This window comes from Mesoplodon bidens (assembly GCF_964165515.1).
Source record: "Mesoplodon bidens genome assembly, chromosome: 3".
In the NCBI taxonomy this organism is placed as follows: Eukaryota; Metazoa; Chordata; class Mammalia; order Artiodactyla; family Ziphiidae; genus Mesoplodon; species Mesoplodon bidens.
In genome coordinates, this window is record NC_138178.1 from 39,198,976 (window position 1) to 39,270,037 (window position 71,062).

At 47.7% G+C, this 71,062-nt stretch overlaps 3 protein-coding genes across 3 annotated transcripts; 1 reads left to right on the forward strand and 2 right to left on the reverse strand.

Moving 5' to 3' along the window:
- Window positions 1–6,588: 6,588 nt before the first annotated feature.
- On the forward strand, window positions 6,589–13,895 carry LOC308614010 (BTB/POZ domain-containing protein KCTD3-like; the record flags this gene model as incomplete). The annotated part of the gene is made up of 3 exons (XM_081228233.1): window positions 6,589–6,691; window positions 9,170–9,917; window positions 10,772–13,895. The coding sequence occupies 3 exons, from the start codon at window positions 6,589–6,591 to the stop codon at window positions 12,405–12,407; spliced, it is 2,487 nt and encodes an 828-aa protein (XP_081084359.1). The 3' UTR covers window positions 12,408–13,895.
- A 15,681-nt stretch (window positions 13,896–29,576) lies between these two features.
- On the reverse strand, window positions 29,577–42,962 carry ISG20 (interferon stimulated exonuclease gene 20). Its single transcript, XM_081227365.1, has 4 exons — window positions 42,716–42,962; window positions 42,169–42,420; window positions 31,328–31,528; window positions 29,577–29,792 (listed from the first exon to the last, which is right to left on the reverse strand). The coding sequence occupies exons 2-4, from the start codon at window positions 42,394–42,396 to the stop codon at window positions 29,706–29,708; spliced, it is 516 nt and encodes a 171-aa protein (XP_081083491.1). The 5' UTR covers window positions 42,397–42,420; window positions 42,716–42,962; the 3' UTR covers window positions 29,577–29,705.
- A 2,702-nt stretch (window positions 42,963–45,664) lies between these two features.
- AEN (apoptosis enhancing nuclease) lies at window positions 45,665–58,763 on the reverse strand. The gene is made up of 4 exons (XM_081227768.1): window positions 58,580–58,763; window positions 53,014–53,590; window positions 50,416–50,616; window positions 45,665–49,454 (listed from the first exon to the last, which is right to left on the reverse strand). Exons 2-4 carry the CDS (start codon window positions 53,524–53,526, stop codon window positions 49,218–49,220), a joined length of 951 nt encoding a protein of 316 aa, XP_081083894.1. The 5' UTR covers window positions 53,527–53,590; window positions 58,580–58,763; the 3' UTR covers window positions 45,665–49,217.
- Window positions 58,764–71,062: the final 12,299 nt, after the last annotated feature.

A 71,062-nucleotide genomic window follows, 5' to 3' on the forward strand; every position in this document is an offset into this window, starting at 1 on the left:
AACGTATCTCAACATAATAAAAGCTATTTATGACAAACCCACAGCCAATATAATACTCAATGTTCATAAGCTGAAAGCCTTCCTGCTAAAATCTGGAACAAGACAAGGATGCCCACTCTCACCTCTTCTCTTCAACATAGTATTGGAAGTCCTAGCCACAACAGTCAGACAAGAAAAAGAAATAAATTCTAACCAAATTGAAAGGCAAGAGATAAAATTGACACTATATGCAGATGACATGATAATACATATAAAGGTAACCCTAAGAACTCCACACAAAAACAACTAGAACTGATAAACAAATTCAGCAAAGTAGCAGGATACAAGATTAACATACATAAATTGGTTGCATTTCTTTCTTTTTTTAAAAATTTATTTTGGCTGCATTGGGTCTTCATTGCTGCACACGGGCTTTCTCTAGTTGTGGCCAGTGGGGGTTACTCTTCCTTGCGGTGTGCAGGCTTCTCATTGCAGTGGCTTCTCTTGTTGCAGAGCACAGGCTCTAGGCAGGTGGGCTTCAGTAGTTGTGGCACACGGGTTCAGTATTTGTGGCTCACGGGCTCTAGAGTGCAGGTTAAGTAGTTGTGGAGCACAGGTTTAGTTGCTCCACAGCATGTGGGATCTTCCTGGACCAGGGCTCGAACCCATGTCCCCTGTACTGGCAGACAGATTCTCAACCATGGAGCCACAGGGGAAGTCCCTGGTTGCATTTATTTATGCTAACAATGAAATATCAGGAAGCGAATGTAAACAAGCAATCCCTTTTAAAATGGCATCAAAAAAATAAAATACTTAGGAGTAAACCTCACCAAGGAGGTGAAAGACTTATATGCTGAGAATTACAAAACATTAGTAAAGGAAATTGAAGATGATTCAAAGAAATCCCACGTTCTTGGATGGCAAGATATAATAGTGTTAAAATGGCCATACTACCCAGGGCAATCTGCAGGTTTAATGTGATCCCTATCAAATTACCCATGACATTTTCCCCAGAATTAGAACAAATAATCCTAAAATGTATATGGAACCATAAAAAGCCAGAATTGTCAACACAATCCTGAGGAAAAAGAACAAAGCAGGGGCTTCCTTGGTGGCGCAGTGGTTGAGAGTCTGCCTGCCGATGCAGGGGACACGGGTTCGTGCCCCGGTCTGGGAAGATCCCACATGCCGCAGAGTGGCTGGGCCCGTGAGTCATGGCCACTGAGCCTGCGCGTCCGGAGCCCGTGCTCCGCAATGGGAGAGGCCACAACAGTGAGAGGCCCACGTACTGAAAAAAAAAAAAAGAACAAAGCAGGAGGCATAAGCCTCCCTGACTTCAGACAATACTACAAAGTTACAGTAAGCAAAACTGCAAGGTATTGGCACAGAAGGAGATATATGGATCAATGGACTAGAATAGAGAGCCCAGAAATAAAACCACACACCTATGGTCAATTAACCTTCGACAAAGGAGGCAAGAATATACAATGGGGAAAAGACAGTCTCTTCAGCAAGTGGTGTTTTGAAAGTTGGACAGCCATATGCAAATCAGTGAAGTCAGAACATACCCTCACACCATACACAACAATAAACTCAAAATGGTTTATATGCTTAAATATAAGATAGGAAACCTTAAAACTCCTAGAAGAGAACATAAGCTAAACATTCTTTGACATAAATCATACCAAAGTTTTCCTAGGTAGATCTCCTAGGGCAGTACAAATACAATAAGTCACCTATATATGAACCTTCAAGTTGCAAACTTTCAAAGATGCAAACGTCCATTCACATGTCCAATCATGTAAGTTAGCTCACGGGTCTGGCTGGCATACATTGTCATGTGTGTGCATCCTCTATAAGTGGTTGTGCTTTTGTGTAGTTTACAGGACTGTGTAGAGTACAGTAGTACAGTACCTTTATTTCAAGCCCAAGATGTCTGGAAGCAAGCGTAAAAGCAGCGGTGATGTAGCTGGTACTGCTAAGAAGCACCACGCGATAATGATGGAAACAAAAGTGAAAATAATTGAAAGAGTGGAGCGAGACAAAAAGAAGTTAGACATCGCTCATTCTTAAAACATGAATCATTCAACCATTGGTATGATTCTAAAGAACAAGGACAAGATCATGGAACATGTGAAGTCTGCCGTGCCAATGATGTTGACAAAATATCGAAGAAGCATGGAAAAGTGATGGAGATGCAGAAACTTCTCAGAGTATGGATGTAGGATCAACATCCTGCTCAGCTTAATGCTGATTCAAGAGAAAGCTAAAAAGCCTTCATGAAGACTTGAAGAATAAACACGGCCAAGAATCAGAGGGCACATCTTTTAATGCCAGCCATGGTTGGTTTCATCGGTTCAAGGCTAGAGCCAACCTTCACAATGTAAAAGTAAGTGGAGAGGCAGCAAGTGCAGATAGGGTAGCTGTCCAGGAACTTCATGAAACACTTTGAGAAATTATTGATGATGGTGTGTATTTACCGAAGCAGGTTTTTTTTTTTTTGCGGTACGCAGGCCTCTCACTGCTGTGGCCTCTCCCGTTGTAGAGCACAGGCTCCAGACGCGCAGGCTCAGCGGCCATGGCTCATGGGCCCAGCCGGGATCTTCCCGGACTGGGGCACGAACCCGTGTCCCCTGCATCAGCAGGCGGACTCTCAGCCACTATGCCACCAGGGAAGCCCCCCGAAGCAGATTTTTAATGTCGATGAGACACAACTGTACTGGAAGAGGATGCCAGACCGAAGTTACATCAGTAAGGAGGAAAAGTTGATGCTGGGCTATAAAGCAGCAAAGGATAGGCTAACTGTTGTTTTGTGGCAATGCTTCTGGTGATATGAAGCTGAAGCCTCTCATTCAGAGAACCCAAGAACCCTTAAAAACATAGCCAAGGGCTCTCTTCCTGTTGTGTGGAAGCGTAACCCCAAAGCCTGGAATACACAGGCCATTTCCCAGGAATGGTTTCTCCACCACTTTACCCCAGAGGTAGAGAAATACTGCTTGGAGAAGGACGTCCCAGCGAAACATTCTTTTGCTGCTCGACAATGCTCTGGGCCACACCCCATTCAAGGATGACTTTCATCCCAATGACAAAGTAGTGCATCTGCCACCGAATACTCCGTTGCTCATGCAACCTATGGACCAGGGAGTTACAGCGACTTTCAAGAAATATTTATGTCACAGTTTTTGTCAGGCAGTAAAAGTAAGTGACAAATCAGGAACAACCTAGGGACAATTTTGGAAGAACTATAACATCTACAAGGCCATAAAAAAACATTGACTTTGCTTGGTGAGAGGGTATGGCGGTCACCATGAATGGGGTTTGGAAGAACTTTGCCCACAGTTTGTTCATGATTTTTATGGATTTGAGAAGGTAGATGAGAAGTACAAAGAGGTCTTCCCCAACACAGTGACCCTCAGCGAGAAGCTGGAGTTAAATCTGCAAGAGGACCATTTCATTGAACTCCTTGCTGTGCAACATGAAGAGCTTACTAATGAAGACATGATGGAATTGGAGGTTCAGAGAAAGGATGAAGAGGGACAGGAGGAAGAAGAAGTAACTGAAGAACTGAAGAGATTCACGACACTGAACAGAGGAGGCACTGTTAGTTCTTGAGGTAAAGGACCCGAACCTAGAATGGTACCCAAAGTTGCAGCAGCCATTCAGAATGCAATCCAGTGCTACATTGTCATCTATGATGAGAAAAAAAGAGCTACTACCCAGACATCAATGGATCATTTTTTCAAGAGGGTAGATAGAATTAAATCCAGCAAGGAACCAGAACCTGTGCCATCAGTGTCAGGTATGAGTGAAATGGCAGCTTGCCCTCTGTCTCCTACTGCTGATAATCCTTCACCTCTACCTTCTCCCACCTCCTCTCCCTCCTCCAGTCAGTAACTCTTTTTGCCTGTTCCCTCGATGCCAGCCCAAGTATCCCAGCTGTTGTACTGTATTACTGTACTTTTCAAGTTACTGTACTGTAAGATTAAAAATGTTTTCTTTATTTTTGTGTTTGTTTTTTATGTATTGTTTGTGTGAAGAGTATTATGAACCTATTACGGTACAGTAACATATAGCCGACTGTGTAAGTTGGGTACCTAAGCTAACTTTATTGGACTTACAAACAAATTGGACTTACAAACGCACTCTTGGAACAGAACTTGTTCATGTGTAGGGGACTTACTGTAAAAGCAAAAAAGAAACAGGAGCTAATAAAACTTATAAGATTTTCACAGCAAAGGAAACCATACACAAAATGCAAATAAAACCTATGGATTGGGAGAAAATATTAGCAAATGATGAGACTGACAAGGGCTTAATTTCCAAAATATACAAACAGCTCATACAACTCAATAACAAAATAACAAATAACTCAATGGAAAAATGGGTAGAAAACCTAAATAAACATTTCTCCAAAGAAGACATACAGATAGCCAACAGGCACATGAAAAGGTGCTCATTATCACTAATTATTACATAAATGCAAATCCAAATTACAATGAGGTACCACTTCACACTGATCAGAATGGCCATCATTTAAAAAATCTACAATTAACAAATGCTGGAGGGGGTGTGGAGAAAAGGGAACCCTCCTGCACTGTTGATGGGAATGTAAACCGACACAACCACTATGGAGAACAGTATGGGGGTTCCTTAAAAACTACAAATAGAACAACCATATGACACAGAAATCCCACTACTGGGCATATACCCTGAGAAAACCATAATTCAAAAAGATACATGTACCACAATGTTCACTGTAGCACTATTTACAATAACCAGGACATAGAAGCAACCTAAATGTCCACCAACAGATGAATATATAAAGAAGATATGGCACATATATACAATGGAGTATTACTGAGCCATAAAAAGGAACAAAATTGAGTTATTTGTAGTGAGGTGGTTGGACCTAGAGTCTGTCATACAGAGTGAAGTAAGTCAGAAAGAGAAAAACAAATACCATACGCTAACACATACATATGGAACCTAGAAAAATGGTACTGACGAACTTAGTGACAGGGCAGGACTAAAGACACAGATGTAGAAAACGGACTTAAGGACATGGGGGGCAAGGGGAGATGGGGACGTAGTGAGAGAGTAGCACTGACATATATACACTACCAAATGTAAAATAGCTAGTGGTAAGCTGCCGCATAGCACAGGGAGATCAGCTCGGTGCTTTGTGTCCCCCTAGGGGGGGTGGGATAGGGAAGGTGGAAGGAGGCTCAAGAGCAGGGGATATGGGGAATATATGTATACATAGAGCTGATTCACTTTGTTTTAAAGCAGAAAATAACACAATGTTATAAAGCAATTATACTCCAATGAACATGTATTTAAAAAACCCACAACATTGTAAATCAACTACACTTGAAAATATTTTTTAAATGCAAACATTTTTTTAAATTAATTTTATTGTGTGTGTGTACCACAGGTTCAATATATAAATTATGTCAAATTGATTACATTGTTTTTCAAAATAAAGAATTTTTGATATTTTACATCAGCTTCATAATATAAATGCAGAAAAACTGTATTTTTTTTCGTAAAGTTCAGAAGTAGCCATTTTGCTCATTCTGTATACTATAAACCACTAACTTTATTAAAAACGGATTCGTGACCTCTTCCTTCCAAAGAAATATTTCTCCACTCACACAGGTTTAATAGAAGTTTCCGCCATGAACTGGCTTGCCACCTTAGAGACACGAGATTTGCATCCTGAAATCTCTTTCTTGCAAAAATGTCCAATTAGCATCCTAGCATTACAGAAAAGAAATGCTTTTTTACAGATCTCAAATTCCAGGCAACTTTACTCAAGACATCATGTATTTTTAAATTATCAACACTCACCTGAGGTCTTTAAAAATCAACAAAAACATAATTTTGTGCTCCCTTTCATTTATTCTGGTTCTAAGTGGTCATTCTAAACGAAAGTATTTGAGTATGTTAATGTCACCATATAACATCATATTTCAAATGACTACCATCTCTCCAAAGATGAAATAGAGGAACTTATAATTATAACTCATAATCTCATAATTATAAACTCATAATCTCAACGTCTCCCAGGGCAGCCACCCCTCCCTACCCCACCCCCTACTCCCTCCACCCTTCCTCCCTCCATTGTTGGGTCGCCAGGGACAGCATTTCTTAAGCTGGAGAGCTCAGGCACCATCTCTGCAGTCTGGATTCTTCCTGGAGCCTGGAAAGTTCTGGGACAGGAAGCCAGGTCTGCAAGGCCGCTGGGGTGCAGTCAGACCTGGAGGCCTGGAGGGGAACTGGAGCCCTGAAGCCCACCCATGTCCTTGAAGCTGAGGGAGGAACACATCCTCCTAACAGTACTTCTCAAGGCTCAGCATGCTCCCCAACCGATGGTGATCCATACTCACTTGAGGCAGCAAGGACTGCCTCTAACTGGCCCCCTCGATTCCGCCTTAAGGGTCCTCGCACATGTGTGATAACGCAGGCCCTGTATCTCTTTAGTCAGCTGAGCCCAGTGCTGCTGGGGTCCCTCCAGTCCCATCCCCCAGACACTCCCTCTAGGACTGCATCTAATAGAAGAAAGAGCCCAGAGGAATTGGCTGAATCAAGGGAACTGGGAGCCTGGGTATGAGTTTGAAGACCGAGAACCTAAGGCGCAATTACATATTATTGGAAACTCTTGTGGGGTGTGTGGGGGGAGGTGAGGAGGCTAAGAGGCTGAGTCGACCTGGTGAGTCCAGTCCCAGGGCACCACACAGCCCCGCCCCCCTTCCCTGCCATCAGACAAGGGGTGCCTCAACTCCAGCGGGGACTCTGCAATTCCCCTCCCATTCTCCTCCAGAAGAGCAGGTGGCCCCCCACTGAGGGCAGTGGCAGGACAATGGACCAAGTCCCCTGTTCAGGGCAGTCTTGAACAGCAGTGCTGGCTTGGAGCGAACCCGTGCACCGCCAAAGTTGGTCTCGTCCTGCAGCTGAGGGACGCAGGGTTTAAGTCAGCTGCCCTAGCTTTAAATCAATCAGCCCCCCCTTTAAGTCAGGTGACCCGACTTTAAATCACTGTGTGCCCCGCAAGCCTGCAACTTCAAAAGTTGGGAACTTCACTTTGATCCCAGCACATTAATGTTTCTATAGTGGAATAATCTTTTCTACAAGAAAAATGTCCACTACACTATCTGAAATAAACTAAAACCCCTCTCTACAAAGTACTGTATCGGACTTCCCTGGTGGCGCAGTGGTTAAGAATCTGCCTGCCAACGCAGGGGACATGGGGCCGAGCCCTGGTCAGGGAAGATCCCACATGCCGCGGAGCAGCTATGCCCATGCGCCAAAACTACTGAGCCTGCAGGCCACAACTACTGAAGCCCGTGCACCTAGAGCCGGTGCTCCACAACAAGTGCAGCAAGAGAAACCACCGCAATGAGAAGCCCGCACACCGCAACAAAGTGTAGCCCCCGCTCGCCGCAACTAGAGAAAGCCCGCGCATAGCGACGAAGACCCAACGCAGCCAAAAATTAATTAATTAAATTTTTTTAAGTACTATATCCTTCTATACAACTTCTCTGGGACGAACGGAGAGATGGCATGGGGGAGTGAGAAAGACCCATATTTAGTGCACATCTCTCATGCAGGTGCTCTGCTGGCTCAGATACATTTATCCCCACTATATAAAGGAGGAAATAAGCTCAGAGAGGTTTAGTAATTTTCCCAAAGCCAAACAGCTATTGAGTGGCAGAACCAAGATCTGAACCAAGTCTGTTACCTTCAAAGCCTAAGTCTCCTCATCATAACAAAACTCAATTAATATTTACATTTATCAAATTACATTGCAACTGGGGAGTTCTTGGCACAATCCTCAATAAGAGTGAGAAAGAAAGAAATAGCATTGTTCCTACAGTCAACCAAAATTTTTGGAGCAGCTGCTAGATACCTGGCCCTTTTTGGGGTTCAGCAGTGATCACGACAGAAAAAGTCCTGCTTTCATGAACCATGTAGTGGGGAAGAGAGACAGGTGCAACTTGGGTGAGGGATTTCGCCTTGCTGGGCCTCTGTTTTCTCATCTGGAAAATGGGACACGTGTTCCTCATTTTCTTGGATTGTCCAGCCCTCACATTCTCTGATTCCATAAGAAGCGTTTGTTTTCCTGTTTCTTTAAAATTCATTCAGGCCGTGAGCCGTGATGAATGTTGTTACCTACTCCCCAAATCACTCTATTCCCACACTTTTCCTGTGATAAGGTCTTAACCGAAACATGACTCACAATCAGTCAAGTCACAGAACCTAAGGGGCACCCAGCAGAAAAATTCCAACCCTTGCTTCTCAGGAGCTCTGCGGTCTACTTGCCAGGTAAACTTAACTCACCTGGCACAAGGTGGCCATTCCTGGTTTCAAATCAACATGATCTCAGGCACAAACCTCCTTGTTTTTCCATTTTGTCTTTAAGTTACTTGTTGAAACAACTGTACAAATATGAAAAAGATATAAAATCAGGCATCTTCTGCCCCCAGTGCCTACTAATAAATGATTTTCTGCCACTTTAATGATAAAGATAGAACATTTCAACATTCTGCTGCCCTTATTATTTGTCATTTTTGTTGATATTTCTATTGAATACATCTTTCAATATTTTAACAATGCAACATTTATTTAGGTTGATCCAGACACAGCCTTTAGTGGTAAAGGTTTTGTTGTTATATTTCTATTATGTTTCCTTTAAAAATCATTATCCTATTTAAATGGATTAGGTCAATTCTATAGGCATTTATCTTATGATATTGATGAAATTAATACGTAGAGGGCAGTAGTACCAGTTGATTAGACATGAGAACCTCTATTAGCACAGTTAAGTGTAAATATTATCTATATGTAAACCAAAGTACATGCTGAGCGAGATTCTCTGAAACTTTTTCACTGTCTGCCCCTCAAGCCTGTGAGAAATGGAATATTCCTTGCCATCTCAGTAAACAAAGGATGTCACAGTCATCAGCACTTGCAGCCCTCCACTGTGAGCCACAGGCCCTGAGGAACTCAGGATATACAAATACAGAATGCAGGCCCCAGAGAGCTGAGGTGCATATCAAAGGAAGGAATTCAGTGAGCCCAGACTCTGGCATCTTCGCATATAAAGAAAAGCGCTACATTCCTCACGTTGGGAGAGCTGGTTTTCCTTAGTTAACAATCAACTGTTGATGGTCCCCATTACCTGCGCCAGTCCCCTGCCCTGTCCCCTCCCGCCGGTACTTTAGCTCAGGGAGGAAGGAGCGCAGAGGGATTCGTCTATATAAGGGGCCTGCGAGCCTCGGGAGGAGTTTTCAGCCGCTTTCCCCGCAGTCGGGAGGAGGGGCGCTGACGCTGCAGCCGGACCCTGCGCCTCCCTTGCCCCGTTTCCCCTCAGGACGCTCAGGCCGACCCCCTCCCCACGCCCCCCAGGCCCCGCGAGCCAGGCCGAGGGCAGGGGCGAGAGGAGGGACCGAAATTCCCCGGGACCACACGCTGGGGGCCGCTCTTTCTGCACAGCAGCGGCGGGTGGCAGCGAACCCCTGCCCCTCAGAAGCCGATCTTGCCCTGCCGCCAGGGCACCGGACCAGGCGGACGGTCTGCGCCCACTTACCCGGCCCACCGTCCCCACGACTGTCGCGGCTTCGGCCGCGGGGGCCCCTCCAGAGCCGGCAGCCTCAGCGAGGCCGCCCTCCCCTCGGGCTCCGGGGCACTTCCGTGACGGCGGAGGGAAGAGACCCCGAGCCGGGAGTTCCAGCTCTGCGGAAACACGGGCTCCGTTCTGGGCGCAGGGGATGGGACCACTCTGCCCCGAGGCCTTCCGGGAGGGAGGGGGGCTCCGGGGGAGGGAGCCGCCAGGAGCGCAGGGCCCCAACGGGGGTCCTGGAGGGGCGGCCCGGCCTGGGGGCCCCGCCCACTGTGACCGCAGCCCAGGCCTTTTTCTTGGAATCCTACACTAAAAAGTTAGAAAGAGGGCTTCCCTGGTGGCGCAGTGGTTGAGAGTCCGCCTGCCGATGCAGGGGACACGGGTTCGTGCCCCGGTCTGGGAGGATCCCACGTGCCGCGGAGCGGCTGGGCCCGTGAGCCATGGCTGCTGAGCCTGCGCGTCCGGAGCCTGTGCTCTGCAAGGGGAGAGGCCACAACAGTGAGAGGCCCGCCTACCGCAAAAAAAAAAAAAAAAAAAAAAAAAAAAAAAAAAAAAAAAAAAAGTTAGAAAGAGATGGCTCACGAGCTTAGCCGCTCCGCGGCATGTGGGATTTTCCCAGACCGGGGCACGAACCCATGTCGCCTGCATCGGCAGGCGGACTCCCAACCACTGCGCCACCAGCGAAGCCCCAGCCTCTCTCTTTTATTCCTCGGGAATTCTCACCCAGCCCAGGTGCAGCCTGGTCTCAGCCAAGGCATAGGAAAACCCCTATACAAATTCTGCGCCATCTCTACTCCCACACTGGTGCATTTCCCTTCTTTTCTTTCTTGTTCATAAATTCTAGCTGCCTCAACAGCTCTAGAGTCTGACCTCAGCTTTCTCAGTTGAGAGAAACCCTCACTTGATTTTCCCTTGGGTTTCACCTCGCTGTGGTCAGGAGCGCTTATACAGAAAGCCAGTGACCGTGGGGCTTGTCTTGTGTGTTTACTGTGCTTCAGGTCTTCTGTTCCCTGTTGTCCGGTGCCTAAAAACAGGTGCCCCGTGTATTTTGGCAGGTTTTTTTTATGGTGAGGAATAGTCTGATGCCATTTATTCCATCATGACTGGCAGTGAAAGTCCCCCCTAAAACTTTAGGAAAAAAAATACTTTAAAAATTTTGAAATTATAACATACTGGCGTGTTCAGCCTTGGTGTTCCTGTAGACGCTCTCTTCTTCATCGGTAACCAGTTGGTGGCCACGAGTCATACAGGGAAAGTGGGAGTGTGGAATGCTGTCACCCAGCACTGGCAGGTTCAAGACGTTGTTCCTATAACTAGTTATGACACTGCTGGGTCGTTCCTTCTACTGGGATGTAACAATGGATCAATATATTATATAGATATGCAGAAGTTCCCTTTGCGAATGAAGGATAATGATCTTCTTGTAACTGAACTTTATCATGATCCTTCAAATGATGCTATTACTGCTCTGAGTGTTTACCTCACACCCAAAACAAGTGTCAGTGGTAACTGGATTGAGATTGCCTATGGTACGAGCTCTGGAGCAGTACGAGTAATTGTGCAGCACCCAGAGACGGTTGGGTCAGGCCCTCAGCTTTTTCAGACCTTCACAGTTCACCGAAGTCCCGTCACAAAAATCATGCTCTCAGAGAAGCATCTTGTATCAGTCTGTGCAGATAATAATCATGTCCGGACATGGACGGTAACACGATTCAGAGGAATGATCTCTACTCAGCCAGGTTCTACTCCTCTAGCATCGTTCAAGATACTGTCCCTGGAGGAGACAGAAAGCCATGGAAGCTATTCCTCTGGAAACGACATAGGGCCTTTTGGAGAGAGAGATGATCAACAGGTGTTTATCCAGAAAGTTGTTCCCATCACTAACAAACTGTTTGTAAGACTCTCATCTACTGGAAAGAGAATCTGTGAGATCCAAGCTGTTGACTGTACTACAATATCCTCATTTACAGTGAGAGAATGTGAGGGCTCCAGTAGGATGGGCTCAAGGCCAAGGCGCTACTTGTTCACAGGCCACACAAACGGCAGCATTCAGATGTGGGATCTGACCACTGCCATGGATATGGTTAACAAAAGTGAGGATAAGGATGTAGGTGGTCCGACTGAAGAGGAGCTACTCAAATTACTGGATCAATGTGATCTGAGCACATCTCGCTGTGCTACTCCTAATATCAGTCCAGCAACTTCTGTGGTTCAGCATAGCCGTCTTCGTGAATCAAATTCTAGTCTTCATCTCCAGCACCATGAAACCATCCATGAAGCAGCTACTTATGGTTCCATGAGGCCTTACAGAGAAAGTCCCTTGTTAGCAAGAGCAAGGAGGACTGAGAGCTTTCACAGTTACAGGGACTTCCAGACTGTGAACTTGAACAGAAATGTAGAAAGAGCTGTCCCTGAAGATGGTAACTTGGGTCCAGTACAAGCTGAAGTGAAGCGGGCAACAGGGGAATGTAATGTGTATGAGAGAAAGTCTCCTGGAACCGAAGTTAAAAGTTTGAGAGAATCTGATAGTGGAGTGGAGGTGCATAAAATAGCTGAAGATTTTCTAGAATCCAAGAAAAGGTCATCAGAAGATGAAAATGAAAATAAAGTGGAGTTACGGAAGAAAGGAGGATTTGAAGGAGGAGGATTCCTTGGAAGAAAGAAAGTCCCCCACCTGGCATCATCACCAAGTACCTCTGATGGACGAACTGACTCACCTGGTACTGCATCCCCATCTCCTACGAAGACTACTCCATCTCCTCGGCACAAAAAAAGTGATTCTTCAGGTCAAGAGTACAGCTTGTGAAAACTCAGCAAAATGAGTAGTTTCATTAATTTAGATGAGAGTTAAACTTTACTGGATTTCAGCACATTAGCTTTTACACCAAAACTTTACAAATTAAGATTGGACTTCATTCAGTATCTTTTTGACAGAATTACCTGGGGTAAGGAGATAAAATAAGCATATCATCTCTTCAGATCTTTTGGAAATTTTTTTTTAGTTTTACAGGCACATTTAATAGATCATTTGTAAAGCAGGAGTCTATTTCAGTGTTTACTCTGTGGATTTTGGAAGCATAGTACCATGTCTTAATAAGATGGTGCCCATATAGATGAGCATCCCCTTAGAGTGTGGGAACCAACAGACTGCATTCCTAATGTTGATTATGCCTGAGATTTGTCTTGCAATGTTATATTAAGTGAATTACATAATTCTCTTTGGAGCTTAGTCTCCCAACCCTTATTGTGATTGCAAAGTGGTTTACCAGTTATTTAATGAGGTGCTATGTTTGTGAAAAAGTATGTAATTCAAAAACACTATTGAATACCAGATTACTCTGTGTAGTAGGAAGTCCTTTAGGATAATTTTATTTTAATTGTGGTCATTTTCTGAGTCTCATTGTTGGAGTTCTTAAATCTTAGCAAGCATCACCAATATTAAATTGGTCAAAAGTCAGTTTAAACTTTCTTAAAGTTGGAGCAATTGTCTGTGTTTGAACAGATGAAATAAAAATAATAAAGACAGCTTTGAGTGCCCACAAAGGAAAACTGTACCAGTTGCTAGTCTGCCTTGTTTTAGGAGCCACCGTATTTTTTTCCTGTGTTAATAATCAAGATAATTAAATTAGAATGTGGCCATTTTGTTAAGCTTGAGACTGCAGTTCTGAATTTTTTGGTTAAAGGTTTTGGCTGCTGTAGAAATATTTTAAATATATTTTGAATTATAAGAACAAAAAAATTTTTGTATTTTTTTCCATTTAATTGGAATGATTTCCAAGTTTCTGCAAATAAGGTAATTGTAAATTTAAAGCATTAAGCATTTATTGGTGAATAATGTATATATTCCCATTCTGAGAAGTGTAAGTGGATCAAGTCAAAATAAATTCTTTAAAGTTTACTATATTGCCAGTGGTTTCACAGCCATTCTCTTGTATTTGTCAATTAAGTCAAATAAAAGTGATTAAGACTGTGTTTTCAAGTTATTTAAGGAACAGTTATCCTGTTTAAAGTGCACCTACCATGAGTTTGTTCATGTCTTTGTTTTTTCCCATAATAAAAAAGCAGAAGGGGAGAGGGAGCAATTTATATGTATGAAAACTAACTTGTATTACCAATGAGGGGAAATATTGTTAGGCAAAGCATAATTTCATTATTACTAAGGATTGTAATTCTCTCTTACACCCTTCTTTCTCATTATCATACTCATGTAAAAGTTGGGTGGGCAAGTAAGAAAACTTTACAAATGTGTGTTTTTACCCAATCTTTTCCAAGAGTAAAAGGCCACTGGAAGTTTTTTTAAAGAATTATATAATAAAATCTTATAAAAAGGCAAAAAAAAAAGTTAGAAAGATACACGGTCTACAGTAAATATTCACAAATGATTGTTGCTGCTGTGCTTAATATCCTATTAAAGGTGTAAAATCCATAAAACACTTTAAGTTCAAAATTAAATATGAATTTTTACCTTTCTAATTATGTCTTTGCTATTCACAATTGTCATTAATGAATCAGAGACTGTGGCATCACTAGTTAAAAATGAGTTTGTTAAAAAAATAGAACTCAGGCCCACCGGACCTACTGATTCACAATCTGAACTTTCAAAAATCTCCCCAGTGTACTTGTGTACCCATGAATAGTTGAAAGGTACATTCCTACCTCGACGTGTCTTTTCTGTCTGAGAAATACACACATTTTATCCAATTTGATATAAATAAAACACTCAAAAATGCATGTGCTTGTGCTGAAACCATCATTTTATCATTTCTTTTCCAGATAAGTATAGTCTCTATACTGGTTTTGTGGATCACATGCCACACTCTTTTCTTGTAGTTAGAAATAAGGTAGAGAAAGTTACTTTGTTTAAAAAAAAAAAAATATATATATATATATATATATATATATATATATATATATATTAGTGGGTAATTGAAGACACTCTTCTAAATTAAAACCAGTTCTCTTAACTTGCTCTTTTCTTCTTGGGTCACATTATGAACACTTCCCGTGGCCACACGGTATGTATACTTTTAATTTCAGGGACTGCTGAAGTTCCAGGTTATGGCCATAGATTTCTCTCAAGAGGAGTGAGAATGCCTGGACCAAGATCAGATGTGATGTTAGAGAAGTATAGGAACCTGCTCTCCTTGGGTGAGGATACCTTCCTTCCAGAATTCCTTATCCACCCACAGGGTTTAGAGTCCTTCATTTGTAGAATGTCTCCTGGAATCTTCTGCTTCCTACAATAGGGTTTCAGATTGCAATGTTTCAGGAAATATTGGGAGTTTGTGGGTATAATTTATCTTATTCTTTTAAAATTGCAGTCTCCATCAGCCACATAGCACAGGGAGAGCAGCTCGGTGCTTTGTGACCACCTAGAGGAGTGGGATAGGGAGGGTGGGAGGGAGGGACATGCAAGAGGGAATAAATATGGGAACATATGCATATGTATAACTGATTCTTTTTGTTATAAAGCAGAAAATAACACATCATTGTAAAGCAATTACACTCCAATAAAGATGTTAAAAAATAATAAAAAAATAAAATTGCAGCCTCCCTTTTAATATACTTTGTAACTGCTTGGGATGTGTCTATATGAACTGTGTACTGTATGCTTCTGTTATAGTCCTTACAATATTTTATTTTCTTATTTTCTGTAACAATTTTCCAAGGATTCTTTGGGCTTAAGGTATATTAAAAGGGGGACTGCGATTCTGGGACCTCCCTGGTGATACAGTGGTTAAGAATTCACCTGCCAATGCAGGGGACACGGGTTCGATCCCTGATCCGGGAAGATGCCACTTGCCACGGAGCAACTAAGCCAGTGGGCCACAACTACTGAGCCTGTGTGCCACAACTACTGAAGCTGGTGTGCCTTGAGCCCATGCGCCATTTACTTTTTGGAGAATAAAAACACCTCTGAGTCATCAAAATTTAGACTAGCTAGTCAAAATGCTTTATCACCTGTTCTTCTAAAACACTGATCAACGGAACAAGTTTTACTAGGGATAACAGTGTAATTGTATTCTGGAGTTCATATCGGCAATATGGTTTATGACCTTGATGCTGGATCATGACATTTCAATGGTATAACTGCTATTAATTGTCTGTTCAATGATTAAAGTCTCACGTGATCTGAGTTCAGACTGGAGTCATCCTGCTTGGTTTCTATCTATTGCAGATTTCTCCCAGTATGAAAGGACAAGAGTAATACGGCTTACTCTACAAAATGTTTTCAAACTAAATGATGATATAATCTACATTCAATTAATTTATACATACCCTACCGTAGAACAGGGTTTGTTACGCTGGCAGAGCCCAGTAATTATGTAAAACTGAAACCTTTAACTGCACTGGTTCAAGTCCTCTTCCTAAGAATATGTTTATAATCAACATTCTTTCACAAATGACCCAATTTAATTCACCATAGCATTCCTCATATTAACTAAATGGAAAATCCTAAGCTATATGCAAATCCAGAAAGGGCCAAAAATCATCAGCCCCCATGGATGACTACAACCCATTGCTGAGGCATTCAAATTACTTATTAAAGAACTACTATGTCCATCAACACCATCAGTTTATATATTATTGCCCCAATGCTAGCCTTAACCCTGGCTCTCACAACATGAATTCCCCTTCCCGTACCTTATCCACTAATTAATATAAATGTAGGCATATTATTTATATTAGCCATATCACACCTAGCCATTTTTTCCATCCTCAGATCTGGATGAGCTTCACATTCAAAATATTCACTCACTGGAGCTCTAGGGACAGTAGCACACACAATCTCCTATGAAGTAATGTAGCAGTTTTTGTATTCTCAGTCTTACAGATAAATGGATCATTTACACTTTCAACCGTAATTATTACACGAGAACACCTATGACTAATTTTCTCCTGACTCCTACCCAGAATTTGATTATCTCCACAGTAGCAGAAATCCAATGAAGCCCCACTTGATTTAACAGAAGTAGAATCAAAACCTGTATATGTCTTCAATGTAGAAAATGTAGCAGGCCCATTCACCCCGTCCTTCTTAGAGAATATGTCAATTTCCTTATAATAAATGTTTCCACAACAATCTATTTTTAGGAGCATTCGACAATTGCTAGGTGCCAGAATTATAGATTCTTTCATCTTGTGAATATAGTTTCTTTCAAAAAATAATTTTTATAGTTTTACTACCTTTAAACAAAATGTACTCCATTGCTGTGGAATATTCCTTCATAGAAGCGTGCATGGTTCGTTTCTTCATCCGCTTGTGATGACCTTCAGGTTCTTTCAGGTTTGGCTCCTGTGGCTGCAGAGTCCATGTCCATGTGTCCTGGTGCAGGGCTGGGGGGTTTGTGTTCAGCTGGGAGGAACACTGTGGGTCTGTGTGCACGGACTTCGCTCTCTAAGGCCCGATTGTTTCAGAAGTGGTTGCACCCCCCACTGCACACCAGGCTTTCCATTGCTCCACACCCTGCTGATATTTGATACTGTGTCTTCATGTCTGCCATTCTGGTAGGTGTGTGCACAGTAGTTTTCGTATGGTTTTAATCCCTCGGTTGTTAGTGAAGTTGTGCATCTTGTGGTATTCATGGACTACTTCCTGTTGTTTTTCTTAAAAAGTTTGAAAAATTGTGGTCAAATACACAAAACATAAACTTTACTATCTTAACCATTTTTAAGTGCACATTTCAGGGTCAAGAAGTAATTTGCACTGTTGTGCAAACCTGACCGTTATCGTCCTCCAGAACTTTTTCATCTTGCAAAATTGAAACAGTCCCCATTAAACACTCAGTCCCCATTGTCCCTCCCTCAGCCCCTGGCACTCAACATCCTACTTTCTGTCTCTATGTTTCCGACTGCTCTAGGGACCTTGTATGAGTGGATCAAGCACTGTTTGTTTTTTTGTGTCTAGCTTACAACACTGAGCATTAATGCCCTCCAGGTTCATCCCTGCTGCAGCCTGTGTCAGAATTGCCTTCCTTTTTAGGCTGAATAACATTCCCTTGTATTGATGGACCATGTTTTTCTTCTCCATTCATCCATTAGTGGACACATGTAATGTCTACATTCATTTCTCCTGTCATAATACTTGTGGAATAACGTCAGAAAATCCTATGAATCAAAAGTCATTTGCCATTAACTTTTTTCTTAAACTTTTTTATTGTGAAAAACATCAAAGCTAAGAAAAGGGAAAAATACATGTCAACTTCACTTGTGTTCAGGACTTAATGCTTTACGGATTCACTTTATGGATTCACTTTACTCCCTGTGTGTGTGCTATGTACATGCGTTTGCATGTGCCTGTTTGCATACATATGCTGTGCACGTGCATAGGTATGTGCACTTGCACACGTTAGTGTGCACTTGCTCACGTTAGTGTGTGCATGGGCATATGCGTGCATGTGTGTTCATATGCTGGTGTGTGAATATATTTGTGCTGTGCACCTGCATATGTTTGTGTGTGTGCTGTGCCCGCCTGTGTGCACAACTCTGTGTTTGCTGGAACCATTTGCAGATATATCCACACGCAGCTGCTCTAACAATCCTGCGTAGCCACGTAAAGATCACAGATCTCAGGGATTTAAATGGATGGAGCAGGATGTCCTGACACAGAGTCTGTCTTCCAATGACTGTGACTGTCTCAGTAACATCCTTCACACCTTCTTTAAGCCCCATTCAGGGTCCAGTTTAGACCCCCATTACATTCAGTCACCTGCCCCAGGTCCCCTAAAGCTACAGTGTCACAGTTGGAGAGCCTGGCCAAGGCTGGGGGTGCCCCTCCTGTTGGCCTGGCCTCCAGGCTCTGCACTTGGCTCCTGTGTTCCCATCTCTCAGCCAGGCCCCAACTTGGATGGGGCCGCCACCTCTTTCCTCACAGGGTCCCATCGCCCAGTCAAGGGGGTTCATTCTCCCAAACTCAGCATCAGGAGTGGGGGCGTGAGAGTCCCCACTGGGTTTTCTTCATGTGAGACCTTGTGCTTCTGAAAGAGCAGGCGCCCTGCCCTCGGGGGTGGGGGGTGGGGGGTGACATGCGGCCCACGATGGGCAGGTGGGTCACCAGGTGGGGCGAGCCAGTGTGCAAGGAGTTCCACGGTGGGTTCTCCTCTCCAACGGCTTCTGTGCCCTTACCTCTCCCCGTGCCTCCCCTCTAAGACAGCGTGGTGCCCGGGACCAGAGCCATGGGAGCCGTCAGCCACCGTGCCCTCTACACACACAAACACACACACACACACACACACACACACGCTGCAGGGAAGCAGGACCTGAGTGCAGGTCTCTCAGCGGCCCTGAGCGCCCCGCCCGGAATCGGCCAGCGGAATGGACAGACTGGATCTCCCGGCCTGGACCATGCAGGACTGTCCTGCCTGGGCTTCCAGTGTGGCCACCTCCTTCTGGAAGCCTGGGAGGCTGGAATCAGGCCACTTCTTGTCTGGCCTGGCAGCAGACTGGGCTGCACTCTCAGAAGTTCGTGGCTCACCCGTGGATCCTGACCATCAGGTGGCCAGAGATATTGGTAACATTTCTGTTTTGCCTGTTGAACTGTTTAATGACAAAGATTTTGTTCACTTTCCTGATGCAGGTGTCCAAAGATGAGAGACCCATGTGTGTGATCTGTACCTCCTATGAGATCAGCCCTAAGCTAGTTTAAACATGATCAAGTTCTGTCTACACGGTAGATTTAGACCTCTGTATGTCCTGTCTACTGATTATGTTTAGAGATGACCATGTGTTGTCTATACTAAGAAGATTTAGACCTGACCATGTTCTGTGTACGCTAGGACTATGGGAACCCGGGTAGAAACCCAGCCTGGCCTCAGTACTGGGAAGCTCCGTGCCTGCATCTGAAGGTCAGTGCTTAGATGTCTGGGGTCTGGAGCTGAGGTGGGCTTGTCTAAGTAACAGCCTCTCTTCTGAGTGTGGTTACCTGGTCCTCCCAAGGGTCAGTGCTATGGTCGGGGCCTTAGTCTTAATCCCTGCAAGGTTCACGTTCCCTGGGGCTCGTGGAGAATCCGCAGGAGGGCTACCTGGCAATAATTCCAATTCACCAGCACGTGCATGGTGCGTAGGGAGGCAGGTTTAGCTGGTGAATTGATTGCAGGGCACGCAGATCTGGCAAAAGGCCGATGGGTAACAGCTGAGGCTGCTGCTGAGCTCTCCTTCCAGTCTACCGTCCCTACTCAGAAGCCTCCAGAGCTGCCCCTCGGCTTTCAGCCCCGCTGTCCTGTGAGTTATCTCAACAAGTATGTGAGACAAGAAAGGACTGAGCCTGCCAGAACCAAGTAGTGTGTTCAACTCTAGCATGAAAGCTTTAAAAACAGGTAAAATCAACAGAACCAAAGAGAAAAGAGGAGGACATCTCTGGGATAAGTGTGGGGAGAGGAGACCCACCTGCCACTTTTTCCCATCCCAGGAGTTCCCAGGAACACAGCTTGTTTCCACATGAGGGGAGCCACCAGCAGAGCCATGGTGTCCTGACCAAGGGGACATGTCACCCCAGGTGCAGGGTCTGGGGAGGTGAGGTCACCCTGGAGACTGTGCACATGTGACCCCAGTTGGGGGAGTCAGGGGGGGCGGTTCACCCTGGGACTGTGGACATGTGACTCAGGTGGAGGGGTCTGGGTAGGAGGGGTCACCTGTTGAGAGAGAACGTGTGACTTTAGATGCAGGGTCTGGGGAGGTGGGGTCACCGTGGTGAGTGTGGACGTGTGACCCCAGGTAAAGGATGTGGGGAATGTGTGGGTCTCACCACATCTGCATGGGTCAGGATCACATGTACAGGGAGACCCCATATGTGCTCTTTGCCTGCAGTGTGTCTTTTCCCCTTTGAGATTTCCAACCTCTGCATTAAGGGTGTTGCCCTGATTAACCTGTGGTACCTTTTCTTCTCTTAATCTTCTCACATTCATATGAGGTCAGGCATGTTTGAGTGGGTTGCTGCTCTGTGTTCTGGTGAGTGACAACACTTGGTGGTATCATATTAATAACATATCATATCATATGTCTAATCTATGGGGGTCACCACTGCCTGGGTACCTCTGGACAGAGGTCAGGTGAGCACAGACTAGCCCCCCCCATAAGAATTGTCTCCCATGTGCCGTGTGAGGGTACCATGATGGCCCCTAAGGTAGGGGACTGTGTCTGGGCCTCCGACATTTGTGACAAAGGGGAGTCGAAATGGAATCTCAATGAACAAGACATTATTTTAAGAATTTATTTTAAGTGAAATAAAACACACGTCACATACCCTTTACCATCATCACCATTTTAAGTGCACGTTTCTGAGGCATCAGATCTATTCACTTTCTCGTGGAGCCATCACCACCATTCCTAGAACTTTTCATCTTGCAAAACCAAAATTCCACAACCATGAATGTCTCACTCCCCATTCCCTCCCACTGCCCCTGGCACCGATATCCACTTCAGTCCCTGAGTTGTGGACTCCAGGTCACCCACTGGAGTGGAATCCTGCCGTGTTTGCTGATGGGTCACTTTGGAAGAGCTGACTTTCAGTCTGAAGCTCTACCTGTTTGCATCTGAAGAATCTGCATTTAAGGAGAGGGTGTATGAGGAAGGGGGTGTATGAGGGACAAAGGTGTCCAGCGTGCAGATGAGCCAGGACCTGACCAGCTGCCTTTTGGGTCCTCTGGTTCCGTCTCTTGGTCTGTGCCTCATCTGCATCATCACTGTCCCCGCTGGCACCCCTGGGGTGTTGTTGTCTGAGTGAGATTCCCCTGGTGCCCCTGCTCTCCTTCCCTCCTCCTGCTGGTTGGGGAGGAAACTGCTTGCTGTGTGGTCTCTGCTCCTGAGGCAGGAAGGACCCTGCAGCGTGGACCTGCAGAGTGTGGGTGTGGTCCCAAGAGCATGGGACCCACATAGGACACAGCATTGGGGCATGACAAGTGCTAGGGCTGCCTCATCACTGACAGGGAATGTTGCCAAGATCCTGCTCGGGAGGGCGTGGTGGGTGGCCTGGGACCCCAGAAGCCCCATTCCTATCCTGGAGCTTGGAGAGTGCATCCCCATGGGCTCCAGATTCACCCCATATCTCAGCCATATCCCTCTGTCCTGTCTTTGAACTCAGGAAAATGACTTCTACTGATCATTGTCCACAACATAGGCCTGGTCCTGTCGGTATTAAGATTCTTTAATTTAGGCGTCCTGGGATAGCAGCTCTTTTTAGGCCTGAGAAGGAACAGCTCAGGAGTGTACAACAATTTCAGATGAAACTAACATTCAGTGACTATCTCTATAGTGCTAGGTTGTTGACTTCTATTAATCACTATTCTCCTGGTTTTAGCTCTGATGTGGGGATTACAGAGGAGTCAACATTTAAATCTTCATAATCTGTGTATTTGTAGCATCAGTATCGTTACTGACCCATAGTTTTTATGGTTTGGGAAGAGTTATTGATTTCATGTATCATGTAAAGGTTTCACAATGATGATAGGGCAATTAACATTGCAATAATGGCTGGTAAATTGTTCAAATTTTCTCTACCTGTGCATCTATTGTACGTATATGAGTTAGTTTAGTTGTCAATATTAGTGAAATAATATAGAGGACTAGAGAACTTCTTTTAAAAATCACTATTAATGTGTGTGATGAAAATGTAAAAGTTCTTCCATAATCGGTGATGTTGTATCTTGAGAGCCTAAATGAAATTGATATGCCTTCGTGATATACACTATTTTAGCCTATAATTTAACTTTGAAAAATTTACATCACTTTTTACTTTTATCTCATTTATTGAGAAAGACATAATTGTTATGCTGTTGGCTTCAAACTGCTTGAAGAGGACTTGAGTCCTTCCTTATTTTACATTTACATAGGTAGGATCTTCAAATATAGGATATGGTGGGGGACATCCGTGCAACCATTCTAGGTTAGGAGTAGCCGTTTCCACTGCTGAGACTTCTCGTTTGGACACAAATGTTTTTCACAGTATGAAGATTATTAGCATTACTGCTGCTACTGAGAGGAATGAGCCTAAAGACAAAATATTCCATGTTGTGTGTGCCTCAGAGGAATGTAGTAACCTCCCTGAGAGGCCAAGAAAGTGCTGCAGGAAGTCATATTTACTACTACAAATATACCTGTGAAGTGAGTTTTGCTACTGCTGAGTTAACTGTGTAACCTGAGAATAGTGGGAATCAGTGTAGGAAGCCTCCTATAATAGTGAAGACTGCTCCCATGGACACTACGTCATGGAAGTGTGCTACTACATAGTATGTATCCTGGAGGACAGTGTCTGGGGATGAGTTGGCTAAGATGATTCCTGTCAAACCACCTACTGCAAAAAGGAAACTAAAGCCTAAAACTCATAATAGAGTGGGATCTTATATAATATTACCTCCGTGAAGAGTTGCTAATCAGGGACTTCCCTGGTGATGCAGTGGTAAAGGAATTGGCCTGCCAAAACAGGGGAAACGGGTTCAATCCCAGGTCCGGGAAGATTCCACATGCCGCGGAGCAAAAAGCCCGTGTGCTACAACTACTGAGCCTGCCCTCTAGAGCCCGCGAGCCACAGCTACTGAGCCCACACGCCAGAGCCTGTACTCTGCAACAAGAGAAGCCACTGCAATGAAAAGGCCGCACACCACAACGAAGAGTAGCTGCCGCTCACCTCAACCATAGAAAGCCCACGTGCAGCAACCAAGACCCAACACAGCCAAAAGAAAAAAAAAGAAATATTAAAGAAAGAGTTGCTATCCCTATGGTAAACATATGATGGGCCCAGAAGAGAAATCCTAAAAAGCCAGTAGACATGACTCATACTATTCCCAAATAGCTGAAAGGCACTTTTTTGCCCTAAATAGTATGTAATGATATGTGAGTTTATAACAAACCCTGGTAGGCCATGAATACAGACTTCAGGGTGACCAAAGAATCAAAATAGGTGTTGGTATAGGATTCGGTCTCCACCTGCAGGGTCAAAGAAAGTAGTGTTGAGATCTCCATCTCTTAACAGTATGGCAATTCTGGCTTCTCGGACTGACATTGGTAATTATAGTAATATGGCTATATTTGGGGAAGATTAAACAAATAATGGTGTTTGGTATTGGGATATGACTGCTGGTTTTGTATGAAAGACTATAATGATAAAATTAATAGCACCTAGAACTGAAGAGACACCAGCTAAATGTAAGGAGGAAATGGTTACGTTGACAGAAGCTCCTGCATGGGCCAGATTGCAGGCTAGAGCTGAATACACGGTTCCACTGGTACCAGGACCAGCTTCTACTGTTGGTGATATGAGTAGGAGTAAGAATCATGGGGGAAATAGTCAAAAGTTTATATGATTTATTCGGGAAAATGCAACCTCTGGTTTCCTATTTATTAGTGGCCCAAGTCAGTTTTCAAACCCTGCAGTATAATGGATACAACTATAAAGAAAATTATTACAAGTGCAGGGACTGTTATGACTACCTTACAGATCTGGGCATCTCCAAGTAGCGCTCCAGGTTAGCATATCTCAGCCTGGATTAATATACTTAAGGTGCTGCCTGCTACTCCAGCTCAAACACCAAATAGTAAATACAAAATGTCGATATGTTTGTGATTTGTTGAAAATAATCAGCAGTGTATGAACAGAGGTAAAATGACTGAGCTAGCTTTAGACTGTAAATGTAAAGACAGAGATTGAGCCCTCTTTGTCGCAAACCCTGTGGTGAATCACCAAATTGAACTGTAATTTCAGAGAAACAGCTTCAATTCTGCCAGAGATTTTCCTGCCTTTTTTTTCTTTTTTTCTTTCTCAAATGAAGGAGGAGCAGATTGAAGCCAGTTGACTAGAGGATTTGCCTGTTAACTAAAGTTTACTGGGGTTAAAACTCATCAATCTCCTAAAGATTTGGCTGAATTACAATGTTTGCTTTACATTCAGTTGATGTAGGATGAAGTCTTGCAATCCTTATTTTTAGGAATTAAGTAAATTTTACTTGTTTAGGGTTATGAAAGCTCTTGGTCTGAACTGACCTAAATTCCTAGTCCAGCACTGATAGAATGGGTTTATGTGTAGTAATCGTGTGGATATTATGATTGGTAATGATAGGAAGGTTATTTCATTGTATGTTCAAATTGTTTTATTTTTCTGTTGTTTAATGAAGGGAACATAGTTAGTGATGTGGAGTATGTTAGCTGCAAGCAGAAATATATGTTGAGGACGGCTATGATGGCTATCAGTGTTGGTAGAATGATGTTATCATTTTTGTTATCTCTTGGATAATTATTCATTTGGGTAAAAACCCTGATAGTGATGGTGATGTCCTAATGATACTATAATGGTGAGGAAAAGGATTGTGAAGGGAGATGTTTTATCTCACGTGTGTGATAATGATACTCTTGTAGTACATGATCTGGGCATAAATAAGAAGAAGAGAGTGTTGTTATGATATAAATTAGTATGTTTAGGATTGTTATAATTGGAATATACTTTATAATAGCTGTTATTCATCCTATATGGGCAATTGATGAGGAGGGTGTAATTTTTTCCAGGTGAGTATGGCTAAGTCTGCCTTAGCCTCCAGCTATGATTTATAATATCACTATGATTAATAGTAAATTTAGGTTGATTGATGGTGACATGTGGTATAAAACTGATAGGGGTGCACTTTTGTCATGTAAATAGCATCAGGCCTGCTGTTCATGGAATGCCTTGTGTTACTTCAGACACTCAGAAGTGAAATGGGGAAAGTCCTACTTTTGTGACAAGGGCGATTTTCATGAGGGTGGATGCTGCTGGATTAAAGATTTTTGTTATTCTTTGTGTTCTTTGACCAGAGTATATTAGATTAATGATAATAGCCATTATAAGTAGTATTGATGTGGTGGATTGTTTTAGGAAATATTTGTTGGATGCTTCTGTAGCTTATGGATTCGTGTTTTTTATAAGAATGGGGATACCATTAACCAGTGTGAGTTTCTTATACAATTATATTTCCTGAGATAATAGTCAGTAGAATGATAGTAAAAACAATGAGAGTTTACTAGTACAGGAAGGATATACGACAACATTTTGGGGGTATGGGCCTGAACCTTACTAAGAGAACCATACTATATAGCATGTGGTGTAATGTGGTAGCATGAAGAATGTAAAATTCTTAGGAAGAATTAAATTCCAGGAATAAGAGCATTGAAACTTCTATGATTTACTCTATCAAAGTAACTCTTTTGTCAGACATATTTCTTAAGTTTGTGGTGGGTTGCCTGGTATGATGACAGGTAGTGAAAACTCTCATATACATCGGGCTAATGTTAGTAGTGAAAAACTTTTTATAAGAGATGTAGATGTTGATCATATCAAAAGTGTGGGTAGGATGCTCAAATTCATAGAAAGGAGATTGTTAGATGTGTTTTAATGATGACTTGGGATGTATATAATTCTGGCACCTAGGGATTGTCGAATGCTCCTAAAAATAGATTGTTGTGGAAATGTTTACTATAAGGAAATTGACATATTCTCTAGGAAGGACAAGGTGAGTGGGCCTGCTACATTTTGTACACTGAAGACAATTACAGGTTTTGATTCTACTTCTGTTAAATCAAGTGGGGTTTCATTGGATTTCTGCTACTGTGGAGATAATCAAATTCTGGGTAGCGGTCAGGAGAAAATTAGTCATAAGTGTTCTCGTGTAATAATTACTGTTGAAAGTGTAAGTGATCCATTTATCAGTAAGACTGAGAATAGAATAACTGCTACATTACTTCATATGAGATTGTATGTTTTACTGTACCTAGGTCTCCAATGAGTGAGTATTTTGAATCTGAAGCTCATCCAGATCTGAGGATGGAAAAAATGGCTAGGTGTGATATGGCTAATATAAATAGTATGCTTACATTTATATAAATTAGTGGATAAGATATGGGAAGAGGTATTCATGTTGTGAGAGCCAGGGTTAAGGCTAGCATTGGGGCAATAATATATAAACTGATGGTGTTGATGGACATAGTAGTTCTTTAATAAGTAATTTGGATGCCTCAGCAATGGTTTGTAATAATCCATGGGGGCTGATGATTGTTGACCCTTTCTGGATTTGCATATAGCTTAGGATTTTCCATTTAGTTAATATGAGGAATGCTATGGTGAATTAAATTGGGTCATTTGTGAAAGAATGTTGATTATAAACATATTCTTAGGAAGAGGACTTGAACCAGTGCAGTTAAAGGTTTCAGTTTTACATAATTACTGGGCTCTGCCAGCGTAACAAACCCTGTTCTACAGTAGGGTATGTATAAATTAATTGAATGTAGATTATATCATCATTTAGTTTGAAGACATTTTGTAGAGTAAGCCGTATTACTCTTGTCCTTTCATACTGGGAGAAATCTGCACTGGATAGAAACCAAGCAGGATGACTCCAGTCTGAACTCAGATCACGTGAGACTTTAATCGTTGAACAAACAGACAGTTAATAGCAGTTATACCATTGAAATGTCGTGATCCAGCATCAAGGACATAAACCATATTGCCGATATGAACTCTAGAACACAATTACACTGTTATCCCTAGTAAAACTTGTTCCGTTGATCAGTGTTTTAGAAGAACAGGTGATAAAGCATTTTGACTAGCTAGTCTAAATTTTAATCACTCAGAGGTGGTTTGATTCTCCAAAAAATAAATGGTGCACGGACTCAAGGCACACCGGCTTCAGTAGTTGTGGCGTGCAGGCTCAGTAGTTGTAGCCCCCTGGCTTAGTTGCCCCGTGGCACATGGGATCTTCCCAGACTGGGGATCAAACCCATGTCCCCTGCATTGGCAGGCGAATTGTTAACGACTGCATCGCCAGGGAAGTCCCAGAATTGCAGTCTCCCTTTTAATATACCTTAAGCCCAAAGAATCCTTGGAAAATTGTTACAGAAAATAAGACAATAAAATATTGTAAGGACTATAACAGAAGCATATAGTACACAGTTCATATAGACACATCCCAAGCAGTTACAAAGTATATTAAAAGGGAGACTGCAATTTTAAAGAATAAGATAAATTATACCGACAAACTCCCAATCTTTCCTGAAACGTTGCAATCTGAAACCCTATTGTAGGAAGCAGAAGATTCCAGGAGACATTCTACAAATGAAGGACTCTAAACCCTGTGGGTGGATAAGGAATTCTGGAAGGAAGGTATCCTCACCCAAGGAGAGCAGTTTCCTATACTTCTCTAACATCACATCTGATCTTGGTCCAGGCATTCTCACTCCTCTTGAGAGAAATGTATGGGCACATCCTGGAATGTCAGCAGTCCCTGAAATTAAAAGTACACATACCGTGTGGCCACGGGAAGAGTTCATAATGTGACCCAAGAAGAAAACAGCAAGTTAAGAGAATTGGTTTTAATTTAGAAGAGTGTCTTCAATTATCCACTAATATATATATATATATATATATATATATATATATATATATTTTACAAAGTAAGTTCTCTATCTTATTTCTAACTACAAGAAAAGAGTATGGCATGTGATCCACAAAACCAGTATAGAGACTATACTTATCTGGAAAAGAAATGATAAAATGATGGTTTCAACACAGTCATATGCATTTTTGAGTGTTTTATTTATATCAAACTGGATAAAATGTGTGTATATCTCAGACAGAAAAGACATGTCGAGGTAGAAATGAAACTTTCAACTATTCATGGGTACAAAAGTACACTGGGGAGATTGTAAAAGTGCAGATTGTGATTCAGTAGGTCCGGTGGGCCTGAGTTCTATTTTTTTAACAAACTCATTTTTAACTAGTGATGCCACAGTCTCTGACATTAACCACAATTGGGAATAGCGGAGACATAATAAGGACAGGTAAAAATTCAAAGTTAACTTTGAACTTAAAGTGTTTTATGGATTTTACAAGTTTAATAGAATAGGAAGCACAGCAGCAACAATCATTAGTGAATACTTACTCCAGAGCGCTTTTCTTTCTAACTTTTTTGTGTAGGATTCCAGGAAAAAGGCCTGGGCTGCGGTCACAGTGGGCGGGGCCCCCAGGCCGGGCCGCCCCTCCAGGACCCCCGTTGGGGCCCTGCGCTCCTGGCGGCTCCCTCCCCCGGAGCCCCCCTCCCTCCCGGAAGGCCTCGGGGCAGAGCTGTCCCACCCCCTGCGCCCAGAACGTAGCCCGCGTTTCCGCAGAGCTGGAACTCCCGGCTCGGGGTCTCTTCCCTCCGCCGTCACGGAAGTGCCCCGGAGCCCGAGGGGAGGGCGGCCTCGCTGAGGCTGCCGGCTCTGGAGGGGCCCCGGCGGCCGAAGCCGCGACAGTCGTGGGGACGGTGGGCCGGGTAAGTGGGCGCAGACCGTCCGCCTGGTCCGGTGCCCTGGCGGCAGGGCAAGATCAGCTTCTGAGGGGCAGGGGTTCGCTGCCACCCGCCGCTGCTGTGCAGAAAGAGCGGCCCCCAGCGTGTGGTCCCGGGGAATTTCGGTCCCTCCTCTCGCCCCTGCCCTCGGCCTGGCTCGCGGGGCCTGGGGGGCGTGGGGAGGGGGTCGGCCTGAGCGTCCTGAGGGGAAACGGGGCAAGGGAGGCGCAGGGTCCGGCTGCAGCGTCAGCGCCCCTCCTCCCGACTGCGGGGAAAGCGGCTGAAAACTCCTCCCGAGGCTCGCAGGCCCCTTATATAGACGAATCCCTCTGCGCTCCTTCCTCCCTGAGCTAAAGTACCGGCGGGAGGGGACAGGGCAGGGGACTGGCGCAGGTAATGGGGAACATCATGGGTCTGCGGCATGTGGGATTTTCCCGGACCAGGGCTCGAACCCGTGTCCCCTGTATCAGCAGGCGGATGCTCAACCACCACACCACCAGGGAAGCCCTGAGGCAGGGGTATTAATTAAGTCACAGGAACTTCTTCCTGGACCCACAGGATTCAAGATGTTAAGGAAATTGACACTTGTCCCTATCCTGGCTCAAGTGTTCGTTGTCCTTTCAGTGCTAGGTGGTGTCCACCAACACCCGGCTCAGAGAGAAGAAAGAAAAAGACAAGAGGAGAACCCGAGGGAGTAGAGAAAATATAGAGCCATTTTATTGCTAAAAATGTTTTTCCAAAAACAAGGGCATTTTTGTTTTGAAGAGACGAAGGTCTGTAGTCCTTGAGGCGGGGCCTGAATACCACCAGACGGGCAGCCCTCATAGTGCTCGAATTCTCCTGGAGATTCGGTAGAGCTCCATTGTTGCCCTGGCGTCTTCCACCGAGTTGTGTCCCAACTCGCTGTCCTGCAGACACAGGTACAGAGTGGGGACTAGGGGTGCGGCTGAATCCAGGCGCCCATGTGACCCGGGCCTTCCCTGCTCACACCCTGACTTCCGGGGCTGAAGTGGGTCAGTGGGTGAGTCTCCCCAGGCCTCTGACACCCTGTACTCAGCAGGTGGCTGGAGCAGGCCTGGCTTCACCCATTAGCACTAGACCCAGGCATGGCCAGGCACAGAATCCAGCATCCTGAGGGCCAGCCTGTGCCCTCCAGGTGATTACGATCCGCTGGGTGTGGGCCGGGCACTGCAGACTGGGCCTCCGACCGAGAGGGGCTGAAGCAGTTCTCACAGGGAGCCCCAGGGCACCGAGGAATGTGGACACAGATGTTTCTAAGGGGCTCCTTGCTCAGCACGTGAACAGGGCTCTTCAGTGAATCCACGTGCTGACACTCTGTCCTCGGTCCTTGGTGCCACAAGCCCAACAGAGGGGCCCAACCTCAGGCCCATCCCCTGACGTTCCTGCTCCCCAGCCAAGCCGCCCCCAACTCCTCAGGCTGGGGATCGGACTCTCCCCTCCCCGGCGCCCCGTCTCTTGCCTCCTCCACTAAGACGCCCCCGTCACACTCCACTCAGACCTGGTGTCCTGCCTGCCCCCCGTCCTCCGTCCCTGCTCCAGGACACCTGCCCTCCCCTCTGTGGACAAGCCCCACAGATGTGCTGATGCTCAGGTCTCGGGCCACCCTCCGTTCAACCACGAGTTTCTCAAGGATGGGCTGGGCCTTGCTCGCCCAGGTGCTCAGCCTCTGGTCCAGCCTGGCCCAGAGCAGGTGCTTCATAAACATCCACTGAGCTGGAAGGGCCCATGTGTGGCCGCAGCTCCTAGTGTCCAGCCCGCCTCCCTGGGCCCTTCCACCTCGGTGAGCTCCCAGGCCCCAGCACAGGCCTGCCGGCTCCTGGAGACTGCTTTGCCTGTGGGTTTGAGCTCAGGGTCCCTCTCTCACTTTTGGAACCCCCCTCATTGGATATCTGCCGCTTTCCTATCTGGGGGGCAATTCCAGAGGCTTCTGCCTGGGGCTCTGGGGGGGCCTGCTCTGTCTGTGGCTGCAAGTGCTGAGGAATTAGGGCCCTGGGAGCAGCATCAGTTCCTGCCTAAAGGGAGGTGTGTGTAAGTAGTGGGGCACCCTGGATACATCTGCGCTCTGTGCTCTACACCATTTCGCAGAGTTGGGCAGGGGGATTAAGCTTCAGTTACCCACAGGGAAACTGGCATGATTTTGAAAACACACAAAAATGCCTTGATTGGGTGCCTTCCCTTCCCTGCTGCTCATCCTCGCTCTACCAGGGCTTCCTGGGTCAGCTCTCACATAAACGCCCTGCCCTCCTGGAGAAACCCCTACCCTCTCACAGCACACAGCCTCTCAGGACTAAGGGGAGGCTGAGCATCTTTGGGGCCAAATATTTGCTCCGCAGCTACTGGGAGACTTTACAGTCCTAGCGGGAAGGGCCAGGCCCCCAGAGCCGGCAGTCTGGCCCCAGCCTGGGAGAGGGGTGGTCCTCACCTGGATGCACCACCCAAGGAGGCGCTGGCTCAGCACGCGGAGGGAGACACGCCGGCAGTACAGCAGGCCGGCCTCACGCCAAAGAAGCTTGTCCGCGGTCGTGTCGTAGATGGCGTAGTTTCTCATGTTCTCCTTCAGCGCCTTGAAGTCGTGCTTCAGGTCATGACCCACCACCAGCTTGCCTCTGAGGAGCTGCAGAATCTGGCCAGGAAGACACACACCCTACACGTCACCCAGGGTACTTCAGGTGGGTCTGGGGCAACTTGGTGCCATCACGGGGGGGCTGGCCTGAGCTGTGTGACTATGAGCAAAGTCCTCCTGGACTTGCTGTGTGACTATGAGCAAATCACCATCCCTCTCTGGGCTTGGAACATATATATCATCGATAAAATGAGGAGACTGGACCAGGCCCCTTCACCCTCAACAGTTTAGCGATGCCGGAAGGCCCATCACAACTCCTTCCGTGGTTTCTGTGTGATAGCAATGGCCATGGTCCCATGAGCCAGGCATTCGTTGTGCATCACATACATTATGTCGTTTAATCCCTTTAACAGCCCTCCTGTGGCAGGCGGGTTGACCTCCCAGAGATGCCCACTCCCTAATCCCCAGGCCCTGTGAACATGTTACATGGCAAGGGAAAATTAAAGTTGCAGATGGACTTGAGGTTGCTAATCAAATGGCCTTCTTTCTGGATGATCCAGGTGGGCCCAGCATAATCCCAAGGTCCTTATATGTGGAGGTCAGAGAGATCTGACATGTGAACTGGACAGGCTGCCTCTGGCTGTGGAGGTGGAGGAAGGGGCTGAGAGTTAGGAACAGGGGCAGCCATAGAAGCAGGCAAGGGCAAGGAAACAGATCCCCCTCCAAAGGCTCCAGAAATGAACACGGCCCTACTGACACCTTGATCGCAGCCCAGTGAGACCCACATCGGACTTCTGAACCACAGAAGTGTAAGACAATAAATTTTCGTTCTTTTAAACCACCCAGTCTACAGTTCTGTTATAGCAGCCATAGAAAACCCATACAGCTATGAGGGAGGGTTGTGTTTAACTGAATTTTGCAGTTGAAAAAACTAAAGTGCTAAGAAGTGGAGTAATTTACTCAAGGTGACTCTGATGAATTTAAAATATTTGCAGATTCCTTGACACTCCTCACAGAAAAGATGGAGTCTAATTCCCCTCACCTTGAATATGGGCCGGGCTGTGTGACTTCTGATCTCTCTGTGGGGCCAGTGTCCCGGGAGCCCTGAATTACCCTGAAGCCACCATGCTGGGGGACCACCCTGACGTAGGGAGATGTGCCCAAGGAGCCCCAGCACCAGCCACGGCACAGGTGGGTGAGCGAACCATCCTGTGATTCTAATCCCGGGCCTGCCAGGTGCCTCAGCCAACCAGCTGTCCCCGTCTGCCGAGCCCTGCCCAGATTGCAGATGCCTGAGCGACATAAATATTGACACTGTTTGGAGCACTAGGTTTTGGGGTGACGTGCTAAGCTAAGTCATTAGATAACTGGGACAAGTCACACGGCTAGTTCGTGGCAGGGCCAGCCCTCAAAACCAGCTTATCACCACCACATTATACTGGAAGAGCCGCCTGCTCCAGGCCTCCGCCAGCCCAGTGGCCAAGCTGCAGAGGGCAGCCCTCAGGGTGCCCCAGTCCTGTGCCCTGCACGTATTCCCAGGTCTCCGTTCTCACCTCCTCTCCCACGGTGGCCCTATGGAGAGCCTCGATCACTGGCCACACAGGTGGGTCACCTTTCCTTCCCTTGGCTGCCACTGGGGAGGACGGAAGGGGGCCCTTGGGGCGAGCTGTACCAGGCGCCAGCTGAAGGGCAGCTCATGGCCATCTCAGGCCCACCTAGGACAGCTCTCCGGCAGCCTTCGTCTCTTCCTCTGTGCCCCAGGAAGGAGCCCTCTGGATGGCTAACGCCATCCCGTGTCCTGCTTCTGCTTCTAGTGGCTTCCCCAGACATCCCATGGGGCGTTTGACTTGCTCCCCCTTGTGGCCACTTTGCAGAAAGAAGCTAAGGCTCCAAGAAGCAAGGTGACCTGTCCACGGTCACAGCACTGGAGGCAGAGTCGGTCCATCCACCGTCAACAGGTAATGTCACCAGCCTGCCCCACCGGTACCATGGTTTTCTTGGGGTCCTCCTCCGGACAGGCCCTCGCTCAACCTAGGGACTGGAGAAAGCACTCAAAGAATAAAGCTGGGCCACTCCTGAGGGACACCAGTTCTTGTCACACTTGGGCTTAGGAATCCCCTGGTGAATCTCACCAAAATCTGGATTCGGATGTGGGATTCTGCATTTCTAGCAGGTGGTGCTGATTCTGCTGGTCTGTGGGTCACCCTGAGTAGTAAGGGCGCACGACCTCAGAGCAGCGGCTCGAGGGGAATCCTACGTGTGGAGGAAAGGGCTCAGGCAGCACGCAGTGGAGGGGTAGAGGCCCAGGGCCAGTGGATGTGGCTGTGCTGGGCAGCTGTGGGTCACACGCCTTTCCTTGCTGACATCCTTTATGTTTCTGAACAATGGGGCCTGTTTTCCTGTCTATGAGCTGACTCAGGCCCAGTTCACACAAAGCTCTGAGGGGACTGTGCCACCCTAGAGTCAGCCACAGCAGCCGGTCCCAGGCCTAAGAGGGTGGAGTCATTGTGAGATAGATTCCTGGGAAATACATCACTTCCCGAGCCCCTGGGTCCCGGTGGTGGCGGGGGGAGAGGGGTACATTCAGGACCATGAGACTCATCATGAGACAAATAAGAGGTGGACAAGCAGAAGGAAGGAAGAAGCAGGGAAAGGAGGAGAACAGTCTGTTTAGCAGAGAGATGCCAACTCTTCAGGACAAAGATGCTGGGCACCGGGCAGGGAAAGGCTGCTGGGACTCGCTCTGTGGTCTCAGGGAGGTCGAAGATGGTCTCTGGGCTTCAGTTTCCCCATTTGTAAGGTGAGGGCCTGGGGAGGTGAGGCTCCACGGACTTTCTGTGGCAGGGCTGGGAGGGAAACCCAGGGTGGTGTGGAGGCCAGCTGGAGGGGCCTCAGGGCTGTGTGACCTGCTGGCTTCGGACCTGCCCTGAATCAGTGTCATGAGGCAGGTGTGTCAAACACAGGGGAGGGAGGCTCAAATTCCTGGAAAGAACTGGAGTGGGTGGGGGAAAGGGACATGCATCGATCTGTTCTCATTGCCGGGCACTGGGCCAGGTACTTTCCTCACCTCATCATGGAGCCTCTCAACAAGGATATTCTTAGTGTCGTTTTATAGTGAAGGGGGTTGTGGATCAGAGAGGGTAAGAGGCTTGCACAGGTCACACAGCTGGTGAGTTGATTGCTGAGATGCGGTGTCCGGATCTGCCTGACCCTGTCACTATTATCAGAGCTGTTATTATTACTACCTACTGAGAACCTAGGGATTATATTAGCATTATTAATTTCAGGGTGGAAATTAATAATGTCTACTGCTGGGCCCATGACGGCACTCACTGAAGATTTCTTGAATCAGGAATATGGCCCCTATGAGGCGGGGATTGTCATACCATCTTACCAACAGGGGAGGGGGGGGTGCCAGTGGTGTGTACCCATGTCACGCAGAGGAGTGACAGGCCCTGGTGTCTGCCCGAATTCTCTTTCCACTGTGTTTTCCCTCTAGTCCAAGTATTTCCCAGGCCTGATCAAAAAAATCAGCCGAGACCCTTGTTAGAAATCCAGAGGGCAGGCAGGGCGCTACTCCAGACCTGCAGAATCAACACCACCAGGGGAGGGGCATTAGCAAATGTTCCAGGGTATTCTTCCCATCTGCCAAGTTTGGAAATCCCGGCATGGATGCCTGTCCAGCCCCTTAGAGCCCACTGCTCCCATCATGCATCTATTCTTCCATCTGCCCTTTCATTCATTCCTGGCTGCCAGGAGACATGATTATAAGGGACTCTGAAGAATGTTGCCCTTGTGGAGGCCCAGGTCCCCTACTGTCATCTTCAGGAGCGGCCCCGGTCCCCCTCTTTCCTTCCGTGCCCTGCCAAGTTCTCTGGGTGCCCCTGTCCCCAGCTTCTGTCTGCTTACCCGGGGTAAACCTGGATGACGAAGTCATCCTCCTCCATCTGGCTGAGCCCCAGAGAGACCTGCCAGGTGCTGGGGCCCCAACAGGGCACTCCGACCCAGGCAAGGGCTACAGCACTGGTACAGCTGAAACCAGTCCCTGTTTACAAGCTACTGTGGCTTCCTTTCTGTTTCCCACCTAAACCACGATGCCACACAAGATTTAGTTTCTTTATCTGCAAACTAAGAGTGTCATTATCATTCCCCAATCCCAGTCATGGGCTGGATGCTACTCAGCATACCAGGTTAACATTAAAAGAGCATTTACTTACAAAAATGAGTTACAGTCTATGGACAATTACCGTTAGATTAAAAAATGAATTAAAAGAGCATTGACCTGTCAGGTGAGAGCCCTGCATCTGAGCACTGAGTTGTAGCCCAGCTTGCTGTGTGTCCTTAGCAAGTCACTACCCCTCTCAGGATCTTGGTCTCCTCGCAGGTTCCTTCCTGTGCTGACAGTCTGATCTGTGGGGCTCTCTGTAGAACAGGGTTCTCAGCCTTGGAACTACTAACATTTGGGGCCAGATACTCCTTTGGTGTGAGTGTGTGTCCTGTGCATTGTAGGATGTTCATTCAGCACCATCCCTGGCCTCAAGCCACTGGATGTCAGTAGCAGCCTTCCGCACCTCACTTATGACAATCAGAAATGCCTCCAAATCCTCTTGCACTGTTGGTGGGAATGTAAATTGATACAGCCACTATGGAGAACAGTATGGAGTTTCCTTAAAAAACTAAAAATAGAACTACCATACGACCCAGCAATCCCACTACCGGGCATATACTTGGAGAAAACCATAATTCAAAAAGACACATGCACCCCAATGTTCATTGCAGCACTATTTACAATAGCCAGGACATGGAAGCAACCTAAGTGTCCATCGACAGATGAATGGATAAAGAAGATGTGGCACATATATACAATGGAATATTACTCAGCCATAGAACGGAATGAAACTGAGTTACTTGTAGTGAGGTGGATGGACCTAGAGACTGTCATACGGAGTGAAGTAAGTCAGAAAGAGAAAAACAAATACCATATGCTAACACATATATATGTAATCTAAAAATAAAAAAAAAGAAAGAAAAAATGTCAGAAGAACCTAGGGGCAAGACGGGAATAAAGATGCAGACCTACTAGAGAATGGACTTGAGGATACAGGGAGGGGGAAGGGTAAGCTGGGACGAAGTGAGAGAGTGGCATGGACATATACACACTACCAAACGTAAAATAGATAGCTAGTGGGAAGCAGCCGCATAGCACAGGGAGATCAGCTCGGTGCTTTGTGACCACCTAGAGGGGTGGGATAGGGAGGGTGGGAGGGAGGGAGATGCAAGACATATGGGGACATATGTATATGTATAACTGATTCACTTTGTTATAAAGCAGAAACTAACACACCATTGTAAAGCAATTATACTCCAATAAAGATGTTAAAAATAAAAATTAAAAAATAAAATAAAAATACCTGATCTTACTGTAAAAAAAAAAAATGCCTCCAGATATTGTTAAATGCCTCCAGATATCGCCTCCGGATTTGCCCTTGTGGGCAAAATCACATCTGCACTGAGAACCACCGTTCTGGATGACAGTGAGACCTATAGGCATCAGAAGTTAACAAGGCAGTTACCTTGCATTATAAAAGCAATGTCATCCCATTATAAAAAATAAAAAACAGAAAAGGGGGTGAGAGCAGCCCCCTCAAAATCCTGTGCCTCGTGGCTGCATGGGCCCTAGGTGGACTGGGGGGCTCAGTGGCTCCCTGGAGGCCGCCTGGCTTCTAAGGCCTGGTCTATGGCTCACTGCTAGCCAGGCCCACTTGCAGGAAGAGACAGGCTGGCGAGCCACCTTTGAAAAAGGACTGCAAGAAACCAATGCCTGGTGAGCTGGTGGCTCAGCTGAGAGGTGTCGCCTGGACTTGTGGGGTCTGATAAATGGCTAATAGGCTTCTGCCCTTTGGGGGCTCCCCAGCACAGCTTGGGATCTGTAAGCCTGGTCTTTGGGATTAAATACTGTGGGTGGGCTTCCCTGGTGGCGCAGTGGTTGAGAGTCCGCCTGCCGATGCAGGGGACACGGGTTCATGCCCCGGTCCGGGAAGATCCCACATGCCGCGGAGCGGCTGGGTCTGTGAGCCATGGCCGAAGGGCCTGCGCTCCGCAACGGGAGAGACCACAACAGTGAGAGGCCTGCGTACCGCAAAAAAAAAAAAAAAAAAAAAAAAAAAATACTGTGGGTGATGAGTGAGGTCAAGGTGCCTCAGCGTCCTCGTTCATGAAAACAGATGATGGCGGTTGCCTCATACCACAGTTTCACTCCCACGCTGCGCCGACACTACCCATTCGTACATCAGGCACTTAGCCTTCACAGTGCGCATTTACACACTTTGATCACAGGATCAGAACATCACAAAGCAAGCCCTCAGGCCAGAAGTTGAGTCTCTGCTCCACCCCTTTCTTGGACAGTTTGCTCAGCCTTGTGCCTAAGTTTGCTCATCTGCGAAATGGGGTGATGATACTAGTTAACTACCTCCCGGGGCTGCGGTGGGGCCTAAAGGTAGTGGGGTATGACAAGTGCTTAGAACAGGGCCTGGACATGATGCTGGATACACCTGTGCTGCTTCATCACCCCTGTGTTACAGAGGATCCTACTGAGGGGCACAGAGAGGTTTAGCAACAAGCCAGAGGACACAGGGCAATCAGGTGCCAGAGCTGGGATTGGACCCACATCCAGCCAAGTCTAAAGACAGTGTGCTAAAAGTCCGCATGCCCCAACTAAAGATCCTGCATGCCACAACGAAGATCCAGCGCAGCCAAAATAAATAATAAATAATAAAATAAATAAATAAATATTTTTAAAAAAATAAATCAAGACAGTGCTTGCTCCCTGCCCCCTGGGCTGTACGTGTATTACTGTATTATGACAGCAAAGGCCAACACGAGGGCAGAGGCAATTCTCTTCCACACAGCTGCCAGAACTCCTGTATTGTGAAAATCGATTCAACTCCAATCCCACAAACATTCTCAGGGCACCTTCTATGTTCAAAGCACAATATCCAACCTGGGGCAGATAAAGTACATGGCAGGAGCTGTGGAGCTAGACAGACCCGTGTGTGTGGCTAGGCAAGCTCTAAAGCGTGTGGGCTATGGGAGTTCCCTGGCGGTCCAGTGGTTAGGACTCAGCGCTTCCACTGCAGGGGGCACGGGTTCTATCCCTGGTTGGGGAACTAAGATCCCGAAAGCCAGGCGGCACAGCCAAAGAAAGAAATGAAGTGTGTGGGCTATAGCAAGGAGGGTGAGACCCCCAGGGGGGTAGAGTTGTGGGTGGGGAGGGTGAGGAGGTCGGGCAGGGCATCACACAGGACTCCTCTGGCCTGGGCCTGCCAGAGTGGCAGTATTTCTACGGAAAGGGATGGGGCATGGGAGAGAGTAGGGTTGGGTCTGAAGCACGGTGGGCGATGGCTGAGCTGAGAGAGAAGGCAGAACAGGTAGGTAGGTGGTATTTAGAAGACCATGGACGTTGGGTTGCCGGGCCTTAGGCAATGGGAACCTTGGAGGTACTTGAACCAGGGGGTGGGGATGGGAGCGGGGGCTATGATCTGAGCCAGGCCTGGGGAAGTGTCTCTGGCAGCAGGGTAGAAGACATGGGCAGGGAGCATACGTTGTGCAGCAGGCAGAAAACGAGGGCCAGAATCTAAGACCGAGGTTCTCAAGGGAAGTTGGAGAGGGGACGGGTTGTAAAATTTGACTTTCTGCCTTGTTCTCTCCACAGGCACATTGATGACCATCAGCCATGAACCAGGCACTGTGCTTAGGGATACAGACAACATCACTACACCCAACCTACACAAGGCCAGGAAGGAGGCATTAGTACTCCCCCTTCACTGATGAGGAAACTCAGGCTCAGAAAGTTTCAGTAACTTGCCAAATGTCACACAAACCAGTAAGTGATGGAGCAGGAAATGTGAACCGCAGATGTGGTTCCAAAGAGCTGCCTGGTCTTTAGATCCCCGCCTCCCTCCTCGAACAGCTGTTAAGTGCCTACTCTGGACAGCACTCCTTTTTATACACTGGAAGGGCCCGGCATAATCTCCAACTGAGAAACAAAAGCATTTTGGCACCAAGTCTGGATGAGGACCGAGGTGTCCTGACTCCCAGGCCAGTGCTGGAGGGCGTCCAGGGAATCACATTTCTCTTCTGCCCTTTCTGCTGCTGGGATGGGGAGGGAGGCTGGGGAGGAGGAGAAGGGATGATGGGGCCAAGCCGCCCACCTGACTGCTCAGTGGGGATTTGAGTGTGGGCAGCTCCATGTAGTATCCCTGGGTCTCCCATCGGCACCTAAACCACACCACCTTTCTTCGTGTTGCCCTCCCCTTCTCGGTGACTCACCTTTGTTCTCCTCTGTCCTAATGTTTCCTTCTTTCCGATCCTCTGGATGCTACTGATGACTAAGGCACTGCTCCCTGGGGTCTCTAACTCTTCTCTCTGCTGCCATCTCTTTCCTCACTCCCATCCATCTCCCCAGCACCCCCGTTCAGGTTTTCTTGACAGTGGTTTTGATCCTGCCATGCTCTTGCTCAAGAATCTTCAGTGGCTCTCTATGGCCCACTGAGTTGCATACACAGACTCCTCCCTCCCCTTTGGCAAATAGCACCAGCCTCATGGAGCCTTTCCAGGACCACCCTGATGTACTCTGCCCCCTCCTCAAGGCTCCTTAGTACCCTCTTAGTACCTCTAGAACAGTGCTGTCCAATAGAAAGAAACATAACGTGAGCCACACATGTAATTTTAAATCATCACCAGCCATATTTTAAAAGGTAAAGAGAAATAGGTGAAATTAGTTTTAATGTTTTATTTAACCTAATATATAAAAATATATAAAAATACTACCATTCTACATATAATCTATATTTTTAAATTATTGAAATACTTTATGGTTCTTTTTTCATTCAAGTCTTTGAAATCCAGTGCATATTTTACACTTACAGCACATCTCAGTTCAGACAGACCAGCCACTTTTCAGGTGCTCACCTGTCACCCGTAACTGGTGGGACCCTACTGGACACACAGCTCTAGAGGTTTTGAGCCTTCCACATTCTAGTTATCTGAACTTGTGCGAGTTGCTTAGTGTTACGGGTTGAATTGCATTCCCCCTCAAATTCATTTGTTGAAATCCTAACCCCAACCACCTCAAAATGTGACTTATTTGGAAATAGGGTCATTGCAGACGTTATTGTTAGGATGTCATAATGGAATAGGTTGCGTCCCTAACAAATACAACTGATATCCTTATAAAAAGGGGAAATTTGTGAGACATGCACACAGGGAGAATGCCATGTGAATATGAAGGCGAAGGTTGGGGTGACATTTCTCCAAGCCAAGGAACATCAAAGATGGCCAGCAAATTGTCAAAAGCTAAGAGAGAGACACAGAACAGGTTTTCCCTTGCAGCCTTCAGAAGGAAACAGCCCTGCTGACACCTTGATCTGGGACTTTTAGAACTAGTCTCTAGAACTGTGAGAGAAGACATTTCTGTTGTTTAAGCCACCCACTTTGTAGTACTTTGTTTCAGCAGCCCTACCAAATCACTGTTTCGTTCAAGAAAGCCTCAGTTTCCTCATCTGTAATATGGGGACAACAAGGAAAGAATCCTAACAGCTAACAGTTTTTGAGTACTTATACAGGCACTCTCTCCAGGCCCTTTTCCAATCCTCACAATAATCCTGTGAGATTGCTGCTGTCATCACCCCCATTTTCTTTTCCGGATGGTGAAATGGGGTACAGAGAGGGTGAGGAACTTGCTCAAGGTAACTTAGCAGGTAAGGAACAAAGCCAGGATTCAAACCTGGCCCTCTTAGTTCTGAGCTAACAGCTCCTGAAGACACTTTTGGCAGACTGTTTTGTGAGGCATGAATGAGCTCCTGTATGGAGCTCAGGAGAGCATCCAGTGAGTAGCCAGTGCTCAGAAAACAGGGGCTATTGTTGTGGGCTTATCTCCGGCACCTGGAGCCTGGCACACGTGCAGTATGTGGGATTGAGGTGAACCTCAGTTCTCTGTGTTCTTCATGAACTTCCCCAAGGTGAGTTCACCTTCCCATGAGTGGCTAACCCTGGTGCCACTTCTAGAGTAGTTGAGTTTCGTTTTCTTCTAGTGATTCAGAGAAACAGAAAGTAGACTGGAGATGTCACAAGTTGAAGGGCAAGAGAATGGGAGACTTTGGTGTGCCACACCCATCTCTATGAGTGGATGGCCTGTGGTGGGTCTGGGAGCAAGCTCTCCCTGAGCTCAGTGGACTCTGGCTGGCCTGTCCTTCAGGACCAGGAGGGCGCCCTGCCAAGCGCCCAGCCAGTGAGGGCCTCCACCCAGGACCCATCCCCCATTTCCCCCACAGGGCTCCTCAGAGGCAGCTGGTATAGAGGAAAGAAGGAGGAATCTAGCCCCCAAATCAGTGTGCAGGGAACAGCAGGCAGGACTCAGCTTCCCCATCGTAAGACCAGCAAGGTGTACCAGATGCCCCGAAGGCTGCTCCCAGACACGAGTCTAAGGTTGTCTGATGGCAGGAAGCCTCAGGGATGTGATGGACACACCAACGGGTTTCTCATGCTCTGGTGCTCCCCACGCATGGGTGGCAGGGAATCTGACATGGCTGGGGTCACAGGTCACAGCTCCGGCAACCAGGGGAGGTGCTGGGGAAGTGTGTATGTTGGGGTGGGGGGGGTATATGTGTGTTGGCCTGGATGGCATATGGCCCTTCTCTTACCTCCAGCCTGGCCACGGCAAACGGGGTGGCCCCCTCCATGTTCTGAGCTGTGATCCCGCTGACGGGGGTTCTGTAGTCGGTGATCTCGCCCTCAGGCCGGATGAACTTGTCGTAGAGCACGGTGCCGTGGTAGTCCACGAGGCTGCAGCGAGCCAAGCCGCTCTCCCTGAGGGGCCCCAGCCCCACCATCTCGCAGTCCATGGCCACCACATCTATGCCTCTTGCCATGTTCCACCGGGACCCTCAGATGTGCTGGAGAGGGGGTGGCAGGAAGGGCATCACATGAGGGCCAGCTGAGACCCCAGGCGTCCTCAGCCACCTCCCAGCCAGCCTACACCCTCTGCCCTGCCCTTTGTCACAAACACCACCTGGCACAGAAGGAAGTTGGCCTCTTGCCACCCCAACTGGCTTCTTCAGCTGGCAGTCCCAGGGCCTCTCTCTGGTCCTGCCTGGCAGCCTCAGGACCAGGATACCCCCTCCCAGCACCTCCCCTGACTGCTACCCCGGAGAAATGCCTTGAACCCACCACCCTGTCTCCCACTCTCACCGGCCTGCCTCTCTGGTGCCCCTTCTCAGCTACTGCAGTTGCTCTTAGCAGTGACTCATCTCTGACTTCAAGCCGGGAATCCTGACCCTGTTTCAGTTTCTGGTTTGGTATCGAGTGAAATCAGGGGCGGGAGGCGGGGCACGTGGACTGGGCTGCTTCATCTCCTCGGGCGGCCAGCAGGTGGGGAGCTCGGTGTCCCGAGTCAGAATTGACGAAGCCTGCCGGCTCCGAGTCTGGGTGTCCCATCTTTGCCCCTGCCCTCCACCTAATCGCTCAAGCCCTCCCCCTCCTCGGATGACGCAGCTGATGTGGATGGAGTGGATTGCAACATCTGCCTTTCATTTCTCACCCTCTGCCCGGGGAATAAACTTCCCCAGGACTGGAGCCCAGGGAATGTCCCACAACTTCCGGGGCCACCACCAATCTGACAACTCTGTGAGGTATGTATGTATGTATGTATTTAATTTAATTTAATTTAATTTATTTATTTGGCTGCACCAGGTCTTTGTTGTGGCATGCGGGATCTTCGTTGCGGTATGCAGGCTCTTAGTTGTGGCATGCGGGATCTAGTTCCCTGACCAGGGATCGAACCCGGGCCCCCTGCATTGGGAGCGTGGAGTCTTAACCAATGGACCACCAGGGAAGTCCCTCTGTGAGGGTCTTTTATGGGGGCAGGGAGAGCTGGCTCTTGGGACACTGAGGTTATTGATTGGGAAGGGCAGGAGAAGGTTGGGGTGCAAGGGGGACTAGCCCCCACTGCTGACCCAGTAAAGCCCTACGGCCTCTCTTGGCTCAGGGATGCCTCAGAAAGGATCATTGGTCTGCCCTCGACGTGCTCTGCCTCCAGCTGGACTGACACTGTTTGAGGACAAGGAGAAGCAGGCCTGGAGGGAGCCCTACCAGCCCGGCCATATTTCCCAGGGGCTACACTCTCCCAAGCTAGAACTTTGACCCCTTAGAACAATGCCTAACACATAGGGAGCACTCAACATTTATTGAATAAATGAGTGAGTTACATCCGGGGCAAAAATAGAATTGGCTTTAATGAGGAAATTGTCCATTATATACTGTGGTGAGTTGAGCGCTCCCATCTTGCCTCCTACCCCAGATCCATATGGAACAAGCTTTGAGCTGTCGAGCTGAATCTGACAGCCCCCCGTTGTCACAAAGATTTGTGGCTTGGAAAGGAATTTCCCCAGGTTCTCGGTGTTTTCACCAAGTGACATCCAGCTTCATTTAACAGACCTCAAAAAGAAAACCAGATACTGATGTACGTTTAAAGGATAAGTCATTGTTCCTGTTTGTTGCTCAACTGGTGGGAAGTTGAGTTAGAAGAGGTTATTTGGGGTTCCCATTCTGAATGAGCTACTTTTTCTTGAATTCAGGCTGTCTGGGAATTTTCTGTTTCTCAAATGCATAAAGGATTGTCACCCTGATTTAGGGGGAGATGAAGCAAAATTCCCGTTACTTTAAATGAACATGCATTTAAAAAGTAACCCCCTAAAGATCCAATTGGAGGTTTCTGTTTCTACAGTCCCCGTAGGACCCCATGCACCCTCTGGTGATCGGCCCACATCAACATCCCCACTACAGGCCTCACCCCCTCTCTTCCACTGGCCACCTCAGGATTCAGACAGAACACGTACTCGCCGCTGCGATCCTTTTCCCCACGGGTCCTAAACCTGCTCCGTGGTCAACTCCAAACCTGCATCTTCCAGTCTTCTCTGCATTTCTCCTTTTCTACCCACACCCTACCCCAGTCTTCACCTGCCCTACCTCCATCTTCATGCCCTGCTCTAAATTATCCTTCAAATCTTACCAGATTAAGTTCTCCAAAATCGAATCTCTTACACTGTCATGGCACTTTGCTCAAGAACCTACAGTGACTTCCTGCTCTCCAAAAAAAAAAAAAAAAAAAAACCTCAACTCCCACGCAGTCCCCAAGACCCTCTTACATCTGTCCCACCTGCCTTTCCAATCTCATCTTGCACCACTATCCAATCTAAGACTCTTTTTTAGGGTTTGACCTAAATTCAGAAGAAATCAGTCATTCCTTAATTCATTCATCACGTGCTAAGCCCTAAGGTTAGCAGGGGTATAATCGGGTCTGCGCCTTCAGGTCAAGGAGATGTACAGTCGTGCCACAAGGTCAGTCCCTGTCCCACACCTTCAATTAGCACCCCCTTCTCACCTCCTTCCTGCACACTGGCTTCTTCTCTGTCCCGAGCCTGGGCATTTGCTGTGCCAGTCTGGAAAGCTCTTCCTCCAGGTTATCTGTCCAGTTTTCTCCCTTTCCCTCAGGTCTCCCACCAAGGCCTTTCTTGGCCTCTATTTAAAACTACACCCTCAGCCCCTTCCCGGGTTTCTTCTATAAGAATTGATGCCATCTGAGATACCACATATTGTACTTGTTCACTTACTGTTCCCCCTCCCACTTGCACCTGGAACCCTGCCTGGATCACACTGAATTTTTTCAAATGCGTTGTGCACTCTGAGGTTGGACACAAGCATTGGTGAGTAACAGCCTAGGAGAGGAATCCCTGACCCCAGCCAGGGGGATGGGCTGGGGATTTCCTACTAGTGGGGATGCTTCCCAGGTTTAACTGGTGTCACTCATTGGCCAGACCAATCCACAAATTTCCTTGGGTCAGGAGGAAAGTGAGTCATTCAGGGCAAACCTCTCAGTCTTACAAGACACGCATCCTGCCAGTTGGCCCACCTGCAGTGCCTGTAGCAGGTTCAAAGGCTGCCACTGTATGGCCTTCTCTGAACCCCCAGCACAGGACACAGGCTGAGTGGATGAATCATAAAGGTGGGTCAGATACCTCTCCCTACAGGCAACCTGCCCTTTGAAATCCAGCTCAACTGTCTCCAACCTCAGCTGGTCACGTACCCCTAAAATGTGTATGTGAATTTCTAAATTATATACCACAGATGGAAACACCTCAGTCAAATACCAGCAATTTAATGTGGTTCAACTTAAAACATGTCAAACTGTGCTATGGAATACTGTTTTGTGTTTTTGTTTTTTTGTTCTTTTTTGGCTGTGTCGGGTCTTAGTTCCCCAACCAGGGATTGAACCCGTGTCCCCTGCATTGGAAGGAGGATTCTTAACCACTGGACCACCAGGGAAGTCCCTGGGATACATTTTTTAAAACACAGACATAAAAAAGAATGTGTTAAAAATAAACTATATACCAATAAATATGTGAAAAAGATACTCAACTTTACTAATCATCAGGGAAATGCAAATCAAAACCACAACGAGGTATAGCACCTCACACCTGTCAGGATGACTATTATCAAAAAGACCACAGGGCTTCCCCGGTGGCGCAGTGGTTGAGAGTCCGCCTGCCGATGCAGGGGACGCGGGTTCGTGCCCCGGTCTGGGAAGATCCCACATGCTGCGGAGCAGCTGGGCCCGTGAGCCATGGCCGCTCAGCCTGCGCATCCGGAGCCTGTGCTCCGCAACGGGAGAGGCCACAACAGTGAGAGGCCCGCGTACCGCAAAAAAAAAAAAAAAAAAAAAAAAAAACACAAATAACAAGTGTTGGTAAGGATATGGAGAAATTAGAACCCTTGTGCACTGTTGGTGGGAATGTAAAATGGTGCAGCCACTGTGTAAAACAGTATAGAGATTCCTCAAAAAAAATGAAACACGGCATTCCCTGGCAGTCCAGTGGTTAGGACTTGAGCTTTCACTGCTGTGGGCCGGAGTTCAATCCCTGGTTGGGGAAAACTAAGATCCTGCAAGCCACAGAGTGGCCAAAAATAAATAAATAAACAAACACAATTACCATGGTCCAGCAATCCCACTTCTGGATGTATACCCAAAAGAATTGAAAGCAGGGTCCTGGAGAGACATAGCAGCATTACTCACAATAACCAAGAGGGAGAAGTAACCCAAATGTCTGTTGATGTATGGATGGATGAATGGACAAAAGGTGTCATATACATACAAATGAATTATTATTTAGCCTTAAAATGGAAGGAAATTCTGACACATACTACAACCTTGGGGACAAACTCTGAGGACATTATGTTAAGTGAAGTAAGCCAGACACAAAAAGGCAAATACTGTAGGATTCCACTTACACGAGGTACCTAATCAAATTCATAAAAACAGAAAGAACGGTAGTTGCCAGGCGTTGGAAGGAGGAGGGAATAAGGAGCTATTGTTTAATGAGTATAGAGTTTCAGTTTTGCAAGATAATACAGTTCTGGAGACAGGTTGCACAACAATGTGAATATATGTAACACTACTTAACTCTACCCTTAAAAATGGCTAAGATGGTAAATTTTATATCGTGTATTTGATATTTAAAACTAAAAAAAGTTTTTAAAAATAAAAAAAGTGAGTACATACCTTCAAAGAGAAAGAAGTTTAATAAACTTGTGCTCTATACTAGGGCAGTTATAAAATTTTCAAAAATAAACTATAGTGGGAAACAGCCGCATAGCACAGGGAGATCAGCTTGGTGCTTTGTGACCACCTAGAGGGGTGGGATAGGGAGGGTGGGAGGGAGACGCAAGAAGGAGGAGATATGGGGATATATGTATATGTACAGCTGATTCACTTTGTTATACAGCAGAAACTGACACAACACTGTAAAGCAATTAAACTCCAATAAAGATGTTAATAAAAAATAAAGGAAAAAATAATAAACTATATAAATTCTGTAGTATTTTCTTGCTACATCCCAAAGCATCATCTTGAAAGCCGCCCACCTCAAAGGTCAAAGCAGCCAGCAAGACTCAGCGCCCCAGCATCCCCACCATCCCTCCCCCAAGCCACCCTCCCACCCTAGCTAAAGAATTCAAAGAAAAGGCCACTTCACCCACTTTTCAATTGAGGTTTTTTTCCGGGTTTTACAACAAAGCTGATTTCAAACCCCGTACATCTCCCCACAACTAGCAGCTCCATCCTTCCTCAACCCACAGACCAAAGAACCAAAGCTACTTCTCAACTGTGAGCGTGGCATCAGCTACAGACATTTAAGGAACCTAGAACAAAGTCCTGGAGCCAGGCCAGGCGTGGTCAGTGACTCAGCCAGCTCCCAGAGCAATCTGCGGCCCTGCTTTTGCAGTTGTGTGGTTTGAGTGTCTCTCCCTTCCTGGCCCTGCTGCTTTGCTCAGACTGACGTGAAATCCAAGCATCACGGGGAACAGTGAGAGCCCGGAACCTCTGAGTTGTCCTCAGCGGCCTGTGCCCCACCTGCTGGAACAGCCACGAGGACAGTCCTGTCTGGGTCAAAGGCACTCAACCCGAGGGCGTGTTCAGGTGTTACCCGGAAAGCCCAACACTGATCCTTAAAGAAAACACAGCCGGTCCGGCTTACTAGGCGCCAGGCACTGGGCCAAGCACTCAGCACTTCATCCTCCTAACAACCCTGTGAGGTAGGTGGTGTCATTATTCCCATTTTACAGATGAGGGAACAGACTCAAGAGTGAAGTCACACACTTGCCTAAGTCTCAAAGCTATTGAGTGGTGAGCAAAGATGGGGCTCAAAGGTTCTGTGTGACCTGAGCTCCGGGTTACCCCAATACCCCCAAACTGCCCCTTAGGAAACAAGGAAAGAGGGGTAGGAGATGAATCCCGACACAGAACATTTTTAGAAATCTGGAGAAAACCCAACCACCACAGTGATTGGGGGCACCCACCCGTGTGCAACAGCTGCACAGCTGTCGATGCCCGGCCCGGTCCCAGTGGACCTGCCCTCTGCTCCCCTACAGACCCATGGCCTTGCTCTCAATAAATAAAGATCCCTGTGGGCAATTCTGCACAGGGGTCCCAGAATTCAAACCGCTGTCTTGTTTCTCAGACTTTTGCTTAAGAGAGCCTAGCGCTGGGTGGGCAGGAGGAATGCCTGACTTGGGTCAAAATACATATGCCAGACTCCACCCAAAGCTTATCTGCCTTCCCTCCTCCCAGAACAGTGCCTGGTGACTTCTGGTGGTGAGCAAGTGAAGACCCAGCTCCCCACGAGCTGAGGTCTCTGCTATTCCATTGTAGCCTGGCAGCTCCTACAATGGCCACAGCCAGGGTTCCAGTTCTGAGAGAAAGGGACAAAATGACCCTTGAGTGGCCTTAACTCTGTAGCTTCAGGGCGTAGTTATTCTCCTGAAAATGACTGTGGAGGAAGAGGTAGATGGTGACAACAGGAAGAGAGCTTTACCCCAGGTCACTGGGGCGAGCTCGACAAGGGAATTCCTGAATAGGGACACCCCCACCCCCCACCCCCAAGGAGGGAGAGATCATCCCTTTAGAGAGCACAGCCTGGGGGTGGGAAGTCTGCCCGCGCATCCCCTACTCCTGCTGGGCTCAAGCAGCTAGCCCACCTGCCATTTTCATGGTGCCTATAAAGTGCCATCAGCAAAAACACAGAATCGGGGACTGTGCTGTGGGCAGATGGTCCCAACACTTCAGACCCTGTGGGACACTGGTGGCATCCGGCCCCAGCCACTCTCCTGGTCCCCGCTCCCCAGTGGAGCTTCTCCTCCCTCACTCCGTTCTGCCCGGTGCCTCCCCTGTTCCTCTGCTGGTGCCCTGGGCCAGGTCCTCCGGCCAGTACTGGTCCTCCATATACTGCTCCATGTCTGGGCTGCTGTCGGGCTCTCTGTCCTCAGGGTGGGGTTGGAGGCTGCTGGCCTCCTGCTGTTCCCACTGCACCTCCACCAGCCGGTAGAGCTCCATGGCCGTGACGGCATCTTCCACCGACGAGTGCCCATGCTGGCCCACCTGTGGACGAGAGCCCACGCATCACTGCCCGCAGTCCTGGTGGGGCCCAGCGGCCCGGGCCGGGTCCTGGCCCAGAGATGCATACTCTCAGAATGCGGGTGTACAGCCTGGTACAGCGAGAAGGGCATGGGTCCTAGTCACACAGACAAGTGCTAGAATCCCAGCTGTACCACAAGCCTAGCTTCTTGAAGCCTGTTTCCTCAAATAGAAAACCCGGTTAAAAATCTCTGCTTCAGGGCTTCCCTGGTGGCACAGTGGTTAAGAATCCGCCTGCTAACACAGGGGACACGGGTTCAAGCCCTGGTCAGGGAAGATCCCACATGCCGCAGAGCAACGAAGCCTGTGAGCCACAACTACTGAGCCTGAGCTCTAGATCCCGCGAGCCACAACTACTGAGCCTGCATACCACAACTACTGAAGCCCGTGTGCCTAGAGCCCGTGCTCCACAAGAGAAGCCACCGCAATGAGAAGCCCGCACAGCGCAACGAAGAGTAGCCTCCGCTCTCTGCAGCTAGAGAAAGCCCACGCCCAGCAACGAAGACCCAATGCAGCCTAAAATAAATATATAAAATAAGTAAATTTATTTAAAAAAAAAAATCCCTGCTTCAAAGCCTTGAGGAGCAGATGGAATTATGAATGTGAAGCACAGCAGGAGCAAGAGTGATCAGCTGCCCCTGACCGAAGGCTGCAGGAGATGGAGTTCTACATGCAAGCGTGGGGACAGAGCCAGGAACTGGGTGGGAGACAGATCTGAAAGACAGCAGCCCGGGAGGGTGTGGCTGGCTGTCACAAAGCACTGGGGAAGGAGGGCGATGGAGAGAAAACACCCAGGGCTGTGTGGACATGCGGGAGCCCCAGGACTGGGGCTGGGAGGCTGGAGGCACAGCCCACGGCCTGTCCGTGGCCAGGCCAGCATGGAGGCCAGGCCCTCTCGCTCCCCCAGCCCCCCTGCACCACGCACCTGGATTTTCTTGTGCAGCAGCTGCAGGGCCAGGTCCTTGAGAGAGACGCGGGTCCGGGCGTGGAGGCTGGGCTGGCTGAGGAGGCTGGGGACATAAGTGGTGTCCCGGGTCTGGCCCCGAGGGTGGATGTACTTGAGGGCCTGGAAGTCATTGTGCAGGGCGTGCCCCACCAACACCTTGCCCTTCAGGAGCTTGAGGATCTGTGAGCAGAGGAGGAGTCGGGAAGGCCCCACTGTCAGGTGGGCACAAGACACATCCTGACACCCTGACCAGTGGGTGTGGGGACCCCTCTGGAGTGAGGCAGCGCAGAGGGGCAACCACGGTCTCCACTGTCAACCAAGTTGCCCCAAGTTTGAATCCAGACCCTCTACTCGCTACTTGCTATAATCAGGGGGCCGCTTAAGCTTCCCCCACACCTGCAAAACAGGAAAGCTGGCGACGGCACTGGTGGGGTGGTAGTGAGCATTAAGGGGCTCTTGGATGGGTAAGTGACCCAATACAAGCACTCTTTCCTGCCGGCACAGGCTCTTCTCTCTCAGCCCGGAAGACCTCGCCAGCGCCCCGGCACCCCCCACCCCCACCAACTCCTCTCATGGCAGGTCTCAGCTTACACATCAGCAGGCCACCCCCAACGCCATCAGGACCCCCACTGTTCTCTCCTTCGGGGGATTCACCACATTTTCTAAGCACACATTCAGCTCCGCATGGCCTGTCTGGCTGCCCCCCACTGTGAGCTCATAGTAACACGCAGGGACCATGTCTGCCTGGACTAGTGATGCTCTGTGACAGCTCAGCACACAGGAGTGTGTCAGGGTGAAGTCCCAGAACTGTGCCAGGCACTGGAGACGTATCACCAACTGCAGCTTTTACAGCATTAATGGAACGGTCCTTATCTTCAGGATTCTGTCCCTTTGCCCCTCTGCTGTACAGGACTCCCACTTCTCACCCTCGAAACATGCTCTCTGGCTCAGCTCTCACCAGCTACACAATGCGCGCCTCTCTTTCCTGCCTCCCGCCCTCAGGCCCTAGGGAGGCCACGTCCAGGGCCACAGGCATCTCCTTATCACCAGCCACCAGCCTCCCACAGCTGCCTCTGCTAGTGACGCGTGGTTTATCGCTAAACTCAGCCTTCACGGCATATGGATAAGGTGCATTTAGACTTTAGTGGTAGGCACGGGCCACCCCACTCTAGTCACCATCCCCCCATAACACACACACACACACACACACGCACGCACGCACGCACGCACGCGCGCCACGTGGTGGGAAGACACCCAGCACACTCCACACTGGCTCAGAGTCCAGGCAGATGCAATGTGGTCCAGCTCTTGGCAGGCTGAGGGAAGCAACGGGGAGCTGGAGGGTTCACCACCTACCTCCCTTCCTGCTGCTTCTATTCCTGATCAACCTGCTTGATAAATAACCTTTTGAAAGAAATCCTTAGGGTGTATCTTATGTGAAAAAGGAAGACACAAGATGACATATCAGTATTTCCTAAATGCACCTCATCCCAAGAATAAACCGGAAATGTTAAATAGTTCTGCTACGACGCTTGGTTTGAAAATGCAAAATGTTCCAACACGATTGATATATTAGGATGTGACTTGAAAATAATACAAATTTTGCCCTTGAGAAACAGAAGGGCGAAAGTGAATGCAGAAACCTCACCTAGCTGAGCAGAGCCACTGGGGAATCCAGAAAGCGCCCACGCCTTGCAAGTCTACCAGCCAGCGCAGTTCACCAGCATGCTGCCCACACCTGGCTTCCCACCTCCTGACTTCGGGTAATTCCCTCAACCCCTCCCACAGTGCGAGCCGCCACCCCTGACACCCACTTCCCAGAGCGCTCCAGGTCTTTTCAAGACAGAGTGCCGTACTTACGCATTTCTCAACCACTGAACCTGTGCAAAACTGTGCTCCCACTGTTATTAGGTTTCTATCTTTTTATTTTTGGGGTGTCATTAATGAAGTTTTTTGGGCATTGTGTCCCTAACCCGTTTTCCCCATCAGCTCTGGGGTTTTTATCATAAACGTTTACACAGCATGACGGTTTTTAGGAACACACACATCAGAGCCCTCCCAAGGCCTAGAGACCTGCAGGATCAGAATCTCTATGGAGGAATCTGAGGACAAGGATCCAAGATCATTAATAAGGATTTAGGTGTTTCCTACGCTCGAGGACGTTTGGGAATTCCTGGCATGTCAGTGTGGTCCTAACACTAATTTTTTTCAAAGCAATGAAAAACTAACATTAAAAAAGTACCAAAACATTTAACACCTGAAGGTGACAGCACTGTGGGCCTTACAAATTTTACACAGACACGCAGTGCTTTTATAACAGAAAAGAAGCTATTTTGCATCTTACAGTCAGCGCGGCCTCTCCATAAACACTACCACGTGGGACACCCCAGCACCCCTTCCACGCAGGTAGGGCAGGATTTCTATTCACCCTTTTCTATGGAGAGGAAACCCACTGTTTGGAGAAGTTAAGTAACTTCCCAATGGTCTCTCGCTTCTAGTGGCTAAGTGTTGACTCAGGCCCGGGGTGTCTCTTCCCAGCCCGTCACACTGACCCCAAGCCCCCAGCCCTGCCCTCACCTCTTTCTGGGCCACCTGGAAGGGGATGGCCTTGCGCATGTGCTGCCTGGTGATGCCGCTCCAGCGAGTGCGGTAGTCCACGATGGGCATCTCAGGCTGGATGTACTTGTCGTAGAGGACCTCGCCGTGGTAACTCACCACGGAGCAGCGGGCCAGCTCACTCACCCGTCCTCGGGGTCCCGTGCCCACCATCTCACAGTCGATAGCCACGCACTTGCTGGGCAAGGGCCCAGCAGATTCTCTGGGGGTGGGCCTTCTGCTGCCCGGGGCACCTCCCGATTCAGCCCTTGGACGCTGCCTCACACTGCTGGTGGCTTCGGTGTCTGGGGAGGATCCTGGCTCCGGGGGTGTGTTCCGCAACCCATCCTCCTGCAGCAAGGCCTTCCGGGCCATGAACCGCTGGTGCTGTCGGCTCTTCCTCTTGTGTTTCCTCCGAAGCATATCCTTGGCATTCAGGCTGGCCTGGGAAGGGCACAGGCACTGGGCAGGCTCAGGAGCTTCCCGGGCCACCATCCCAATCAGCTCACCGCTCAGGGCAAGGGAGGTCTGGGAGGTAATCTGCCTACGGGGCGGCAGCCTGGGGAGAGAACACAGAGGGCAGAGGGGCTGGGTGAGGAGTGTTCCAGGCCAGCCCTGCCCCTCCATCTCTCTTCCTCCCTCCCTGCAGTGCTCTACTGCCAGGCTGCCCCAGAGCCCTACACTTTGTCTCAGCATCCCAGATGGAGTCAAGGACCTATTTTAATAATAATTGCACTCATACAATCAATACCACCTGCAAAACCACTGTTTTAAGTACTTTACATGGAATCACTCAATCTTCCCAACAACTTGAACAAAGCATTATTATCCTCATACCACAGGTACAAAAACTGAGGCACAGAGGTTAAGTAACTTGCCCGATTAATACCTAGACAAAGGCTGATGTGAACCCAGAATCCATGCTCTCAACCTCCAAGCCATAGTTTACCTCCAATACCATTAGCATCAAAACATTTTAGAGGTATGGCTATGAGAAAATAAAGGTTACAGAAATGGCATATATATGATATTCTATTTAAAAAAAAACAAAAACAAAAACTTTATGAAATGTGAACGCAAGACCCACAGCAAAACCTGGAGAAAATATTTCACAGGAGGCCCGCAATAGTTGTATTTTTGGTATGTGTTAACTAAAATGATGTAATCTATTAAATGCCTTTCTTCTAATTCACTCATCACAACACTGTCTACAAACATTTAAATACAGTTGGACATGTAGTTTAATCACTGAAGCCTACAGGCACTGGTGTGCTGGTAAAGCAGCTCAACTCTAAAAGAGAAACAGAAGAAGCCCTGACCTATAGTGCTGCAGGTTCCCGTGGTACCTCCCACAAGCTCTCCATCCCTGAACGCTGGGTCGTAAAGAGATGCCGTCACACACCACTGCCACAGAAAATATTTGCTGTCCACATGGGTTTGCAAATCCCATGCAATAAGGCCGGCATCTTCCCAACAGTGAAGGATGTAGCCTGAAAAACCTCATCTTGTTTGCTGTATTAAGACAGCCAGTATGTTCTGAACACACCAGAACACCAGCGCTTTGAAGTAGACAGTGCAGGGGCTAACTCAGCTCTGTATAAGTTACCTAACCACTGAGCTTCAGGTTCTTTGCATATAAAATGGCCCTACTCTCCTTCCCGTGTGAAGAGGAAAAGGCACAATCCATGTGTGCTAGGATCTGCATATTATTTTTTTAACTTATTATGCTTTATTTTTTTAAATTCTGTTGACGTATAGTTTATTTACAATGTGGTTAATTTCTGCTGTACAGCAAAGGGGACTCAGTTACATGTGTACATACATTCTTTTTCAGTCTTTTCCATTATGGTTTATCACAGGATATTGAATATAGTTCCCTGTGCTATACAGCAGGACCTTGTTGTTTATCCATGCTATACAAAATAGTTTGCATCTACTAATCCCACACTCCCAATCCTTCCCTCCTCCACCCTATTATTAAGAATACTAATTATTACAGTCATTTGGTTCATTAATCTGTCTTTAGTCAAGACTATATACCTTGATGTAGCCTTTAAAATCTTTATAGGTGACCAATTTTAGTTGCATCTGTATTCATGAAAATGCTATTTCCTAGTACATCTGGATAAAATTTAGCTGCTCATCCTTAACTCCTGAATCAACTATTCTTCATAGGAACAAAGGGATTTTCTATGCAGTCAGCAGTGTCGTGTCCCAAGTTTCCCTTGGTTAGTGTGTATTTGGATTGTGGCCAAATCCCCATTAAAATGCATATATTATATGCTCCCTGCATATATGTATATTTTTAAAGGAGTTTATCTTTTTATTGTTTGCCTTTTATTTATTTATTTATTTTGGCTGAGCGGCATGTGGGATCTCAGTTCCCCAACCAGGGGTCGAACCCGCACACCCTGCATTGGAAGCACGGAGTCTTAACCACTGGACTGCCAGGGAAGTCCCTTTTGCCTTTTTAATCATTTGATTTTTAATTTAATTTTATTTTATTTATTCATTCATTCATTCATTCATTCACTCATTTTTGGTCACGCGGCTTGTGGGACCTTAGTTCCCCAAGCAGGGATTGAATCCGGGCCATCCATCCATCCATCCATTCATTCATTTATGGTCACCCGGCTTGCGGGATCTTAGTTTCCCAACCAGGGATTGAACCCAGGCCTCGGCAGTGGAAGCGCCGAGTCCTAACCACTGGACACCGGGGAATTCCCTCCTGGCACGTATTATATGCTCCCTTTCCCCCAGAGGTGAAGACCCCTGCTCATGGTTGGTAACCAGTTCTTCCCAGGCCAGAGCTGCCTCAGCCTGGACTCCCAACCCACAGGCCTTCCTCCTGCCTCCCTTCCCACTCACATCCCCCCTACCCTTTCTACATCCTCCAGGAAGCCCTTCTGGAACAATCCTCCGGGTTGCACAGGCCAATGTCACACTGAGGCCCCTGGGGTCCCAACTGTGGCAAGAGCTGGGCAGAGAGTTACAAAGAAAGATCCTGGACTCCAAGAGTTGAGTCTCACTGCAGAGACAGAAACGGAGCAGAAGGTGTGTGAAGGGCTGCGTGAGAAGTGCCAGGGAAGCAGGACAGGCTGAAGAGGTTAAGTCTGCGTGAATGTGGTACAGTAGCCCTCCAGGTAGAAGGGAGAGGAATCAGTGGACATGTTAGGGGCAAAGGCCTGAAAAAAGTACCCCAGGGCTGAGGAAGAGGGGCCCACCTTCAGCCTGATGCCATTTGGGCGTAAGGCACAAGGTCGGCCTGGCTGGAGGAACTGCCCCTGTCCGCTTTTTACCACTCTACCTTCTGCCTGCTCTCTGGGAAGCCCGTCACACTCTGGTGGCTTTTCCTACCCCAAGGTGGTGTCCCTATACTGGTCTCGGCAGGTCAAGCGAGGGAGCCCCAAAGGCACCTAGGGAGGTCACTGAAATATGGCACAGTAGCCCTGACCCCATACAATTACAGTCTAACTGGGGAGCAAAGAAGTTCACCTCTCTCTGCTCTGCAGCACAATCAGAGAATTTACTGCACTCTTCAAAGTCAATAGTTACATACAGCCTACCTCAGAGCACTCTGAAGGCAGGTAGAGAGCTTTGTTTGTCTCTGTCCCTTCCCCTACAGCCAGCCCGGAACCTGGCATGGAGCGGATCCTCTCCGGAAGCCGACACCAGGCCTGCTATCTGCCAGACTGTGGGGACTACAGAGCTGGAAGTGACCACATCCTCAGGGAACTCTGGTTTGGTCGGAAGAGAAGTAGTCAGGAACTTACAAGAGTGTGCTCAGGATGGGAGCAATGGACAAAGGACCCATGCCTGAGTCACCAGGCCAGGTATTTAAAAAGCAGAAGCGCTAGGTTAGAAAAGCCCTGGCAGTGGAGGGGACACTTTGAAGGGTTCAGAAAGGTCTACCAGGAGCCCAAGAAGGGAAGGGCATCCACACAGAAAAAAACACAGACACAAAGTCCAGGAGGCAAAGCACATCCATTGTTGGAAGGCAAGGAGTTTGGTGCAGCAATTGGAAAGCAAGGAGGTAAGGGGAGAGGAGATGGGTGCAGTGCGGACAGTGAGAAAGAACTGTTCCTGGAGAGTGCTGCAATAGCAGCAGAGGCTAAGAGAAATGGGAGGGGAGATGAACTGCCATTTGGTGATGCCTGGGCCAGGGGGAGGCACAGTGACCCATCCTGACTTATCCTCCCTCTGCTTGCTTATCCCTTCCCCAAGAAGTCTTCTCCTTTTTAAAAGGGCTCTTAACTGTAATCAACTTCCTCATATTGACAAGTCACATATTAAGGCTGACAAATACAGAACCTCAATTTGTCTCAGCCCAGTAATGGGGAGGCCTAAGAAGACAGAGACCCACTAATAACTGACTTTTGTAGGGGAGGAGGGCCCTTTCCCTTCTCTGGGACGGCTAAGGACCTTACAGGTCAGGAGCTGAGGCCAGGACAAGGGTCAGTGGCCTCCCTAACACTGTTGCCAAGGTTTCAAAGAAGCCAGAAATTAGGATACCTGAGAAAAAAAGGTCTCTGTGGCCCTGGCCCTGTGTGGCAAGAGATGAAAGCAGTTCTCTACATGCCCTGACCTAGCTGACACGTCAGAACCAACAATTAATCATCAAGGGGACACCTTCCTCATCCTGGGCTCCCACATGGAGCTTAGGGAAGCTCAGGAGAAGTTTTGCTCAAATAAAAGAATTTCAGTGAGGCAAACAAATCTCTCTCCAGCCCAGAACCAGCACTTTGAATCAGCAGCCACCAGGCCTTTGGGCAAAGGCCCAAAGGAACCTCGAAGTCAGAATTCCCAGCGCCCTCAGGGCCACCAACCTGCTGGCTGATCAGGAAGGTGGGCAGTTCTAGACCCTGCTCTGGCCCTAAAGAGCTAGATCAACTGGACCAAGGCACTGTCTCCTAACTTAAAACGAGGGTTTATGAAATCCTGCACTGAACTAGGTTAGGGGCTTCCCCAACCTAGTCTGTTTAAAAGGCTGATTTCCAGGCCTACTCCCCACACCTTCGTAACTGCCATTTGGGGAAACGGGGCCTGGAATCTGTATTTCAAAGAGTGCGCGGCCCCACCCCCTTGCCATGATACTAATAATCGCCCGAATTTGAGAAAAGCTGGCTCGATAAGATCCCCTGTGCTACTAAAAGTTCACAAGACGAGAACAGTCAGAGGAGAGCCCTGCACGATCTCCCCCCGCGCCGGCGTTCCGAGGAGTGACGTGTGGGAGTCCGGCCTCACCCAGAGAAGGACTGGAGGCATTGGTCACTCACTGGTCGCGGCGGCCGGGCAGACACCCACCAGGCCGAGCCCCATCGCCCAGCGCCGCCCACTCGGGCCCGAGACCCCCGAGCAGGGTGGAATGGGGGCCAGGCGGTGCCCGGGGCCAGGCCTGCACTTGGGGGAGCCCGGGAGCCGGGCCGGGCCGGCCGGGCGTCCCCCGCCACAAGCCGGGGGCGGGCACACCGCGCGGGGCCCTGCGGCCGGGGACACGTCGCGCCAGCCTACCCGACCCCGCGATCCCCAGCATGGTCCCCGAGATCACCTGAAAGCCCAGCGAGTCTCCTCACGCCAGCACGTGGCGTCCAGGGAACCTGCAGCTCCAACACGCCCGGGCAAGCCCTGCTCCGGCCGCCAGCCTGTTGGCTTGCTGAACCGCAGCGCCCGCCTAAGACCTCTTCTGATTGGCCGGGAGCCTGGCTCGCTGCGGGTTGGCGCTTGGGAGCGTAAGGGGCAGGGACTTCTAGAGGGGTGTGGTTTGTGCCCAAGGCTGGCCCAGCCGGCGGGAAACTTTAAAGCGTTTGGAGGGGATCGTGGCCTCCTATCGCCCACTTCTGCTCCCACTTTTGTCCAATCCATCCCGCTCCCTGGGCCGGGATGTGGGCTCCTATGAGCTCCGTGCCACTAAAGGCAGGCTGACTTACAGAATACACACCCACATCTGCAGAATAGGAATAACTCCTACCTCCTCGGGTGTCGAGGGGTTTCAGTGAAATAATATACACGATAGCCACTAAAAAAAGATTTTTAAAAGTCAGGTTTGCTCCTTCGGCGCTACTTTTTCATTTATCCTTTTGCGATACTTTACTCATAAGTAATAAGTTCCTAACTATGGGCTCGGCATTGGGATACACAGAATAAGAACAATCGCTGGGGACTCTAGTTGCTCATGGTTTGGCGCAGTAACAGAGGTTAACAGATAACAGTGCAACGTGAATAATAAAAACAATAACAATGAGTTTGCATTTATTATGTGAGCATTAACAGTGTGCCAGGCAATACACCCCTTTAATCTGACGAACGCTTTGAGATGTGTACTATTATTTCTGTTTTACAATTAAGGAAATTGACATTTCAAGAAATTAAGGGAAAACAGCGAGGGTCCAAACAAAGACCAACGCAGTCAGATTCCTTCTAGCTCCATTGTGCAAGCAGCAGTGGCATCGCAAATGTACTCAGAAGGCCAGGGGTACATGTTCCAAAAATTGGCTATTTCTGACCTGGCTACAGATTTGAGGGAAGCAGGACAAAGGAGAAGGCCACTAGAGGGATAAGCCTTTCTACTCAGATTCCTGAAGTCTTGGGGGAGCTGGAAGAAATTCAAGCCAGAGCTGGTTCACCAGCGGATTTGCGTTTGGGGAAGCTCACTCTGGCTGCAGTAGGAAAGGAATGGGCCAGGCCTGGAGAAAGAGGCGTGGGTGTTGGGGTGATTGTGGGCATTCAGGTGGGATAAGATTCTGGTGGCCAGAGTGGTAGAGAGGATAAAGAGCTTGGGACAGATTCCAGAGCTCTTTCGGAGGCAACATTGAGAGGACAGAGAGCAGAAGGGAAGGGGATGCAGAGTAGCTGTTTTCAGACATGGAGACTCTGTCAGAGGCAACTCTCGGGGCAAGGAGGATTTTAAGAGAGTCAGTAACCAGATCCTCAACTTCCATGGGACTAGACCTGGGAATAGACCTGGAGTCCTTGGAGTCCAGCTTCCCTCTCCCTTTTTATAACCAGCTGTCTCCCACTTTACAAAGGAAAGTCACACACACACATTCTAAATCTTGCTCTATGGCATTACCCTGGGAAATAAAAGTAGTTTTGGGGAAGAAGAAAAATAATGATAGGGATTGAGTAGGATAATAAATAGTCAGCTTAGAAACCCCATTATGGGATTGTAGATAGGGAACTTTAGGAGGCTTTGGGAGACCACAGTAAGATTAATGATCATTCAAGAAAGCAGGTTTACTTAACCATAAAACCAAGCAGGCTTGCCTAGCCACAAAACCATGTGACAGAAGCACGAGACATGCCCCAAAACAATAAAACAATGGTGGCATGAGACCCACATCCTGCCCAGTGAGCTCAGTATGGAAAGGTGCTCATTGTACAGAGACCTGAAATAATTTTTAGAGTCCTGGCTTGACCATGTAGGGACAAAAAACTCCCCTGCCCAACCTGGACGAGGAGTTGATGATGGAAGCATGACGTCTACTCAAGAATGAAGAAGAGGGGCTTCCCTGGTGGCGCAGTGGTTGAGAGTCCACCTGCCGATGCAGGGGACACGGGTTCCTGCCCCGGTCTGTGAAGATCCCACATGCCATGGAGCGGCTGGGCCCGTGAGCCATGGCCGCTGAGCCTGCGCGTCCGGAGCCTGTGCTCCGCAACGGGAGAGGCCACAACAGTGAGATGCGTACCGCAAAAAAAAAAAAAAAAAAAAAAAAAAAAAGAATGAAGAAGAAAGTGGTCTTTTCCCCCTCCCCCCTTTTCCTTTGATTATAAATCTAAGTTCCCACTAAGTTCTCGGGCGTGGCACCCTCTTGCCTTCCCGCTTGTAAGCCTCACAAGCGTCCCATTCTAATAAATCACTTCTTATCTATCACTTTGCCTCTTGCTGAATTCTTTCTGTGCTGAGACATAAAGGACCAGGCTTTTCGGAGCTCGCCCGAAATGACACCTATCAGTTTCAACAAGACTGCTCTAAATATGGGTTATTATTGAGGACTGGGCAAGAAACCCTTCTACAAGTCTGGTGGGTTTCTGATTCTTTGCTTTCGCTATGATCCAAGAAGGATTTAATCATGTTGCCAGCTAATGGGTCATTAAAAAATTTTTTTTCAGGCTACATAATTAACAGAAATGAAAAGAGCTGACATTGCCAGAGAAAACTCCTTCCACTTCTATCTGCTTTTTAAGTGAACAATGTTTTTATCAGTGTTTACATCCATAAAAACAAAACAGAAGGCCCAACTCTTTCCCATTCTTGCAAAAAGTGATATTCATCCCCAGATTTATAAACCTAATGAAAAATAACTGGCCCCATCTATCTCCTAGAGACATGTTTCCAATGGCATTTCTAATTAAAACTCACTTTTTATGTGTAAAGATTATTTCTCACGTAATGAAATGTTGTATATTTATCATTTGCTCACTTGTAATAGAAATAATAGCAACAATGTCTCAATCCAGAAGGAAAAAAAAATAACACGTGGAACCTCATGGGTCACAGGACATTTTTCTAGAGTTAACAAGTTCAAATTGATATACATAATTTTGTGACATTAAAGTATGATCAGGTTCTACAGAAAATATGCCAAGCATGAAAATAGATTATGCTAGGATAAATCTCCATAGTGGAAGTTGAATGGAAGTGTTAAGTTGAAGAAGAAAAAAGAATGTTGCATGTAATAAAAAACAAATCCAGATTTAGTAAGGAGAGACTTTATTTGAAAGGATTAGGGGGGCGGGTGTTTGGGAGGGGATATTTATTGCAATAGAGAAAATGCTCTGCTAGTTCTCAAGGGTAGGCCAAAAGGGTTTTCCTTTACAGGGAGGAGTAAAGAGGGCTAGAAAGAACAGGATATGGAGGTGGCAGTGACCAGATCCCAGATCCTATTAGGTTAGTAAATTGATGTTAGATATGGAGATTGTTTTACCCTGAGGCCAGCCTATTCCCTGGAGGGGTCATTAAGGAGGGATTGTAAACTGGCTCTGGCTGAGGGTGGGCCATAGTTCAGGGACCTAGGGGAAGAAAAGAAGCTTAACCAAATTTTGGTTAATGAGCGTTTTATTCCAATTGATCCATGGGTTCAGCAGTTCAGCTAATCATCAATGAGGCAAAGAATGGGAATTTGGAGTGTCCGTGCCAGGACTCGTTATAGGTAAACAATGGGGGAATCCTGGAGTCTTATCACAGTCATATGGGGCAGGGTGTTTCTTTGCAGTAACTAGTTTGTGGAACACAAAAGGATGGGAGAAATTTCTTCACCATTGCTGCTTTCCAGGAGCATAGGACTCAGATAAAATTTAACATTGACGGTAAGAGTTTTTTCATGTATTTTAAAAATGGTTCATGTTAGTATCAAATTGCTCTGATAGATATTTATGTGTCCACTACATTCATTTACAGACACATTTTTTTAAAGATGTCAATATTTACGATACATCATTTGTAACTACCACAACTTACGATAGAAAATATTATCAAGCAAAAAAGTTGAAGGTCCACAAGTATACAGTATGGATGGCCCAATACTGGCATCTTGACTGTGAATGGCAGTACCTCCAACCCCAACCTTTAGGGACCTCACCTTCCCATTCCTGAAATGAAACTATCTCCTCCTTCCACAAAGACTGGGGCTCCTCTATAACAGACCCTTTTGAGTTGGGGCTTGGTGGGGGAAAGCCCATGATCAAAGTCCTGCCCCCAGGGACCCCACCCTATCCCCCCCAACCTTGTCAATCCAGAAGCACTTGAGACATCAGACTTGACCTGTGTTTTGTGCTTACAAATCATTATGCCACACTCTGAGGTACCATTCTGCCTTCCTTGCATGCCTGTTTTGAGGACTATTTGGGATGCTACGGGGATTCCCATGTTGCTGGACCAGGTGCAGACCTGAAGGCGGGTGTCGATCTGGCCATTTTTTGTAGCAGCGATTCTCTAAGTGTGGTCCTAAACCAGCAGCCTAGGCATCACCTGGAAATTTGTTGGACCCACTGACTCAGAAATTCAGGGGTGGGTGGGGCCCAGCGATCTGTGTTTTAACAAGCAGATTAACAGCTCCCTCATGCATGCTCAAGTTTAAAATCCGATGTGTTAGAGGGTATGAAGCGGACACAACCTGGAAGCCAATGTAAATAACTTATTTTATTCAAGCACATTCCCGCTCTACTAGCACTCTTGATCCAACAGTGACTTTGAACCTACCTGGACACAGCCTGTCATCAAGACAATTACGGTATTTTATACCTTCTCCCAACTCCAGGGGAGTTGGAAAATCCAGAGATTTTCCAGGATTTTTAGAACCATGTCAAGTCTCACATGACTGACTTTTTGTGGAAAACTGGCAAGATTTGATCCAGGGGAATTTTATTCTCCACCGTTAACGTTTTCCATTCTACACTACAATTTCTACACTACACTACAATTTCTTCACATATAAAATTAATCTGTAATTATTGCTTTTATTTCACATATAAAATTAATCTTTGTAATTATTGTAATTATTGCTCAATCTTGGCTGAACATTAGAATTGCCTGCGGAGCTTTAAAAAATATTGACACTTGGGTGACACCCCAAGATTCTGATATAACAGGTCTGCAATGTGACCTGAATATGGAGATTTTTAAAGCTTATCAGGTGATTCTAGCTTGCAGCCAAGATTGAGACTGGGCGTTAAGGCGCAGCTACCTACAGGATCCATCGGAGGGCGCTGCCTCCCCGCTCATCCCTGGAAACGCACGCGCAGATTTGGCTGCTGGCTGCATAAACCCGGGCGATGCAGTTGAGGTAAGGGGACTCCAGATGCCCGACCCTTGGATCACCAACCATTTTGTGTTCTGAGACTCTTAGAAAGTTACCTTAAGAAGTAGTAAGCTGTCTATTTTGCCGAGTGACTTAGAGGTAAATCATACAACCTAAGTCTTGGTTTCTACATTTTTAAAACGGAGAAGTGCGGGGAGGGAAGAGAAGGAGGGGGGTGTGGGGGCGGGGACATTTGGTCTATAATCATTCTTTAAACATATATTGAGCCTCCTGAAGTGAACAAGATACTGATCTGGGGAGGGGAAGAATAAACGTTTAAATGGGATAAAACTTCTATGCGATGTAGGAGACTAATAGAGACATGGTGGTTCTCATTTGTTGCTACTTCAGGGAAGGGGACTTGTGGGTACCCCAGATCCTGGAAAAGAAAAACTATGAAAGAGGAGGCAAAAGAGACTACTGTTGAGTATTTACATATGCCATTATATATTATTGGCACTTCCATTGATTAATAAACATAACCTAGCAAGGTAGATGTGATCAATTCCATTTTACAATTAAAGAATCTGAGGCTCAGAGATGTTAAGTGACTGCCTCAAAGTCACACAGCTAGTAAGTGGTGCAGCCAGGATTGGAACTGGGGTGTGTCCGACTTTGAAGCCAGGACTCCCTCCCCACCCCCCAGGGAATGCCTTGCTCCCTCTATTTTGCACCTTGCTACATATCAACAGGGGCACTCTTGTCCATCTCTCAAATCAGGAGTGCACCCCACTACCCTCTCCAGATGCTTGTTTCACTGAGGCAGGATCTCTCTCCCTTCTGTCTCCATAGCAGCCCTGGATACTGAGGACTGCCTGGGAGAGATTTGACTCCCCTCCTCCCCTGTTCCCCACCTCTGCCCCCTTCTGCCCAATCCAGGCCTCTTTCCTCCAGTGAAGGGCAGGCACCTGCTGAGTGACACCAATTTGCAGCCTTCTCAAGTGTGAATGAGATTTCTAATAGGACTGGCTGCCCACTGGTTTAAGGCAGGATTGGAGTAAAGAGAATTTAAGAGGCAGGAAATGGAGGAGAGAGCCAGTTGGAGGAGCTGAGACACTGACAGCAACAGCCTCTGGGTGGAAGTGAAGGACTGATTGGTTCAGAGAGGTTAAGTGTCTTGCCAAAGGTCACACAGCTGGCGAGGGGCAGAGGCAGGGTGAGCTTAACAATGGTTGCATTTTTAGGGTTCCCTAAAGGAGTACAACTCCCAACCCAATTTAAATTGGTAAAATGTGTTAGTGTTCTAAAACAAACAAACAAACAAACACTTTCCCAGTCATTTTTTTGCCTCCCGAGGCTGCTGACCAACACTTCCCTTCTCTGGCCCAAGGGCCCCAGGAGTGCCTCCTTCTCCAGGGTGGAGGAGGAGGGTGGGAATATACTTAGAAAGGACTGGGGAGGGCATTTGAATTTGCTGCTTGAAAAATTTGTCCCACTGAGAGTCTCACCATTGGAACTTGGTGACCATCTGAGGGTAAGGTGCCCCCCACACGGAGGCATGGACAAAGGATGGGAAATGGTTTGTATGATCACTGCTTCTGCCATAGTGGGGGACTGGTTTCCAGGCTCAGTTGTGGGACTGGGCTTTCTCACCTCAGTTTTCCCTTGGCGACACTTCTGGGCCCAACAGCACGGAGGCAGATTCTGGGGCCAAGAAGAAGTTCTGTACACACAAGTCCACTCTCTCCTCCCTGGGGTAGCCAAGGTGAGGTCCGGGCCGGCCAGGGTCAGGCGTGTCCTCCAGGTGGCTGCCAGGGCACCAACGTCGCAGGCACCCTGGTCATAAGTACATGCCCTTTTGTGCCTGCACACGCTCTGGCTCTCTCCTGCCAGAGACAACTAGACGCCTGGGCCCCTGCTGGGGGATTCTCTCTCCCTGCCCTTGTCAGTGGTGTGGAAGCAGCTCGCCACTCCCAGAGGACTGAGACCCTGTCCATCCCTCCCACCCTCATGCTTCCCCGCACCACACACACACACACACACACACACACACACACACACACACACACACACACACACACACACACACACACACACACACACACACACACACACACACACACACACACACACACACACACACACACACACACACACACACACACACACACACACACACACACACAGTAGTCTGTCCTTGTTTCTGGAAGAGTCCGCCTGAGGTGTGCTGCCCAAGGGGGTACTCAGGGTAGTTTCCAGAGGTGCTTTCCAGGAGACAGAAGGCACAGAAACAACACACGGAGGAAGAGCCACCAAGTGCGCGGCCCGCCCCCAGCCCCAGCGCCCCGCCCCCCTCCCCCTCGCTGCGGCGGCCGGCACCATGCGGCAGACTGGGACTTGTTGTTGAACGCAGGGAGACAACAACAAAATCACTAGTCTTCCAGATGGGGCTGGCTGGTCCACGGCCGCACCCGCCGCTCCGGCCAGGCGTTCGGCCAGCCCGACACTCCCGCCGGGCCAGCTTGTGTCCCCGCCTCCACCCCCAAGGTCACCTCCTCCCACCAGCTCACCACCCCTCCCCCACCCGAGAATTCTCCGGAGCCTCTGATGGGGATGGGTGGGGGAAGGGATTGTTTTCTTATTTTCTTTTTCTTTGGAGTGTTTCATTTCCTCTAATGAACGTATTTCTTTAATAATAGGGGGACCTTATTTTTAAAGGGAGACGGCGGGCGGCTCATTTCTCTACCTTTTTCCGGGAATCACAAAGCGCTGTACTATCACGGAGAAGGGAAAAACGAAGAGCTCCAGGTCATGGTGACCCCTCTCTACCAGCCTCCCCTTTCCCATCTCCGCCCTAGTCCACGGTGAAGGCACAGGGTGACAATCCACCCACTGCTTACAGAGCCACGGCTCCGAGTGAAGTGGGGATGGGGGCTGGGCCTAGCAGAATAGGCAGGAGAGGAAAAGGGACACCGGTTGTGGGCCGGGGGAGGGTGGAGTCCTCGTCCTGCGCCCCCACCTCCACCCAGCCAGTCCCGGCACTGGGCTCCGGGCTGAATTTCCCCAGGCCTGGGCACTGATGGAGGAGAGGCCAGGCCCCCGGTGCCTGGCCGGCCTCTAATTGTGCTGCCAGGGCATATCCGCTTCATAATTAGCAAAAGCCACAATATCCTGGCGGCTCAGACTGCACGGCCCTAATTGTATTTCTGCAGCAGCTGAAGGGTAATTACCCTTCCCTTTTGGTGCTGCTTTTAATTCTTTCTTTTTTTTTTTTTTTTGCGGTACGCGGGCCTCTCTCTGTTGTGGCCTCACCCGTTGCGGAGCACGGGCAGGCTCCGGACGCGCAGGCTCAGCGGCCATGGCTCACGGGCCCAGCCGCTCAGAGGCATGTGGGATCCTCCCGGACCGGGGCACGAACCCGTGTCCCCTGCATCGGCAGGCGGGACTCTCTCAACCACTGCGCCGCCAGGGAAGCCCAATTCTTTCTCTTTTTAGTTACAACTCTTCCTCTGTAGCCCAGCCCGCCATCCCTGGGCTTGTTCTGTGCACCCTGAGTGGGGAAGGGCTGGCCCAGAGAAACTGAAGGTTAGAGGGGGGACATGGAGAAGACTGGCAGAACCAAGCTCGGAGGCCCAGCCCCCCAGCTCTCAGCTGGATGTAAGAGAGGGGTATCCCTCCCCAGGAGGTTAAGACCCCCCCCATCTCTCCACTCCCCAGTGAGGTGCTAACTCTCCAACTTCAAGCTGCAGGGAGCTGAGAACTCCCACCCCCCAGCTAACCCATCAAGGAAGAAAGAGGGACTTGTTGCCTTTAATTTTTGGTAAAATGATAATGATAATAATAATAATAATAGGGACTTCCCTGGCGGTTCGGTGGTTAAGACTCCGCACTTCCATTGCAGGGGGTGTGGGTTCAGTCCCTGGTCAGGGAACTAAGATCCTGCACCCTGCGTGGTGAAGCCAAAAAATTTTAAAAACAAACAAAAACAAAAAAACCCTGCATCTCTTTGGCACTGTTGAGAGAGGACTAGTTCATCATCCTTGGTGTATAGTTTCAGAGACGAGGGCCTGAGTGCTAATAGGGCAAGGTGCAAGGTGTTCACCAGAGGGGCTAGAGCCCTAGGTATTCCCAGGGAAAACAGGCCTTTCTCAGTGAGCTCTCAGGTGAACTTCAGGTGGTAATAGATAAGCTAATAGGTATTACAAAAAGAGTTTGGAGAGACTCCTGACAGCCCTCTGGACACTGCCATGCAGGACTGTCCAATCCAGCCCATGTGAGCAGCCCTGGCCCTAGAGCCACCAAGTGGCTGTCCTGCTATCAGCTCACCTTGAGAGTAGGGACTGTTTTGCTGATGATTATTTTCCAGTGCCTGGCACAGCGCCTGGCTCATAGCATACAAGACTGATTGGCAAAGAGGCAAAGTTCAGAAATGAGTATAATCATGAGGTGTGAACACAATTACTCCATTTTCATTGGCTTTTCCCTTGCAGGACCAATAAAGATGGACTTGAGCTTGACAGTGGCCCCAGTTTTCTAAAATTTTTTAACTCTGGGCTCTGTCTGTGTTGGGGGAGGATGCAAGAAGTGAAAGAGGCTGCTCTAGCCTCAAAGGAATGTACCTTGAAAAATGACCTGCCCTTGAGCCCACCAACTCCCTCTCCCCACTTCTAGTTTCTTTCCTCTGAATTTAGAGCCATCCCCTTAGCAATGCTTGTTTCCATGGTTTCCTCCGTGACAAAGACCCCCGAGCCCCTCCTCTCTTTTTCCTTCAGACAGTAAGGGGTGATAGGGATCCTCAATGTGGCCACTTCCATGTAACCATGGAAACAATTAACTGAGCCTTCATTTATCTTTTGTGAAGACAGCTAGGGAATACGAAGCTTTTGGAAGAGATGGGTGGGGGAGGGTGCAGGGCTAGAGCTGCCACTGTCATAAAAAGGAAGTTGAGGGACTTGTCCTAACACTAGCCTGTAGGATTCAGTTCAAATATTTGCTGGGCCCCTACTTTAAGCATGACTAAGCTCCAGGGAATCACAGGTGTGCATGACATAGCCCCTAATATTGAAGGGCTTATACTCTGGTCATGGTCCCACTCAAACTCTGGCACAGATTGGGTCACTAAAGGAGGTGGCTCTTGATAGCACCATCATGGTCAAGCATCTGTCCATTCCCAGCATCCCCTCCAGCCAAAAACAGGAAAAGATCGACCAAGGGGGTCTGTACTTACGTTAAGATTTCTCAGGCTGTTGTCAGACGGTTTCTGTCTTGGAAGGGAAGGAACTTTGATGCCCCCTTCCTTTTAGAGAAGTGGAGACTAATGCCAGCATCCTTAAATAGGGCTGTTTGGTGGAGGAAGAAAGAAAAAAATAGACCTGCCCAACTCCAGTGCCATGACAGACTGGGGTAATCTCCAGTGCCAGGGATCTCCACCACCTACCTGCCACAGCCTTCCTGGGAAGTTATGTCTTCTCTTACACCTAATTAGAGGGTCATTGTTTCCATCCATCCAGCTTTTCTATTTGTCACTGAAAATACAGGCCAGCAGGGCAGCTGTGAAGAATTAAAATAGAAAAACAAAACAAAACAAAAACTACCAGGGACACCAAAGTTGGACAGAATGAATCCAAAAGCTGAGATATCTGTTCATCATAAGTAACAAAGCTCTTCTCTCTTCTGACTTCCCATTCTCATCCTCCCAGATTTTCACCAAATCCCTAAGGGTGGGGACCAATTCTACACTTCTAAGGGAAATCAGAAAGATCCCTGGACCACTGGTGTGCTGATACCAATAATCTGCACTGACTTGGAAAGATGATCATAATATATTTTAAAATGAACAAAAAGAATCATAGAATAACGTGTAATCCAAATGTGTTCAAGTAAGCTACAAATAACTAGGTAGTGAATTCATCATTGCAAGTCAAATGCAATCTGGATTAGTCAAAGCAAATAGCATATCCTGGGTCTCAGAACTCTAAGTTCCAACCTTTGCTACTGGATGGTACTAACGCAGATTCAATCATTCTGGGTACTCTTGCTCACTTAGCTAGTCAGAAAAGGATAAATGGCATGCTCTGATTGGTTAACAAGGCAATACACACCAACCAATGAAAGAATGCTTCTTCCTTTCTGGCGAATACGATCTCAGTTCTTTTCTTGAAAGGAAAGTAAAACCTTTGTCCATAAAGAAAATGAGCAGAAAGGGAATAATAATTTTTAAAAAAGAAAAAAGAAACCACTGTTGCTATGGGACATTATTGATGTGATCAATGATAGCTGCCCCAGAGAATTCATAAAGGAAGGCACTTCTTTGGGAAGAAAAGTACAAAAAGCAGACCAGCTGTCTAGTCTGGACTAAAAAGAAGTTTCTATAGTAACATGTGAAGGAGAAGCATTTTAATGCAAATGTCCCCAAAACTATATCTAGCTAGCCCATGGAGGATAATTTTGGCCTTCAACTTAGTCTGAAATTATAATGATTTTTAAAAATTTTACATTAGTAATGAGTGAAGAAAAAGTGAAAAGGAAAGATATGTGTGTTTGTGATGCAGGGCAACAAAGATAAAGATATGATAGTTACTGCCTGGAATAGAGATTTCCTCCATTCCTGGATTGTCAAGTGATAGCTCAGTTTAAAACAAGGTTTTGTTGTGAAAAGACAAAGTTCATGGCTCTTAAGAAGTGTTCTAGATGAAGTAGTGCACAGAACACAGGTTGTTCTATTAACTGACTAGTGATTTCCCCTTAACTCATTCTGAGACTGTTATAGCTGCCTTGGGAAAATTATGGGTAAAATGATTTTCTACCCAGATACTACAAATGAATGCAGGCAGACAAGTCTGACAGGTGAAAAGTGGAATCAATGTTTGTCAATCCAGGGAAATGAAAAAGATCAGAGTATTAGAAGCTTTAAGTGCTGCATTCCCTAATTATGAAGGCAGAGCTGAAGAGGAAGAAAAGAGAATTTTGAGGAATCTGAGGCTGGTGATGCTAGTGGCTTTTGCTAAGGGAGTCCCGTGTCTACCTATCTGTGCTTTCTGTGTGGTCTTCGGGAAGAGGTGAAAAGAGGTGATGATCTAGAATTCACCCCTTCCAGCATGAGAGAGGTGCTGAGGGAGGGAGGAACCACTGCCAAACCCAGGAGAAAGCCGCTCTCCCTCCAGTTCATCCATGAAGAGCAAATGTGTCTTTCTCATTTAAAGGGGGAAAAACAAAGCATGCGGGGTCGGAGTGGGGGAAGCCCTTGCGTCTAAAGGACCACATGAAAAAAATAAAAGCCCTAATTGTAAATCCCA

What these genes read in the sequence shown, in the direction of transcription:
- ISG20 (XM_081227365.1), bottom strand. Translation starts at nt 42,396, where the DNA reads ATGGCAAGAGGCATAGATGTGGTGGCCATGGACTGCGAGATGGTGGGG. An exon ending in TTGCCGTGGCCAGGCTGGAG is followed by an intron (nt 31,529 to 42,168) that starts GTAAGAGAAGGG and finishes CTTCCTGGCCAG; the next exon opens with ATTCTGCAGCTCCTCAGAGG. An exon ending in TCCTTGGGTGGTGCATCCAG is followed by an intron (nt 29,793 to 31,327) that starts GTGAGGACCACC and finishes CTGTGTCTGCAG; the next exon opens with GACAGCGAGTTGGGACACAA.
- AEN (XM_081227768.1), bottom strand. Translation starts at nt 53,526, where the DNA reads ATGGTGGCCCGGGAAGCTCCTGAGCCTGCCCAGTGCCTGTGCCCTTCC. An exon ending in TCCAGGTGGCCCAGAAAGAG is followed by an intron (nt 50,617 to 53,013) that starts GTGAGGGCAGGG and finishes CTCTGCTCACAG; the next exon opens with ATCCTCAAGCTCCTGAAGGG. An exon ending in TGCTGCACAAGAAAATCCAG is followed by an intron (nt 49,455 to 50,415) that starts GTGCGTGGTGCA and finishes TCTCGTCCACAG; the next exon opens with GTGGGCCAGCATGGGCACTC.